This window comes from Setaria viridis, chromosome 8 (genome assembly GCF_005286985.2).
Source record: "Setaria viridis chromosome 8, Setaria_viridis_v4.0, whole genome shotgun sequence".
Lineage (NCBI taxonomy): Eukaryota > Viridiplantae > Streptophyta > Magnoliopsida > Poales > Poaceae > Setaria > Setaria viridis.
The window spans coordinates 26,096,675-26,168,763 of NC_048270.2; the positions used below are offsets into that span (position 1 = coordinate 26,096,675).

General features: G+C 43.5%; 2 protein-coding genes and 3 long non-coding RNA genes across 6 annotated transcripts in view; 4 read left to right on the plus strand and 1 right to left on the minus strand.

Annotated features, from left to right (window-relative positions):
* The first annotated feature begins 14,179 nt into the window (after nt 1-14,179).
* On the plus strand, nt 14,180-18,664 carry LOC140220164 (uncharacterized). Its single transcript, XR_011896281.1, has 3 exons — nt 14,180-14,535; nt 17,287-17,449; nt 18,437-18,664. It is a non-coding gene; the product is annotated as an uncharacterized lncRNA (long non-coding RNA).
* Nucleotides 18,665-21,192: 2,528 nt separating this feature from the next.
* Nucleotides 21,193-22,654, plus strand: LOC117833907 (uncharacterized). The gene is made up of 2 exons (XR_004635590.2): nt 21,193-21,376; nt 21,516-22,654. It is a non-coding gene; the product is annotated as an uncharacterized lncRNA (long non-coding RNA).
* Nucleotides 22,655-24,365: 1,711 nt separating this feature from the next.
* LOC117833429 (uncharacterized) lies at nt 24,366-41,079 on the plus strand. Of its 2 annotated transcripts, none has more exons than XR_011898904.1 (5): nt 24,366-24,506; nt 24,636-24,769; nt 24,965-25,076; nt 35,101-40,612; nt 40,693-41,079. It is a non-coding gene; the product is annotated as an uncharacterized lncRNA (long non-coding RNA). The 2 variants fall into 2 exon arrangements; XR_004635449.2 differs by having other exon boundaries at nt 40,359-40,612.
* A 10,757-nt stretch (nt 41,080-51,836) lies between these two features.
* On the plus strand, nt 51,837-55,186 carry LOC117866468 (uncharacterized). Its single transcript, XM_034750676.2, has 6 exons — nt 51,837-52,543; nt 53,104-53,183; nt 53,311-53,376; nt 53,499-53,546; nt 53,684-53,786; nt 54,147-55,186. The coding sequence occupies exons 1-6, from the start codon at nt 52,471-52,473 to the stop codon at nt 54,167-54,169; spliced, it is 393 nt and encodes a 130-aa protein (XP_034606567.1). The 5' UTR covers nt 51,837-52,470; the 3' UTR covers nt 54,170-55,186.
* Nucleotides 55,187-71,427: 16,241 nt separating this feature from the next.
* LOC117834421 (uncharacterized) overlaps nt 71,428-72,089 on the minus strand; it is a 2,634-nt gene continuing 1,972 nt past the window's right edge. Inside the window, exon 1 of the mRNA XM_034714007.2 lies at nt 71,428-72,089. This exon is cut by the window's right edge and continues 1,972 nt beyond it. Coding sequence (XP_034569898.2) covers nt 71,561-72,089 — 529 coding nt within the window. The 3' untranslated portion in view covers nt 71,428-71,560.

Genomic DNA, 72,089 nt, shown 5'->3' on the forward strand with positions numbered 1-72,089 from the left:
GCCGTCATTCGGCTCGAGCGGCGTTGCGCATCCTTCTTTGGTTTCTTTGCTCGGAGGTTTCATTGTGAGGAGCATCAGCTGTAGACTCATCTTCGGAGATGTTGTCGAGTTGTGGTAATCGCCTGGGGGTTTTGTTCTGGCTAGTACCTGGCTTGTTATTTTGAGTAATAACAAGGACTTCTCTGTCCGGGTAGTAGCTTCCGGAGCTTGATGTTGCAATCTCTGTGGAGCTTTCCTCGCGGTTGGAAGTGAGTGGAACGCCCTCTTGATATGGGAGGTTGTCTATATGAGCGACAAGGCGCGAGTCGTAGTCACGGGTGAGAAGAGATGGTCCTAATCCTGTCCAGTGTACGAATCTGCCTTGTGACGTTGAAGTTATTACCAATCCTTGGGCTGGACCAGTTAATGGTATCTCTGGCGGATAAACCGAGTCGGAGTCGACGTCTTCATCGTGCCCGAGTTCAAGTTGGATCTGAGTAAGAAAACCTTGGTGAAATTCGGCTGCGTTGCGGAGTCCATGCGGGAACCGCTTTGAAGTCGAAACCGACTTGGGAATTGACGGGGACCGACTAGTCCGAAGCGAAGTCGAGTTCGACGCATAGTCAAACTCGAAATTTTCAACTTTGAAATCTTGGTTTTTTCTGGTCAGATCTTCTGCTTTCTTCTCCTGAGCATTAACGATCTGGCGCTGGAACGAACCCGAGTCATCGGCGATGCAAAGCCAGGATCCGAAAATGAAGGTGGCGCCTGCTTCGATGAAGAAGAGGGGCTTGATGATGACCATTCTCATTGAGTTCGCGCTAAGAAACTCAACGAGTTCCCTTACCTGGCGCGGCAGCTGTCGGTGTTTTAGACCAGCAACCAGCCTAGGGGGTACCCTAGGTGGTCTTTTGTGCGGTAAGAGTTGTCGAGAATGAAGGAATCAATGGTGATGCAAGGAACACGATTTAAATAGGTTCGGGCTGCTAGATTGCGTAATACCCTACGTCCTGTGTGTTGGTTTGTATTGATCTTGGATGAACTGGAGTTGTTCGTGTTTGAGGGGGGTTCTGCCCGCCCTTATATACACGGGTGGGCAGAGTTACAAGTCCGAGTCCTAGTCGAGTACAATTACAGAGTTCTACTCGGTAAGGCCCGAGTAGTTTTCCATATGCATACTTGACTAGTCCGAGTGGGATACGCCTATCCCTTGTCCTAATCATATCCGAGTACGCCCCTTAGTGGGCCATCCAAGGTCTACTCGTGGGCTTGGGGTGCATGCCCGACAGCCGGTGCGATTAGTTTTAGAAAGGACTATTCACCCCCCCTCTAGTTCGCCATCTCGACCGTTGAATTGGTATTGGAGCCGAGGTCTCTCATTTGTGGTCTTCACCGACCCGAGAGGATGGTGACTTATGGGCTAGATGTTGAGTGCCTATACATTTTTGACGGCACACACTTTGCACGATGGAAAATTTGGATGATTAATAATTTTAAGTTTATTTGCCCTCAAATGTGGTTGATCGTAGATGTGGGTTTTTCTCATGCGTTGGATAAAAAGAACGCAACTCAAGCGCAAATGAAATGCATACATCTCGATTGCCAAGCTACTAGCATTTTTTTATCAATCTATGAAAGATAACATATTTGATGAGATAATGGAGATGGAAACCGCCCATGAGATTTGGATTTATCTCAATGAAAAATATTGGACGGTCTCCAATGATGATGATAATGATGAGCCCAAGGAGGAGGCACATGAGGATGTTAAGCATATCGACAATACCATGATTGTGGAAGATTCCTCCACCTCATGGTCAAGTGATGATGATGATTGTCCTACCACAAGATCACTTGACAAGATTAATGTTAATGACTCAAGTGATGCAAATGAAGATTCTACCACAAGCTCACTTGATGATCATGTTGATGATTCATGCTCGAGCTATGAGAGTGATGTCTCTACAAGCTCTCCTACACCATCACATTGCTACATGTCACAAGGTGACACCAAGGTATCTAATACAAATTTGATTGATCTTGATTCATATCGGGAGCTTCTAGATAAATTTTGTAGCATGATCAAAGCTTTAGAAAATGAGATGGACAAAACCAAGAAATTGAAAAATGAAAACTCATTTCTAAAGAACACATGTGAACAACAAAAGTATCTACTTTATGTTACTACTTGTTCACATGAGGAGATAAAATTGGCTCATGAGGAACTTAGTGTTGCTCATGATAACTTGGTACAAGATCATGCTTTTCTCACTAACAAGCTTTCTAATATATAAACTAAAACTAAAACTAAAACTAGTGAGAGCTCATCACATGGGTCAAATGATCAATTACATAATATTGCTAACCCTTGTGATGTGGGGAAGAAGCATGTATCCACCTCTTGCTATGATTTATTATATATGCCATGTTCTTCACAAATAGATGCTTGTTCTACCTCTATGTCTTGTGAAACTAACATTTTGAAGGAGAACAATGAGCTCAAAAGAGAAGTGAAGAGTTTGAGCAATAAGTTGGAGAGGTGCTACAACTCCAAAGTCACCTTTGAGCACATGTTGAACATCCAAAGAAGCTATGGTGACAAAAGTGGCGTCAGTTTCAACAAGAGCAAGTGCAAGACAAAGAGGGAAAGAAAAATTGAAAATAAGAGGAAGAAGCAAGAACAAATGAAGTTAGCCCACTCCATGTGCTACCGGTGCCATAAAGCAGGACATCTTGCAAATGCATGCTCCAATAGAGAGAAGCTCAAGTTGAAGAAAGAAGAAGAGAGGCTAAAGCATATCAAGTGCTTCAAGTGCCTCACTTCGGGTCACCTCACCTCAATGTGCCCAACCAAGCAATTGGTGAAGCAACAAGAAGAGCCTCAACCAAAGCCACAAGTTGAGCAAGAAGAGAAGCTCCAAGATCAAATACAAGTCAACCATGAAGATGGTGGTGACATGGGGATGATAAATAAGAAGAAGACAAGGAGAGGTGGTAATGCAAGAGCAAGGCATCAAACTCCAAATCAAGATGCCAAGATGATGAGCAAAGATCAAGAGAAAAGAGATTTGGCTCACATCAAGTGATATGCATGTGAAGATATGGGACACTTTGCCTCGAGGTGTCCTACCAAGCTTGAGAAGAAGATTCAAGCAAAATTGAAGAGGCAAGGCAATGAGAAGCAACACATGAGCAAGGAAGAAAATGCTCAATCAAAGAGAGTTTGCTACTCATGCCGGGAAAGGGGACACATGGCAAATTCATATCCCCTAGGTAACAATTCTAAACCTATTTCAATTGATAATAATACTGTGCTTAGAAAGGATGGTAATGGCACCTCTTTGGTTGCTATTGCAAAACATCCTGCTACTCATACTAAGGCAATGCCTAAGTATGTTGCTCCTAACTTGAGAGGACCCAAACTAGTTTGGGTACCATCAAAAAGTAGATGATTGATTGTAGGTACAAACAGCATTGGAGGCTTGATTCAATTGAGTTCATATTGATCATCATATGATTAAGTCAAGTATTGAAGCCTAGTGAAATCCTATCCCAATGCCATGACAAGATTAGTGAAGTCCAATTGCTACAACATACAAGTGCTATAATTCAAGTTGTGGATGAACTATTGACTATAATTGAAGGCTTGAGTTGAAGCTTGCAAATTAATTGATCATGCTCAATCAAGGTATAATCAAATTCATTTGGGTGCATATGAGTTGATTGAATTGGATAAATATGCATATTTTGCTTGCTATGAGATGATTGAATGGATTAAATGCTTAAGTAATCAAGTTTGAGTTGGTTTGATTGGATAAATTCACAAGATGACCTTTAGTAAGTGGATTATTGGATACATGTCTTGTGTGGGTATTCAAATAAGTGAATCTCAGGTTTGATTCAATTTGAAGAAGAATAGCTCAAGTATTGAAATCTATCCAATACTGAAAATCTGAGCTAGCTGTGATCATAGCTATGTTTGAGTGATTAAATCTATTTGGATTGGCTTGAAATTTGGTATACATGCTCTACACTTATGGTATTAGTTTCTGTACAAAAATCATGATCATTGGACAAGTATTGATTCACTTTTGGAGCAGATCTTGTCAACACAAGTGCAGCAGTTTTCAGCATGTAGCAGTATGGAAAGATGTGAAATCTGGCAGCAACACAGAAGTTAAATGAAGCTCAAATTTTTAAAGCTGCTAGAAGACTTAGTGAGTCACATCTCCACCAAATTTTGTGGTCGTTGGATATGTAATTTGGGAGATATGAATTATTCTTTGAAGAATACAAAATCTGCCAGAAAAGTGACAATTATTGGATTGACCAAAAGTCACTTAGATTGAAAGGAATCATATATTTAAGTGATTGAGGTACCTATGTTTGGTTTTGGAATGAGCTAGAAGCATGAAAAGTGATGAGTACAAGGCCATTTGATTGATTGTATTTGGTACACATTTGGTACTCAAGCTAGCAAGACCAAGCTCAAGATGAAGATGGAGTTTAAGTTCTAGTGATAATTGGAGATCTTTTGATAGAAGAAATGGACTTAAACAAGTAGAAATAAAAGGACTTAAATAAGGATTCAAAGTTATTCATCAAATTAAGTTCAACATATGGATCAATCAAACAAAGTCATTTCAAGTGAATATCAAGCATGGTTCTTTAGAGAGAGGTCACTTCACCCTAGTGTAGGGACTTGCCGCCTTTTGTAGGTAAACCATGCATGTGGCTTGGATGGCTAAAATCAAAGTGGTGATCTAAAGGGACATTTGAGGTACTTGGTTGAAGAAATCAAGAGATTGGTCTAGAAAGCAAGCAACACCCAAAAGAGAACAAGTCATGAAATTACAAGTAGTGCATCTTTTAGTTCTCTCAAGCAAGCAATAATCAAAGTAAAAGCAAGCCAACCACAACTAAAAATAGTGCACTTGATCATTAGTGGTATTCAATTTACATGGGTGAAGAATGGAATTCAAATTGGTATCCATTGATCTTCACCAAGATATTAAATTAGACTTCACATTGCTATTGTGGAGCAAAATTGGAATCTAATGACTATCCTCTACTCCAACATAGCAAAGGTATCATTATATAGTGCATGATCATTTTCATCCCTTACTAGTATGCGGTTAGTGCATATAGTACATGCTTATAGGATCGTGCATTACAAATGAAAATTTTAGATTCATAGCCTACCACTATTACTTGAATGATTATATGATCTAGTGGTTAGTGTATGAGTTTGTTCATGAGCTAGTGAAGCCAAGTACTTGATCTATTTTGAATTGCAAATAAGTGACAACTACAACCTCTATAAGATAACCGCTTAATGCATGTGAAGAAGTTTAGAGAGGGTTTAAACTGGACTTGGAAGCTTAGTCAAATCAATCTAGTACAAGTCAACAAAAGAAGCTCATGAAGATGACAAATGTTCAAAGAAATGTTCACAAATGACAAATCCAACAAGTGGTTCCACATCATCACTAGTTTTGCATATGATATATCTAGTTCATCACCTCTCCATCATTGCTATCAATTGGTATCCTACCAATTGGTATCTTTCAAGTGGTATCTAGTATATCAAATGGTGGTTCCACAAGTGATCCTCAACCTTGAGTGATCATCAAATGAAGAAGGTTCCCTCAAAAGCTCAAGATTATCATGTGGTATAACACATTCTATGACAAAGGGGGATGTGCCCCACCTATTGGTACCAAGGTCAAAGATCCTACACATGGTGTCATTCCACCACATGTGGTAGTGTCCATCAAAAATGAAAGATTCAAGTCAACCATCTACACCCTAGCGCAACCCTTTTGGAAGATGATGCATACCTTTTGTGGAAATTGATGCCAAAGGGGGAGAAGTTGTGACAAAGATATTGAAAAATTGCAACGGGGGAGTATTGGTACAAAGATTGTTGCGATTTGGACATGGACATGGACCAAGAGGGAGCAAGTTTGGAGAATGGAAAAGGTTCAAAGATTCTTGGACAAGAGAAGCACACAAGTAGGGGGAGCAAGCTCATGAACTTGATTGTTGCATTTATATGAGCATATTCATGTGCTTGCTTGCATATTGCATAAGTCTTAATATTGATATGCATGCTTGTGTGGTGTATGCTAGTTATAGGACTTGAATGATGAAATGATAACTAGAATGCATAGGTTGGTGGCTATATATGTGCTCTCATTTGGTATCTAGAAACCTTGCTTATAATGTTGGTCCCACGGGGTTTCTAGTGTCTTTGATGTCTAGCTAACCATGGTGCTAAGGATGGACCTACATGTGCAACTCCAATTGGTATCATACTTCAAAGATTTATTCTATACACCTTAGCATCACTTAGTAGTGATTAAAACTCCCACAAACTTCATATATATGCATGTGTGCAAGCTTGAAACCAAACCATTTGAGCACACATGTAGGGGGAGCTATCACTACCAAATCAGGTTTTATGGTGCTTATCCAAATCCTAACATAGAGCTTAAATGTTGGATAAGTAGCATAAGATCCAAATCAAGTTAGCAATTTACACCTGTGTGAAGTGCTAGCTTGAAATAAGCTTCATTTCCATATCTTTGTAGAGTTGTCATCAATTACCAAAAAGGGGAGATTGAAAGATTCTTATTTGGTTTTGGTAATTGAGTGACAACCTAGATAACCTAATATGTGTTTATGTGAGAATACACAGGAAATTAGTCCACATGTACTTGAGTGATCGGCAAAATTCTTGAGTGAAAGGCAAAACTCTTGTGTGATCAGCAAAGCTCTTGTGTGGTCGGCAAAGCTCTTGTGTGATCGGCAAGGCACTAGAGTGATCGGCAAGGCACTAGAGTGATCAGCAAGAAACTAGAGTAATCGGCAAGAAACTAGAGTAATCGACAAGACACTAGAGTGATCGGCATGTGGTCGGCCAAGCCTAGGTGTGATCGGCAGAGATATTGGAGTGGTTGGCTATGATGGTCATGGTGATGGAGGTGACCAAAAGAGATGATCAAGTGCTACAACTTGAAATGAAGAAAGAGAAAAACAAAAAGGAGCTCATTGCATATGAGAGATGACATGGAGTCATGTGACTAGGTGGAGAAGATCAAGATGAGGCTTGGCTTGATAGACCAGTTGCAAGTGTGAAGGGCAAGTCGAAGGCTTTGAAGTGTTTGACCGCGTGGCGGGAGGCTTGAGAAAATACTTGGTGCTGATGGACCAAAGCAACGATGAAGAGCAAGTGAGGTCAAGATTGATGAACCAATAAGGTCACATGATGATATGAAGAGGATCATATCATTTGTGATAGTGTTGGTGCATGTGTTGCATCAACATTGGAGGAGATGAAATGGAATGCGCAAGCCAAAGGTATAACTTGTAGGGAATTTCATTTCACCGGACATAGGTGTGTAGAGAAGTTTATGACCAGGTTTAGGATAGATGGCTGTACTATCAAGAGGGGCAAACTTGTTTGGATATCAGTCATCTAGTGCCACTCGAGTGATCTAACTTTGTGGTGTTGCTAGGATCGAGTGGTGTGGTGAGTGAAAGTGAAAAAACCTTTGAAAATGTTTGTGAAAATGCTTACTCACTCACAGATATGGTGGCACACTTGTGGAGTTGGCACATTTGCTAAGGTGTTGAAGAAATGAAGGAGAGATGTTCACTGGGGAGTATCGGCCGCTAGTGCAGTGTCCACCGGACGCTAAGCGTTAGCGTCCGGTGGCTAACCCTAGCCTCGGGTGTGCTCACTATGAGCACCGGATGCTGGAGAAGAGTGCACCAGATGCAACAGTGGCACTATTCACCAAGAGGCCGTGCAAACTCAGATGCATCGGACGCTGGGTAGCATCCGGTGATTGTTGACCGGACACATCCGATGTGAATTCAGAGGCTCTGGGAGCTCTCTGTGTTGCATCGGACGCTAAGTGGCATAGAGTCCAATGTGACATCGGACGCTGAGAATCTGGCACATGCGGAGTCGACCGTTGAGCACCAACGGCTCTCTTCAAACAGCTAGTACACGTGGCGGCATCAGGAGCATCGAACGCTGGGCTTAGCATCCAATGGGTTGGACCGTTGCATCTGATGGTGCGCAGTGTGCCCAATGAAGGGGTATAATGGCTCTATTCCTTTGGGGGCTATATAACCAAGCAATGGCTGGCCTTGGGATGCTAGCTAAGCACCCTGGAGCCTTGGTGGCTTGTGTAGGTGTGCTTGGGAGCCCTCTAACTCACTTGTGCTTGCTAGTGTGCGATTCAGCAGTGAAATGAGTGATCTCTAGTGTGTTGCTTTGTGAGATTGCATCGAGTGGCACTAGGTGTTCGTCTTGCAAGCTGGTGGTGCTAGTTACTTTTGGAGGTTGCCACCTCCTAGACGGCTTGATGGCTTGTGGCTCTGTCGAAGCATGCAAGAAGTTTGTGCGTGGCCACATAGAAGGCTTGTGAGGGGTATTGTGCTCACCCCGCAGGGATCGTGAAGAGCAACTCTAGTAGAGCGTGTCATTGAGCTACCCTCACTTGTGGGTAGGTTCTTGTGGCGCCCAACGTGTGGGCTATGTTTGTGGGAACACCTATTAGCGGCCGAACCACCAAGTGAGCGGTCGACACAATGGGGACTAGCTTGTTGGCAAACAAGTGAACCTCAGGAGAAAAATCACCGTGTCAACCTTGTCATCATCTTCTCGGTGGTTTGCAATTTCCATTCACTAGTTTGTATTTACTTATTCTTACTTGTGCTAGTGAGTAGTTGTTGCTCTTGTAATTAGTTAGCTTGTGTAGCTTGCTAGTTACCTTTTTGCTTGTGTAGCATAGAAGTAGCTTTGCTTAGTTTTTGTAACTAAGTAACTGAGCTCTCTAATTTGGCTTGTGTAGCCTTGTTATTGAGCATTGCTAGTGAGCTTAGGCTTCGTGTGCTTTGCATCACTAGTTTGTGTAGAAGCTCCCCGGTTTGCTTAAAGTACTAGTTGCTTAGGTTTGTGTGACCTTGCAACCCAGACTTGTTTAGGTGAGATTCCTAGCCTAGCACCTTAGTAGCATAATTAGTATAACTATTTAGGTGCTTGAAGTTAAAGATAGAGGGGTGTAGTCTTGGATAGTTTAAATTCTGCATTTGTTTCGGTTAGCCGTTGCGATTAGTTTTAGAAAGGACTATTCAACCCCTCCCCCCTCTAGTCTGTGATCTCAATCCTTCACTGCTTGGTGTCTATGGAACGAAAGGAATGATGTCATCTTTGATGGAAAGGGGCCTAGTGTATCCTCTTGGAAGTACAGCTTCAAGTAAGAAATTTTAGTTGATCTACGCAGAATCAAGCCTGCTTTTCACTTGGCTATTAGGTAGTGGCTCGATTGTTTGTAATTTTCCTTTTTGTTTTGTTTTTTTCCTTTGGTAGTTCTTGGTTAACGTTTGGTTAACCTTTGAACCTTTTGGATCCTCTAGATCCATCTCTATTTTAATATAAACGCCGCCGGGGGGATTTTTGTGGCGGAACCCCCCAAATTACCCTGACTAAAATGCACTTAAGTCGCCTGACACACGATCATGCACCAGAGCTCGAAGCATGGTATGGAGCACAATAGACCCTAAACACCCCTTTCCTGAATAAAACTTGCAAGAAACTAGTTTGAAAAATTCGTAAGTTCATTAAGGATAAATTTAGTACGAGAAGCCCTAGGGGAATTTTTGGGATATTTAAGGTCGCTAGTAACTATTGGTTATTTATACTGACTTCCAGCACTTTTCACCCACGTTTATCATACGTGTGCAGAGTTCCGCATCGCGAGTATGCGAAGCGTGATAGGATTTGATTCCAACGAGCCTATCATCAGGGTTGTTTTTGCCCACATTTATTATACGTGCACAAGATTCCGCATCACGAGTATGCGAAGGGTTATAGGGTTCTATTCAAAAGGACCTATTTCCACGGTTGTTGCGCTGTCCATGCAGCGTTAAACGTATGGGTGCCATTTCTATAGTGAATGGTAATGTTTGTGGACACTTTCATGATGTGCTGGTACGAAAGGTTCAGGTTGAAATCTTCTGCAGGTACACTAACCACGATTGCGTAAGTTAACGATGGATAGAAAATTTTGACTAGATATTATAGTGAGAGCCGTAAATGTTGCCTTGCCACCGGCACTAACCACGTAAGTCCAGAAACTTTTTGGCAATTATTTTTGTTGTGAGGACAAATAGGACATGCATGCATCATGATTATTGCTTTGTGCATAAACATGCTCCTCTCATCCTTGTTCAAAAAAATAATTAACTTGTTGCAACCTGTACAGTACGTCTCCTCTCTGTATGTCCTGCATGCTTGTGCTCTCTAGTTGTGTGATCTTGTTGATGACATCTTGAATGCCAGAAAAATATAGCTTGAACCTATTTAAGTTGTTTTAAGCATGTTCTGCTTGCTAGGATTATGTATGCTATTCTTCTTGCTCAAAAAAAAATTCTGAAACTTCTGCAGTAGCCTATTGGATGTACCTTAGCTATTGTAATTTTGTAGGTATGCAGAATTCTGTTTGAATGCAGTAATTCAATTTTCTTGCTTGTTACCAATTAACTAGAGTAGTTTTTAATCTGTTCCTATGGCTTGCTTATGTGATGGTGTGTCTATGTAATCGTGTTTTCATGTTGCACATGCCTGAAACTAGTTGCTAAATGTAAGTTAAAAACTTACCTTCTTTACTGAAGAAGAGATATACACCTACTCATCAAAAGAAAATAGAAGATAACAACACCTTGCCACCATGTTTTGCATGTTTATGTGTGGTTGTGTTGCCATAGATAAATGCTTAGGTTGTGTGAGCTTGGTGCTTAGTATTAGTCACTTAAGCTAGTTAGATTGAGTTTCTCAAATGCTTGCTTAAGACCGTGACATAGGTGTGGATGTGTTGTTTTTAGGTGATACCCTGGTTGTCAACCTTTATCCTCGGTGAGCGTATGAGTTGTTGTTGTTGTGCTTGTTTGCAAAAAATCATATCCAAAATCCTTGTTTCGATCTTTCTGTTGCTATCCAAAATATGATCTGGTGTAAGGTTGATCCCGCTTTCTATCTTGGCCTTGTACTCTTTTTCTCGTAAAGCCTGTCATTGCTTTACCAACTAAATCTTAGGTTAATCGTAATATGTTAATCTCTTTGGTGGACAAAAGATATGCCTTGAATTAAAGCAAGAATCCCATGTTCAATTGTCTTTAGCGGTAAATCTATGTTTTCTCTCATGCTATCCTTCTTTTGTTGGACCACGCCCTTATCGATATCTACTCTTGTGTTGTATCTCTATCTTGTACCATCTCCTTGTTGACTCCATACCTTGTAGCTATCCTTGCTTGCTATTATTCCTGCATGTTCTGCTTGTCTATGCAAGATCTATCTGTGACATGTGGGATTTCTTGTTGGTGGTATGCTTAGTAATGGTATCTTGATTAATGACTAATGGTGCCGCAACGAAACCGAGAGCCTCCTGTGGGTGCACACACAAGGCTGTGCTGCTCGGCACGTGTTGGTATCGATATTTCTAGTCATGATCCATTGCAGAACTACACCGATGTGTTATCTTCACGTGAGTTCTTCCTTGGTTATCTCTCCATCTCTAATTGGAAGATCCTTATGTCAGACCAAAGGTAGTAGAGTTTCCTTCTGAAGATGCAAAGAAGTGGCAACTTAAAAGATGAAAACCGATCTTGCACATGTGTTCGTCTAAAAGCTCGTACGTGCTAAGGGTCATCTAGCTACCTCGTTCAACAACATTGGTCTTGTTGAGTTCTTTTGAGTTGTGTATTTTTGTTTGCTACAGAAAATCTCTATGGGACAGTCGTGTAAAATCTCTTAAACAAAATACCGGTAAAATTTGGTAAGAATTGGCCAAGTAGGTTTTGAGATATATTCAGATTAGTAACCCCCTGTTTGCTGAGAAAACAGTTTGCACATCTGCTGGGATTTTAATTTTTTGACCATCTTAAGGACATTTTATGATAGGCACACTTAAACCAAAGTTGTTAATCACTGAACATAGTACATTGTGGTGAAATTTCAGTGGAATTGGATCAATGGTTTAAGAGATATAATCTGTTCATTCCTGCACTGTCTCTGAAAATCCCAGAATAAAATCCTCTGTGGGAATTATAGTTTATCACCTACCTAGGTCTTGTCTCAGCTAAAACCTTGAATACCAAACTTGTTGGAAACCATCTAAAGAACCTTCTGGTAAAATATCAAAGGTTTTGGATAAATGGTTTGGGAGTTACGGTCGGTTTTGCACTGCACTATTTCTGAAAATTCCAGGATGTACCACCTGGTAAAGGTCTGAGTAGAACACCTGGTTAGAAGCTGTTTTGGCTCCACCTTTGAATACCAAACTTGTCACTAATTACCTAAAGCACCTTCTGGTAAAATTTTAAAAGTTTTTTTTCTAAGAAGTCTGAGAGTAATGGTCCGATCAGTGAGGCATGGTTACAAACGGTTTCAGACTACACCACAATGGAAAGATCTAATCCTATGGCCTTCCTAGAGGCCGTTTAAGCTGATGTTTTAAATAACAAACTTGTGAACAAATACCTAAGGAACCTTTTTATAGAATTTCATGATTTGTGGATGAGTAACTTAAGATTTATAGTAGTTGAAAGAACATGATATGACTGTTAGTGTTCAGTTTCATTAAGTTGGTTGTTTGCTGAAATTGTATTGTGAACCCAATGTATTGCTTAGAACGATGTGAGGAAGTGTTATGATGCATCCATGCATTGCACACATCTTAAGGTACCTAAAAGAAAATCATGATAAAATGGCATTCCAACTCTTGATTTTCGCTATTTGGATGTCCAGCTCTGAGCCAAGCTCAAGTAATCTGCTTGCTGTCCAAGAATTGACTATGCCATCTTTATAACTCTCAACACTTGGTGCATGTGTTCTCCTCAAGTATTTCCAATCCTGATCCTTTTTATACTTGATCTTTCTCTCACCGCTAGACCTTTCTCACTTGAGCCACATATGAACACTCTATATAATGACCTCCGAAATCCTATCAATTGGTTCAAGACTGCTGAGAAAAAAAACTCCATGGTTGGATCTGATTAATGATAAGCTGTCAGGGGTTTTGTTTCTAAATTCCTTGCTATTCCTCCATTTTCCACCTTCCATTTCATCACCAAATCTCGGGACGAGATTCTGTTAAAGGGGGGTAGGCCACAGCCCTAGTAATTAAGCAACTAAATTAGGGAATCACTGAAGTGATTAAGAAGAAAATCAAAGCTAACTCCAAATTGCTGAGAGTTAAGGTCCAAAAACTCCCTCCTGTTGAGACTCACTTGTGAAACAAATAAAAATAAATTTTATATAAGAACTTAAATCTTGACCAATATACTAGTGGTAGCCTTTTCAGGTTGAACACCTTCCATTCACAGCACTTCTTCTAATTTTGAGCAGAGGATCAGCCAAATTTCAAATCCGATTCCAAAATAGCTTTGGCCGATGCTCTACCAAAGATCCCACCATCCAACTTCCAAGCCCATCGAGTTTATCATAAGTGGCCTTTATGAAACTTATAGAACATACTTTGTTCTCGAACCTTCACTTTTGGAGATTCAACTGCCTAATTCAAATTGCTGAGAAAACACATGTTATACATGACACCTTCACCACGACACGCATCACGAGCATCATCATGCATATTTAAACCCCAAGAACATCTTTTTGTGCATAGTTGGCCGTCATAAGCATCATTTGTGCATAAATGAATGTTTTGACCATGCATTGTTAAGTGCCCAGAAATTCATCTTTTATTGGTGAAAAATCAAATTTGTGAATGAACCCTAATTTCTTCCATACAAATATGCTCCAAAATATTTTATTTAAATACTAGACACCATTTAATGATTTTAAAATATTTTTACCAAATTTTTTAGAGATCTTTTCTTGTGCCAAAAATTCATTTAAAGTTTAACTTTAGCTGTTTTGTTTTGATGATTGTGTGCAAACCATAAAATATTTTGGGTTAATTCTTATGGCATTGCATTCTTGGTGATTTTATCTTTCCAATGAGTATTTTTGGCAAATTTTTGGATACCGATAGCTAGGTCGTTTAAGGGGTCAAAGTTGGCATGTTTTATTTCTCCGTGGGCCCATGCGTTAGCACTTCTTCTCCTTCCTCACGTCACCAAACGCATGCCGTTGGCCTACAGGGGCCGAGCTCCACCTGGCCGGTGCCCATGGGGGCTTCCCTCCCCTCCAATCCTTGTGCACGGGGGTGAGTCACCTCGCCCGTGCTTATCCTCTCAGCTCCCCTCCTATTTAAAGACCGGTTCCCCTCTCCTTCATCCACCATTACAGACCACAAACTCCATTGTTCCCTATTCTTTGCCAGCCAAATTCATCACCGTGGTGAGCTCCCGGCTCGATTCCTCGCAGCCATGGCACCTACTCGACGTCCCGCATCCGTTTTGCCCCTTCCCGAGCTCTCTCCCTCACCGTGCGCAGCTCCCCACGGTGGGCACCTCCATCCGCCGGTTTGGTACCTCTAGGAGGGCGCCGTTCCTCTCCTCGCTGCCTACCTACCCCTGCTGGTGAGCCTCTGGTCCCAAGGTGCCGCCCCTCTCCCCCCCCCCCATGCCGCCCCTTCTCTTTCCTCCACCTTCGGTCCAAGGGCATGGCCGGCCTAGACGTTTTTGTACCGTGTGTGTGATCTGTTGTGCGTGGGGGGTCTCATTGGAGAAGAAGAAGGAAGTGTAGGGGGTTATGGGTGAAATCCAGGGACTTTTACGCGATTAACCCGTAGACATGGGGGATAGATTGAAAGTTTGCCTCAGTTTTCTTTATTTTCCTAGATCTAAAAAGGCTACAACTTTGGAAATTCTTAGTAAATTGTAGAAAAATCATAAAATAGAAAATGAAGATGTTTTGGAATCCTTGTGAGAATAACTATTCAGTAGAGTTATAATATGATATGTGTTAGTAGAAATTTTCTGATGTTTTTATTTATCCTTGCAAAGTGCTTTTAGAAATCCTTTTAAGTTGGTCGGATGCATATTTTGAGTTATAGAAGTCCAAAATTTGTGATTCTAGTTGTGTTAGTCTTGTGATGATACCCTATAGCTAAGAAAAATATTAAACATTCTAGTTGGGTACTGTTTTTATCATGTTTTGATTTAATCTTGATAAATAGGCAATTTTTAGCTTGTTTTGCTTGTCATTTTCATATCTAAAGTTGTGGTGCTCCAATTGCTGTGAAATTTTTATGTTAGGCTACTGATTCTATATGTGTGCTGTGGTAAAAATGTCATATTCATTAATGCAGTAAAATTGACTTATTGATTTAACTTGTTTATTGCTTCATAAATGGTTTTAAATAAGTTATAACTTATATGTATGTGTAAAAAAGGGAAATGTGGTTCCACTACCTTGTATGATGTTGTTCTATCATAATAACATATTATATGGCTATGTGTTTATAGAAAATGATGATCTTTAGAATTATCTTGCTTTTACATGCTTTCTTGCAAGAGCAATTTATCTTTTTCATAGCAATTAAATTATAAAACCTGAGCATGTGAAATTTGTACAGTAGCCTTGTTTTGATAACATCTATCATCCATAAAAATCTTAGGTCCAAATGAGATGTTTGACACATCACCTATAATTAATATATATGTTTACTATATAATTGGATAATGAAAGTTTGCTAGTAGATGCATATACTTAAGTCATGTGAAGCTTTTAATAGTTGTTTTTAAGAGGTACATATGATGCTAAGTTATGATAAGCAGTGGTTAAGCTTTGAATATAACTCATATGTATGCTCTCATGTTAATATAACAACTGCTTATATAAGTTCTTCACCTTTGCTTTAATTCTTGCTTAAGGTTTTTAGGGTGTTCCATGTTACCTAAAACTAATGCTAATTAACTATATCCATAGTAGTTGTGAGCTATGTGTTTAACTTATGCATGTGTTACCTTGTTAAAAAAACTAAATGAAGAACCTTGTTGTATGTGTGCTGAAATGGCTGCTAGTGCAGTTCTGTTGTGGCAATATTTTCGTGATGCAAAATGATATTTTCTGTAAATATGGTGAATACAAAAGTTGTAGGTAACTTCATAATATATCTTGTGTTAAATTTTCATGACCATAAGCCTGATGGTTTAGGAGCGATAGATTTTATAAGTTCATTGTCAGGTTTTGCATGCTCTCTGTACAGGTCCAAATGATTGTGTTGTTTGACTTAGCTAAGCTTTGAATCATATCTTGGAGATAATATAATAAGTGTAGTGATTTTCATGAGCCTTCAAAATTGTTAAAGGTCACCCCTTTTGGCAGTCTAAATCTCCAGTTATGAGCTTGTGAAGTGGAATGATAGAATCTGTCCTAATCTAGACAGAGATATCTTCTTTGTGATGTTTGACCTAGTTAACTTTGGATTTAGCTTGTGATGTTTATAACAAAGTTGTGCATGGTTTGTTAATCTTTCTAAAAATTCTAGAACCACCTTGTTGTGAAAACTAGAACTCAACTTATTGCTATCTGAAGTTGCATGTCAGTTTTCTGTCCTTGTTTGTACAGATCTGCTTATTGGTGTGTTTTCACCTTGTTATTTGTTGAATCAGCTTTTGGTGTTGATAAAAAAGTTTTAGATAATTTCCTTAAATTTACAGAAAGTCTATGGTCACCTTTGTCAGATGGTTATATCTCTAGTTATAGCTAAAACGGGTGACTACTTTGCTGCTGTCCAGATTCTGTGCATGTGCTTAAGTTATTAGCTTTAACTTGATGTTGCTTTGTGTGCTGGCTCGTTAGCTCATATCACTATTACAGTTAAATTGATCTACCTGAGGATCTTATAAATGTGTTATATAATATTGGTCAAGCACTTAACTAATAAATGGTCATGTATGCATGTTGCTACAAAATAATCTTGCTGCATAGCTTGCTAGAACCTTAGTGATGTTGGTGTGTGACTTGCTTGTGCATGAGTAGTTTAAAAACAAATATAATATACTTTGATCACCTTCAACTTACTACTTGTGTGATGCTCTTATGTATGCCATGTTGATAAGCACCATCACCCTAGTTCTTGTATGATGCTAGGCTTAATTAGCTCTTGATTGTTAATTGCTTGCAATAGCTTGACTTAAGTTCACTTGTATGCCATGCCTAGTGTACTTGCTATCCCTCTATGATAGGTTGTGTAGTTTATAGTTAAATAACTCTAAGTGCCTATGTCTTCCATGATCTTATATTTGCCTTGAATGCTTTTTGTGTGATGCATCTCATTTTACCGTTCTTCATATTCATGTTCTTGCATCTTGCATCTCATCTAGACACGCTAGATAAACCACGTGAAGGATGTGATGATGGAACCGAACCCGAAGACAGTGTATGGTGGACCTATCCCGAAGATGGAAGGACTAAGCAAGTGCCGAGATAGGAGATGCTCACTAAGCGAGTGTCGTCTAACAAACACTAACCTAGTGTGGATTTCAGGCAAGCCCCGGAGCATATCCTAGTTTTCTAAACTTCTGCAATGATTTATGTTGATAATGATTGTGCATTTAAGTTACTAGGCGTTGTCTGAAACGTTAGATGCATGAACTTAGTACCCTTTTGATCTGAACACTAGCATGATAAGTCATGTAGATGCAATGCTTAATAGGACACGGTAAAATTCGAGTGATTTCCTGTCACTCGCGAGTTATAGGAGTTGTTTGTTTACCTATGTTACAACCATAAGGACGACTAGCGGGGCAGGGTCTTGTGAACTGTTTTGGTGGTCGGTGGATTGTCCCATTTGTCTAAATGAAAATGGACTAAGGTTGAAACGTGTCGGTGTTTGTGATCAAGTGTTTGAAAGTACTAATCTCATACCTAGTATGGGATGGGGAAGTCTAGTACCTGATTGAACTGGGGCATGGCTTATACTCCTGTTGTCCCTGGAACAAGGTTCGTATGGTGCATCATGTGGGTGCAAGTGCGGTCACAGTACGGCAAGAGGCCGGGACTGTGGAGCATTGCATGCCAAGGGAAGTTTGGCCCTGACACGTGCATGGGGATCGATGGGGATGGCTGACAAGTAAAGCGACCCTTCGTGGTGCACGGATGTCGTGGGATTAGGTTCGCCATGCATGGTTAAATTCGAATCGATTCATCTGCCTCTCATAGTTTGGGACTGCTTGATCGCTATTCCGCACTGAGTAAAGATGGAATATGATGATGTTAATCTTGATACTTGTCTTTTAAATCGCTTGGAAACAATGCTTGCTTAGTATAAGCTGCTAATTTAGACTGGTTAATGAACTTAGAATCTAAGCTAAAATATTGAAAGTAAGGATCAACTTTAGTCGCTTTTGGCAAAAATAAACCCACCGTCAAAAAGCCTTGCATGTCTAGGAGTCGATGGAGTAGTAACCACCTAACGGGTAAGCCTTGTTGAGTATTAGTATACTCAGCCTTGCTTGTGGCTTTTTTTTTCAGGTGTGGTTGCTGGTGTTGTCTTGTTTGGGACCCGTCCTCGATCGGCAAGGATAGGAATCATTGATATCATGGTCGGCTTCACCATGGTATTGTGTATCGCCATGTAACTTCCGCTTGTTTTATTTCTTCATTGTTTACAACCTTGCAAGCTCTGCCTGAATTTCAAAAACTCTAATGTAATAAAATGTTGAACTATGTTAATATGATGAGAATGTTGTAATCTCTGTATCCACTCATGTTCGTGTGAGCAATGCTTCTCGATCCTGAGTAAGTGGTTTATCGGATGAAATTTGACAGACGACCAAGTTGGCTTGATTAAAGTGCATGGTCGCGTGTCAGGCAACTTAAGTGCATTTTAGTCAGGTTAATTTGGACGGTTCCGCCACAATTTTCCCCACAGTTTCAGTTCAAAAAAATAGAGAAGCTCGCGCAAACCAAGAGGTCATGGGTGGGCTGTGAGTGGTGGTGGCCCTTCATGGGTATAAACATTTTTCTGCCATTTCGCTTAAAATGCGTTTTTGAAATTATTATCACCACAGGTTTGGGCCCCGAACTGACGGTGAAAATGATTAGTAGAATTATGTTGCTACTTATTTTCACCGCCGACTTTTCACCACCCCACCCCAAAAGCAGCGATGATGGAGGTTTTTGAACCGACGGCAATGATGGATTTGTAGTAGTGCAGGCTACATTGTTCAATTCAGTTCTAGCTGTAACAGAATTATAAGAATTATGTAGCTATTTATTCCCACGTTGCTACTAGAGCTGGGGGAGAGCAACTTAAATAGGAAAGTCCCCTCCATTCCGTTAAGCCATTTGTGTAGAGAATAGGGACACCATACGCATGTACTCGCTCGCCCTACCGGCTTGGCTTACCAAGGTGAAGGCAGGGGGGGGGGCACTTGCATGAACGGTCTACCAAAATCCGGTCTATGGACTTGTGTGAGCACACGACCTACTTTTGTGACTTTGTTTTGTGGTGTTTTGGCCCACCATGTAAGAAATGGAAACCTAATCGATTTTACCCTATCTTGCTGCCTCAGAATCACTTCATAATCACGATTTAGGGTTTGCCTCTTCTCTCTACAACATCGCCGCAAAGTCTCTACTCCATCCCGTTCATCAGCATGCAATGGCATCTGAGAGGTCAAGTCTCCAAAACCCTTCGTGCCCTTGTGATCCTTCATCGGTAGCGAGCGGATGCGATTTGTGGGAAGAACTCTGTGCGACCGCTCTAGATCTCAACCAAGACTTGTCTTCCCAGTCATCTTGGCATCGTGACATTCTCAACTGCTGCAGCACCGTATCGTCAAGATGGCTTCAACATGTGCTTGTATTCGGTTTTTGGTCACTTGCATAAGACCCTCTTTTTCGTTCTTTATTTCTTTTACTATTTTCTCTATTTAACTTGGTTACTTTGTTCTTAATGTTATCAATGCACTCATTAAGGGGGAGGTTAAGAGACCAATGCTGATCAACCCTGTGTGATGAGTAATTGACAAGCTAAGGAACAATCTCACGAATGTAATGGTCATTATGGTGGATCCTAACCATGGCTTGTGTTGTGTTTAACAATGCATATGTTAATATGTCTTTGAATTTGAAGCAGGTTGATTAGTTGACGTGGTGGAGACGTGGGTGATCCATACTATACATGAAACAAAGTGGAAAAGGTACTATCTACTTGGCTACATTGTGCAAGGGCTTGTTGTTGGTCGTTTGAGTGCAAAGCAGAGCAAGTTGTAGCTTTGTCTGAGGGCCCAAGATGGGCGAGAAGTTGGACCCATGGGGATCCACATCCCTCACATCAAGAGCGCAAGAATCATGAAGTGATGATTAAGACGATGTATACCAACTCAAAGTGGGTGGCCTTTTGAAGTCAAGAAGTGGGCACTAAAGGCTATGAATGAGGGCACACGTGTCTAGCATCCGAAAAGATCAACGGTTTCCTGATTTCTCCTTAAAACCGGGGCGGACGATGGTGTGGCGATATACCCCTAGGGTACCCAAAGCTGGGCCGGCTGTCATACCCTAAAATTTCTATTTTGGGTTGTGAATAGATACACTAAATATATTCAAATGATTTCATTATTTCTAATAAAATTTACCAACCTTTTTTATTGTCAACAATTTAGATAGAGAAATTTGAAAATTTCTAATTTTAAATTAATTGTTGTGGGTTGTTGCATTCATGTTGCCTTGCATGGTGTTTTGTTTGAAAAATAAATTCAAACTGTTTTAAATACGATTAGTTTTCCTTTGGTCCAAATCGAGTGTATCAATCTCAATCAATTCTTTACCCTTTGTTTAGCCAACCCAATTTTCAGATAATCACTCTTTTAATCCCTTCTTAATTAGTTATGTACCTGTGCCGCTTCTTTTCTATTAATAAATATTTTTGCACTAGCCGAGCTGACCTTGATCTCTTTCTCCCTGGACGATCCAAGTCTTTTACTTTTCTTATACTTACCTACACCCAAATAATCAAGCTATAGCAACCATGGGCGCCTGCTGCTAGTGCTGCACGCCAGTACATCTTCCGCAAGCACTGATGCCCACTATCTAGCAAAAACGGAACCTCCACTCACTTGTCGTTCAATTCGTACAACCAGAGGTACTAATCATCTTCCCTAGAGGCACTAACGCAAGCTCCACTAAAGCCAGCTGTTTATCTCTCCGCTTGACCCTTCTGCTCCCTGTCCACGCCTATATAAACAGAGTCTCGCTCATTCCAACACCCTTACACAGAACCTCGCCTTCCACTCCGTCTAGTGCCACCACAAGGTCACCGTGAACCTCCGTGAAGAAGCTGTCCCTGTCACTGCATTCTGTTCGCACGGGAGCAAACGATCGCCAAGGAAGACCCTGCACCGCGTCCTGTCTCGTTCTGCGCCAAGACCAGAGCAAGATGCATGGAAGCTTTTGCCAGCACTGCCTCAGGTAGTCGCAGCAGAGCGACGACTACGGTAGTATCTCATCGTAGGTGTTTCGTAAACTATTTTTAGGACTGATGTATTGTTTTTATTTCTTTTCGTATTGCTTGCATGTCTCGGTTCGGTTGGATGCTTGTTGTGGCTAGAAGACGAGCGTTGGGTGAACTCTAGGGAGTAAGAATTCGAGATTCTTAGCAGTGAACCATTGGAGGCAAGTGTCCTTACCATAACCAGAACCTAATTTATTTTATTTTAATTATAATAGTTAGAGCATTAGTTGCATGTCGAGTCATTAATTTGAATCCCATGTTAGGGTTTACTAGAACTTCAATATCTTCCTTGAAGACAGGATTTGGTTTGGTAGTATCATGCTTAGCTTGTTGTCTAAGTTGGGTTGGGTTAATAAAAGCAATTTTATATAATCTGGAGATGAAATTGAGGAGGTTGGAAACCTCGTGATAATAATGGGATGGAGAATCTGAGCAGGACGAAAGAGTGGTATGATGATTCGATGGTTTTGATTTGATTTTCTGGGTTGTTGCTAGATTCCTACCTCAAATTTCAAGGATCGGTTCTCAAAGCCTGTAACTCGGCTTAACAGTGCAACCACGAGATGCTGACAAAATAGGAGTACTAGCTTTGTAAAGACCTTGTAGCGTGACCTCGGCTAATCACCTAAGGAAGTGTTAGGCGTAATGGGAAACACGACTTGTAGGTAAAAGTGTCCAACCTCTGTATGGTGTAAACTGATATATCAGCCGTGCTCACGGTCAAGAGCGGCTTGGACTTCTTCGGGATTAGTGGAGCTCGAGATGGTTGGCTGATGGTGGTTTGCTCGGATGGATTTCTGAGGTTTCGTTTGTTGTCAGCTCGGATGGATTTCTGAGGATGGGTTGTTCTCAAGGAGAAGGTGAAATCTAGTAAATAGGTGCTAAGGACTTAGGACAAAAATTAAAGACTATGTTGCTTGAGCGCGTGTTAACCCAAAAACCCTCCTATTCAAGCCTTATGTCATAATTTTACTACACTTGCGTAGTACAATTCGTTGTACTCACCCCTCGTTTGTCCCCCTCCTATCCCCCCTCCGACGAGTTGAGTTCACCAAAGATGACGACTTCGATCCAGATGCTTCGTTCTAGGCTGGTGTGCCCTCGTTCAGCTGCATGTGGAGATGAAGACCCGTTCTGCTAAAGACCATGATTTATATATGTACTTTTTCCTAGACCCCGGGTCATTTTGTAATCCAGTCTATCGATTATGTAATAACATTTGCTATGATTCACTATTGGAGTATCGCATGTGTGAGTTAACTGATCCTAGCATACATGTGATTGGCTTTCAATTTTGGTTATAAAATCGGGTGTGACACCAGCCTTGTCCCTGCTAGATGTGGGCATAATAGATGGTTCTAGAAGGTGGCCCATAGTACAGGATAGTGTGGACAGCAAGACATCCTGATCTATGCAGCTCAGGATAGAAACTAACCAAACAAGATAAGGAAACCTTATTGTTGTAATCTAAGCTGGACTCTCATGTCTCGGGTCTGACTGAGACTTTGTAACCTACCTACAACCCTGCCCCAAGACTATATAAGGCGGTCAGGGACCCCTTCAAACGGATCTCATAACTATGGTGCTATACACACCATGCAATACAATCCAACTGGATACAAGACGTAGGGTTTTACTCCTCCAGGAGGTCGGAACATGTCTAAGTCTCATGTCCCTTGTGCTCTTGTGTTATCATAGATGCCCAAGATCCGCTAGCAAAGCTACCGCTACCAAACAAATCAACCCTCAGAACCAGGGTCGGTGGATCGGTGATCATGAATGAAGATCGTGGATCTTGCGTTGAGACAAAAGGAAGCTGAAAAAAATTGGGTCGTTCAGATTAATGGAAATTATCTACACAATTTTAACCCTAGGCAGGCTTGGACCCTAAGTGTAGTCTAGGGGTAAAATTGGGAATTGTCCCAAGGCCTATAAATAGCTAAGTTGCTGAATATTTCAACACGAACTTCATAGTATAATCACTTAGCTTTATTTAGATTCAAGGCTAGGAGTGTGCTTAAGCAATAGATCTAGATTAGGAGAGTGAGTACTCCATTTCTAGACAAATAAACAGAGGGAGGCTATGTCAAGACGCGTTGAATTCATATGAAATCCCCCTCACGCACGGGTATCTTCAATTTGGAGTTTCTCTCACGAGTTCTTGAGTTCTTATCTTCTTGGTGCTTGCTAGAGCTGGAATCTCTCAAATCCCGATGATTCCTTTATCTTTTTTCGGTAGATCTATTGGAGCGTAATCCCGAGTACGTATGAGTAAATTTGTTTTTATCCTTTTTATGTGTGTTAACCTTTCACAAAATTGTCCGAGAGCTTGTATTGGAATTCTCATTTATTCACAAAATTGACGGTTTGATTTTGTACATCAAATCTTCTATATATATATATATATTAAAAAATAGGACTATATACTATATAATACCTGGGTATGAAATAGCCGTACACAAGCCAAACCGATGCACCCGCGGCGCGGGAACCCGCTCCGGTGTCCGGTCGCTTCAGCTCAGATCTGCCCCCGGCTCGCGGTTAGTTTTTCCCCCACTTCCCGTTCGTAGCACGACGTCTCACTGAAACTGCCGCCAATAGCCACATGGACCGAGAGGCTTTTTTTTTTATAGCGAGCTTCTGATTTCGTCTTCGGTTGCCTCCTCCAATCCCGTTTCTGCCGGTTGCCTCCTCCAATCCCGTTTCTGCTCTCGACGGCGGCGGCACGATGGCTGCCCCTCCCTCCTCCTCCCAGTTCTAGCCTCAGCGTCATCCTCACCTCGCCGTGCAGATCCAAGGCACCTGCCCTCATGTTGGCTCGGCCCGGATCTATGGCGGCCCATCCCCTCCCATGCACGGCGGTGAGCACCTCAGGCGGCGCGAATGGTGGCCCAGCAGAGCTCACCCAGGTAGACGATGGGACAGACTACGGGCGCATGGGGGTGAGTGACGGGGACGACGATCTGGGTGGGCGGATCCAGCCCGGCACGGCGGTGCCCCCTTTCTCCACCCGATGTTCAGCGGGAGCTTCCCCTGGTGTCGACCTCTGCGTCCCAAGCACATCCACCTACATGAACAGCGCTCCAGGTTAGTCCCAACTGCGTGCCTCCATCCCTAATAAAATTTACAGATTCAATTTTTTTTCGTGCAAGATATCTTACCTGCAGCCTCTTCTGCTTGCTATGAACGAATCCACTCATTCTCCCCCGAGATTAGGGTGCAATTTCAGGTTTTCTGTCCGCCCACCTTCGCTGGCGCACGCGGCGAGTTCAACGAGACGGGCCATGGCCGCCACCGGCTAAAGCTGCCTCGATTCAAGTGGCCCCTGTAGATGATGAGAGCTGCAGTAGGTGAGCTATATCCATGTTTAGTATCTGCCTCGATCAGATCTGAGGGTATTAATAATTATACTATGTAAACAATCATTTGTTATGTCAGCCATACCCAAGTTTCGTATTTGTTTTTTTTCCAAAATACAATTGTTTGATTGTTTATTTATTCAATACTTTCTCCGCTCTCATTTCACCCCCTTCAATTGTGCATAGTCTAAGGACAAGAACAATTCTGCTGCACCTCCGTCTGTCTAGGACTTCCGACTTCATGCTTATGGTCATGGCGCTCCTTGGGAAGCACAAAGCACAGCTGTAGGCATGTGAGGTGAGATCTCATATCTTAGTGATGGCTCACCTTATGAATTGTTTGTTGTTCCTTAGTCAAAGGTATGCTTTACCTGATTATTTTATTACACTTTCACTAGTTTTATATGCGGCGGAACCGTCCAAATAAATTTAGCTAAAGTACCCTTAAGTCGCTTAAAACACGATCATGTACTTTAATCAAGTCAATTTGGTCGTTTGTCGGATTTCATCTGATAAACCACTTACCTCAGGATCGAGAAATCAAGACTCGCATGAAGGCGAGTAGTTACAGAGATTACAACGGTCCATCATAATTAAACAAGTGCATTAAATTATTACAATCTCAAGTTCGAAATTCAAGCAAAGTTTGTAGAGTTCTCAAATAACCAAAATAGCTGAGCGGAAGCTAAATGTAGTATATCATGATGAAACCGATCATGACATCAATGATCCTAATCCTCGCCGTCCGAGGAGTGATCCTACTCAACCGTCCAATCACGAGGAAGTTGGGGAGGCCAAGTGCCACTTGCAGCGAGCTCAGAGGCATCAACATCACCTGAAAAGATGTGCCACAACAAGGCTGAGCGACTACGCTCAACAAGACTTAACCGACCGGTGGTACTACTCCAGCAACACCTAGACATGCAAGCTTTTTGGCTCTGGGTTTGTTTTTGCCAACGACTAGTGTAGGTCCTTACTTTCAATATTTTAGCCACAAGTTCTATGTTCATTTACCAATCTAAGTTAGCAACTATACTAAACAAGCATAGTTTCCAAACAATTTATGACAAGCATCAATATTAACACCATCATCAAGTTCCACTCTTACTCCGTGTAGCATAGCGATCAAGTAGTTCCAAACTGTGAGAGGGAGACGCATCAATTCAAATTTCTTAACCATGCATGGTGAACCTAATCTCACGACATCCGCGCACCGCGAAGGGTCGCTTCATTTGTCAGCCGTCCCCTTCAATTCCCAGACCCGTGTTGGGCTCACTTCCCTTGGTACAAGGCTCCATAGATCTAGCCTCTGCCATTCTATGACCGCACTTGTCACCACATGCGGCCGTAAGGGAATTCCGGTCCAGAGACTGTGGAACGATCCGCTCACGTTCTGGTTTAATCAGGTACTAGGCTTCCCCATCCCATACTAGGTATGAAATTAGTACTTTCAAACACTTGATCACGAATACTATCACATCTCGACCTTAGTCCAATTTCATGTAGACAGACGGGGCAATACACTGACCACCAAAAATAGTTCACAGAGCCCTACCCCGTCCATCGTCCTTATAGTTATAACAAAAGGAAGTCAAACAACTCCTATAACTCGCGAGTGACAATCAATCACTCGACTTTTATCGAGTCCTATTAAGCATTGCAACTACTCAATTTATCATTTTAGTGTTCAGATCAAAGGCTACTAAATCATGCATCTACGGTTTCAATCAACTCCTTGAACGTAAATGCACAATCAAGCAATCAATGGTATTGCAAGTATTTAAAAATAGGAAATCATGTTCCGGGGCTTGCCTTCACACGGGAAGTTAGCGAACTGGTCCTCGGCTTGCTCCGGTGAGGGCTTGGCTCCGACTGGCTGCAGATCAGCTACGGCTCGTTCTGGCGTCGGGTGAAATTTTCCAAGATTTCTTGTAGGATATAAAACATGAATTAGCACGGAAGTAGAAATTACATTATGACCACATTCACCTAAACAAGGTTCTACATCTTCTTTATCTACACAAGGTAGGGTGTGTTGTGGTACAAAACCTAGGTGGACTTGATGGTGATATTGTACATATATACAACTGAACTTTATTAACCTTTATATCGGAAAGGTATCCTATTCTGAATGTTTTTTTACCTCTTCCAAAAATTACCTTAATCATTATTCAAGGTCTCTTTCTTTCATTTAGCTAGGCTCATCTTCCAATTTTATTTCCATCTTCAAACAGCAAGCTATGAAGCCACAAATTTAACAGAAACTTCACTTTAACATGATTAAGCTACCGCATAAATTTAGAATCCATTGGAGGTGCATAAAGAGAATTAGAATTACTTTATTACCCTAAGGTAGCATATACTTGAACATTTTTAAAAAAAAACCATAATGAAACTGGTAATGAAATTTTAACAATAGGTTCCAGAGGTGAAATAGAGCCTCTGGTGAATTTTTCACAATTTTTAGTGAAGGCCATATTTTTCTATACATTTACCCTATTTATTCTTCCCTAAAAAACAAAGTAGTTTTTCTTATGCTTTTTATTAGGTTCTATGTTTTTCCTACATACTACACTACACCATTGACCTATTCCAATTTGTTTCACATTTTTATCATCTCTGGTTTAATTATTATGCAAAAAGACAAAGCAACCTTAGATTTTTATGGTAAAACTAAAACAAAGATTTAAACATCTGAGCTAGGCTCCAAATCATTTTTCCAAGCTTCTATTCTCTGAGACAAGCACTTGAGAGTTGGATTTACCATTTTAGCATTTTTGTGCAATTTACTATGATTTAAAACATATAACATTAATCTTAGTAGATACATGTGCTAAAAGTATTTTTATTAGAAACTACACTTTACAGTGAGTCTAGCAAAATTGATTTGACATTTTTCTGAATTTTTTCTGAGTATTGGTCAATTTCCAAAGTTAAATACATTTTCTGTCGATTATAAAAGAAAAACTGTGGCAAACTTGCAGTCTAGCCCTTGGTCTACGGTTTACGCACGCAACGGTCCGTAGTTTTTGCACTAAAGCCCCTAATTTGACTTTCTCAAATGCAATCGGGTCCCGGGCGCGCGGGAGGTGGCAGCGGCCGACCGAAATTCCGGCGACTCGCTGGCGGCCTCGGGACGGTAAGGGGCCGGGAGGCTTACGGGCTCACTTTGGGCTGGTTTGAAGTAGTTGGGGGCGACGGGAGGCTCGACCAGGGCGGAACGCAGCGACGGACGGCGTGCGGCGGTAGTGGCTACAGGCAGCGGTGTTCCGGCGATGGCGGCACTCTTCGTGGGCAACCGATGGGCTCTAGAGCTGCGCGAGAGGGAGGCGAACTGACTGGTGGTGTCGGCGTGGTGTGGGGCGGGGCGGAAGGGGGACCTCCACAGAGAGGGTGTGTGGTGGAGTTGAGAGTGAGAACAGGGGAGCTCCAGCGAGGCAAGGGCGAGCGGGGAAGGCCGGCACGGGCGGCTCTGGCGGAGGCTTTATAGCCGTGCGGGGTGTGTGGCTGACCGGTGGGCCAGAGAGGCGCGGCGCGTGCTGCTGCGGCCATTAATGGCGGTGGCGCCATTAGCGGATAGAGGAGGAAGGGTGGTGCGGCAGGTGAGGGTGCGACAGACGTCGGGCGGAGCGGGCGCGCGCGGGGGACGGCTTTGCCGAGGCGTCAGGTGGGCAAGGCGGGTGCTTGAGGCGTCGCGGCCAGGGCGACGGTCGGATCTTGATCTGATGATAACCAGAGCGAAGATCTATCTTTGAGAATACTCTGGCTCCAGCTAATTGATCAAACAACACATCAATGCGGGGAAGAGGGTACCTATTTTTTATAGTGACCTCATTGAGAGGTTGATAGTCCACACACATGCGTAGACTCTCATCCTTGTTCTTCATGAACAATGCTGGGCAACGCCATGGTGATGTACTTGACCTAATGAAACCCTTCTCCAATAGTTCATGCAACTGGATTTTCAATTCTACCAGCTCTGCGGGTGGCATTCGATATGGTCTTTTCAATATCGGTGTTGTGCCTGGCTGTAACTCAGTAGCAAACTCAATATCCTAGTCTGGTGGCATGCCTGGCAGGTCATCCGGAAATACATCAGGATACTCACAGACAACAGGGATATCTTTCAACTGGGTTTCCATTGCTGGATAGGCACAAGAATTTACGCACTCTTGGTGGGGCAAGTGTAAGGTAGAGCTGCCGTGTAGGGGTGAGTCTATGTGAACAGCTTGGGCTAAGATATCTAGCATCACTTGGTGTCGAGTCATCCAGTCCATACCCAATATGATATCTATCCCTTCTAGGTCAAGAATGATGAGGTTTTCCTTAAAAAGGATTTTGCCTAACTTGATAGGTACAAAGTGGTTTATTCGGTCGGAGACTATTTTTCCACCTGGGGTCAAAATCATATACGACCCCTTTGTGTGACAAACACTCAACCCACATCTATCACCAGTTTTATTCCCAAAGAAACTATGAGATGCTCCAGAATCAAACAAAATAAGGATAGGTTGATTATGAACAAGGAATGTACCCGTCATCACTGGCGTACCTTCCGAGAGTTCTGCCAGATTGGTGAAGTTTAACATCCCCTGTTGAACCTGTTGGAGGTATGCCCTAGAGGCAACTATAGAGATGATGATATTTGATGGTATCCATGATTTGTATATTGTGTTCATTGAATATCCATTAAAGGCTACTTGAATTGATCTGCAATTATGTGAATTGTATGTGGAACTCTTTACTTGTATGATTATTCTAAACATTGTCCCTAGTCGGAGTTCATGTGTGGACACACATGAATATTAGACTAGTACATGTATTAGTTGATGACTATGTTTCACAAGTCATGGACATGGAGATGTCAAACTAATAATGTAGGCATATGTAGAGACATGTGCTAGGACTGACCCAACGTGAGAAATAGTTCTCTCTTTACACAACAAGTACACTTTGTCCTTAGACCTGAGATTGTCGCATGTACTCAAGATGTGAATCGACTTACTTAGGGGCTATCAAATGCTACACCGTAATAGGGTAGTTAAAAAGGTAGCTTTCGGGTTTGTCAGGAAATATGCTGTGAGGCATGGTCAATCAAGATGGGATTTGCCCCTCTCTGATTGAGAGTGATATCTCTGGGCCCCTTGAGTGATCGGATCCAGAAATGCATGGCAATGCTACGTACGGTTAAGAGTTAACCTACAAAGGGATTCCGAATCACAGAATCGAAAAAAAATCGGTCTGCTTGAAGCTAGACCAAATATCGTGAGGCAAAGGGAAAATCATGTACATAATGTTGTGATGGTTCGTCTTATATGATCTTCATGTGCGTATAGGAGTTGACACGTCTTGCTAGAGGCTGCTACTGACTATTGGGCCGAGTAGGAGTACTCGAGCCATGTCTATACGTATCCCAACCCATAGGGTCACACACTTAAGGGGCTAGAAGCCCAACTCGGATATGATCCGAGTTGGATCAGGTTTAGAAGTACTAATGGGCCTCGGACCTAGAGGCCCATCAAGAACCTCTATAAATAGAGGGGTGGGGCACCCTAGGGTTTCATCCCTTAGGCCAAAACACATCTGCCGCGCCTCCCACACCCTCGCCTGTTGCAACTCGCGGACCTAGCAGTCCGGCTTGCGACGCTTCCTCCCTGCACATGTGGATACCTTGGAAGTGTTGCACCTGCAGCACTTCGACGAGCCGCCGACGAGCCACGATGAGTCGCTAACGAGCCACGACGAGCCGACGATGAGCCGCGGCATGAGGACGACCTTGTTGCACGTGGACGAGCTGCTGAGGTGCTGCTCAACGTTGACGTGATCGACTACGTGTTCGACTACGCTGATCGACTTCGCTGCCCCGACGTGATTCTACATCTTCCGCACTAGTGCGTCGAGTGGTAATCCCGTGATCATATACGACAGTTTTCCTTGTTTACGCGGTAGAAAAAATTTTGATTTGCGCTAGCATAGCCTATCTCGTAGCCTAACAGAATCTGCACCTTAGGCTTCTTCCCCATGTTGGCCACAACATTACTCTAACCGGGGCGTTGATTCTTATTTCTGGGGCAGTCCTTGGCAAAGTGTCCCACATTTTTGCAGGTGAAGCAACGGTTACCATTTGCAAAGCACGGCGGTAGTGAAAGGTTGGGCCGAGGCGTCTGAGGTTGGAAACCGGGGAAACGAGGTGCTGCCGATAGTGGAGGGTGAGCAACCCATCTCCTAGGCTGCGCTGGCCTGTGAGGTACTGAAGGGGGAACCATCCTGAATTTCAGAGCAGGCGGGCTAGGTGATATCATCAGAGCTTTCCGCTTCATGTCGGCCTTGAGGTCCTTCATGCAGTCTTTTTGGGAAATTGCCAGGTTTACCAGCTCATTGTAGGAGTCCACCTTGATGGGGTTCAGCCTTTCCTTGAGTTCAAGACTCAAGCATCTGCGGAACTGATCTCGCTTCTTCTCATCTGTATCCGCGTGATAGCCGGCGTAGCGGCACAAGTCGTTGAAGGCCTGCGCGTAATTCAAGACGTCGCGGCTTCCCTGGGTGAGAGCCAGGAACTCATTGAGCTTACGCTCTAGTAGACCCTCAGGGATATGGTGGCCCCTGAAAGCAGTCTTGAACTCATCCCAGCTGATGACATGATCAGCCAGCAGCATGGCATGGTAGTGGTCCCACTAGAGGTGGGCGGAACCACGCAGCTGCTAGGCTGCGAACCAGGCCTTGTTCGGATCTGGGCACGGGGTGGTGAGGACCTCAAATTTGGATTCAATCGTGTGAATCCAAGCATCAGCATCCAACGGGTCCTCCGACTTGTGGAAGGTTGGGGGTTGCGTGCCCAGGAAATCCTCATAACGAGCGACCTAGGGCTGCGGGAGACCTCGTCCTCCTTGGGGCTGCTACTGTTGCTGCTGCTGCCCCTGGACCAGGTGTCGCAGGAGCTCGGTTTGCGCGGCCAGAATGTCTGCGAGCGACGGTGGAAGGGGTGGTGGTGGAGGGGGTGCTTGGTTATCCCTGCTACCACTTGGGGTCGATCCGGAGCGGGTGAGGCGCACCATCTGTAAGAGTGTACTTTTTCCATTAGTCACATAATCCGAAAGCTTGCTTAATCACAAAGAAAAATTATGTGCTGAATCATAAACGTTCATCTTGCCGATAGTGAGAAAAACAACAATAATATCCCTTATTGAGTAGGTGCATATCTCTTCTTTGTTATGCACATGGTTTCTCATCTTTTATTGAGTAGGTGCACATCTCTTCTTCCCATCCTTGGTCCTTCCTGCTTGCTAACCAAACGTTAGGTAACGTGGTCGAAAAGAGAGGTTAGCGTGTTGCTATACCGGCTGTTTTTCAGCAAGCTGAGCGATGGAAATTCGGTTCTAATGCAAGTTTAACAGATCCAATGGAGCTGAATTTTTATGAGTGATTAGAACACAAGTTTTCGCACAACTTTGGTATTCAAAACTGATCTCAAAAGTGGGTAGAAGTGGGAGTAACAGTGAGATCATAACAGCTTCTGAAATCTGCCAAGATTCCAAACATTACAATTAATTCATGAAAAGGCAAGTCCTTTGACACAAGAGGGGTACTCAACTCTAGGCTAACCTATTACATCACCATTCAAAACATAGGTTGCCGAGGAGTAACAACAAAAAGACCACTCAAAACAATAAACAACTAGAAGTCATCTAAGTTGCCTACGGAGGAAACGATGTGTGCTGGAGAAGGAGTGTCACCAACTCGAGGCTAAGGTGGAACTCCCTCAAAGTCCATACTTGAAACACCCTCGATCTCCTCGGGGTCTTCCTCCTCCTCCTCTTCCTCCATTGGCTCATTCTTCCCCTGCTGCTCAAGTGCATGGATCGCATTTAACTCGGCATGGTGCTCGTCCAAGTGCGCATTGGCAACAGCTAGCTCCATCTCAACATCCAACTTTTCCTATGCAAGCACCTGCATGTCATGCTCCATATCCGTTACCTCCTCCTCCAGCTCGGTGATCCGGATCTCCATGTTAGAAATCCATATGCCCCTCTAGATGAGCTCATATGACTGGTCCACCAGGTCTCTCTTGGTGGTGGTAAGAGTCTCCTGGGTATCCACAGCCAACCTAGCCAAGGTAGCCATAGCTCTACCCTGTAGCTCAACCAGTCGAAATAGCACATTCATGCATCAAACTGAGGTGAAGACTGTGCGCTGTGGGTTTATGGCAGCCAACGCATCCATATTGTTCATTCTATCAATCCAATCCGCATCTTGCTTATCCCTAGCGGGGAACAAGCCAATCGGATCCAGGAAAATATCGAAAGGGGTCTGCAGAACTGAGTGAGTGCCTGTAGGGCAGCAGACTCCCATGTGTCCTCGAGTGTATGACCATAGGCGAAAACCTCAATCGGTGGCCACTGTGGCTGCTCCAGGGGTGGGGGTACAGTCAGGCGTACGCTACACCTCGGGACCCCATGCTCCTAGTACTCACATCCCGCATAAATGTGTGGCGACTGGTACCCAAACCACCTCAAGGTATCCCACATGATAGCGGAAAAGCTCTCAAAGTGTAAGCACGTGGAGTGGGAGGTGCCATCATCTGGAACCAAAGATCGATAAGTGAGACATGAGGATAAAAACTAGAAAACTCGGAACAGATTCTGGTAGGTTAGAGAAAAACTCATAACTCAGAAAGAATTCATCCAAAAATTCTCAAATTTCACCATCCTGTTCTCTAGAAAGTTGGTAACAAGTTTGGTATTCAGAGGTGGAGAAAAAACAGGTCCTAACAGGGTGATATGATCAGGTTTTTAACATGTGGTATATGCTGCAATTTCAAAGACAGTGCAGCAGCAATTTGAGCATAACTCTCAACCCAGAAGCCCAAATAAGACGAAATTTTACCACAATGTTCTCCATTTAGTTCTTCACAACTTTGCTTAAGAGGTGCCTAGCAGAAAATGTCCTTAAGGAAGACGAAAAAAACAACACTTCAACAGGTGCACAAACTATATATTTCAGGGAACAGGAAGTTACAAAGCTGATCATATCCCACAACTCTTTTGGGAAAAATTTACCAATTTTCACCAGCAGCTTAATTAAAGGTTTTCACGCAAATTTCTTGTATAAAGTTTCTAGAGATAACATATGGAAACAACCCAAAAGATTTTTTTACAAGGCTAGCATTTGCTGAAAAGGACAGCTAGAAAATCCTTAACGCGGGGTAAAACTTTAAACACATGAGCGAGATTGATTTAGCTTTTGGTTTCACGGATTTTAGTTCATGATGCATGCATGAACTACATCGTTTTCTTAACCGAAACAATTGCCAAAAGGTTTTGGACTTACGTGGTTAGTGCCGGTGGTTAGGCAACAATTACGTCGCTCCCTGTAATAACTAGTCGGGTTTCTAATATCGTTTCCTACGCGAACGCGGTTAGTGTACCTGCAGAAAAACACAATATAACTTGAACCTTTCATGGAAGCACTCACGAAAGCGTACCCATTCATTATCGTTCACTCATAGAAATGGCACCCATGCGTTTAATGCTGCATGGACAGCGCAACAACCGTGGAAATAGGTTCCTTTTAATAGAACCCTATAACCCTTCGCATACTCGTGATGCGGAATCATGCGCACGTATCATAGACGTGGGCGAACAACCATGATAGGCTTGTTGGAATCGAACCATACCACCCTTCGCATGATTTACATACGGAACCTTGCGCACGTGTAATCAATGTGGGCGAAAACAACCGCGATGATAGGTTCATTTGAATAGAATTCCTATCACCCCTCGCATACTCGCGATGCGGAACTCTGCGCATGTATGATACATGTGGGCGAAAGTGCTGGGAGTCAGTACAAATAACCAATACCTAATAGCCACCCCAAATAATCCAAAATTCCCCTGGGACTTCTCGCACTAAGTTCATCCTTAACGACCGTACGAAATTTTCAAACTAATTTGTTGCAAGTTTTATTTAGAAAAGGTGTTTACGGTCTGTTATTTTCTCTGTCATGCCTTCAAGCTCTGGTACCAGCTGTGTGGCGGAACCATCCAAATTAACTTGGCTAAAGCACACTTAAGTCGCTTAACATGCGGTCATGTACTTTAATCAAGTCACTTCGGTCGTCCATCGGATTTCATCCGATAAACCACTTACCTCAGGATCGAGAAAGCAAGACTCGCACGAAGGTGAGTGGTTACAGAGATTACAACAGTCCATCATAATTAAACAAGTACATTAAATTATTACAACCTCAAGTTCGAAATTCAAGCAAAGTTTGCAGAGTTCTCAAATAACCGAAATAGCTGAGCGGAAGCTAAATGTTGGTGCAGGATATCATGACGAAGCCGATCATGACAACAATGATCCCGATCCTTGCCATCCGAGGAGGGATCCCACTCAACCGTCCAACCAGGAGGAAGTTGGGAAGGCCAAGTGCCACTTGCAGCGAGCTCAGAGGCATCAACATCACCTGAAAAGATGTGCCACAACAAGGCTGAGCAACTACGCTCAACAAGACTTAACCAACCGGTGGTACTACTCCACCAACACCTAGACATGCAAGCTTTTTGGCTCTGGGGTTTGTTTTTGCAAAAAGCAACTAGTGTAGGTCCTTACTTTCAATATTTTAGCCACAAATTCTACGTTCATTTACCAATCTAAGTTAGCAACTATACTAAACGAGCATAGTTTCAAAACAATTTATGACAAGCATCAATATTAACATCATCATCAAGTTCCACTCTTACTCCGTGTAGCATAGCGATCAAGTAGTCCCAAACTGTGAGAGGCAGACGAATCGATTCGAATTTCTTAACCATGCATGGCGAACCTAATCTCACGACATCCGCGCACTACGAAGGGTCGCTTCATTTGTAAGCCTTCCCCATCAATTCCCAGACCGCACTTATCACCACATGCGACCGCAACGGAACTCTGTTCCAGAGACAGTGGAACGATCTGCTCATGTTCCGGTTCAATTAGGTACTAGGTTTCCCCATCCCATACTAGGTATGAGATTAGTACTTTCAAACACTTGATCACGAATACTATCACATCTCGACCTTAGTCCAATTTCATGTAGACAGACAGGGCAATCCACCGATCACCAAAAACAATTCACAGAGCCATGCCCCGTCCATCATCCTTATAGTTGTAACAAAAGAAAGGCAAACAACTCCTATAACTCGCGAGTGACAGTCAATCACTCGACTTTTACCGAGTCCTATTAAGCATTGCAACTACTCGGCTTATCATACTAGTGTTCAAATCAAAGGGTAATAAGTCATGCATCTACGGTTTCAATCAACTCCTGGAACGGAAATGCACAATCAAGCAATCAATGGTATTGCAAGTATTTAAAAATAGGAAATCATGCTCTGGGGCTTGCCTTCACACGGGAATTTAGCGAACTGGTGCTCGGCTTGCTCCGGTGCGGGCTTGGCTTCGACTGGCTGCAGATCAGCTATGGCTCCTTCTTCTGGCGCTGGGTGAAGCTTGTATGTTCCGTCAGGGAGGTTCAGCTCTACACGAAATGCAAATGCATCAAGTTAAATTTCCAAGCTTTCTTGTAGGATGTATACATGAATTAGTACGGAAGTAGAAATTACATTATGACCACATTCACCTGAACAAGGTTCTACACCTTCTTTACCTACACAAGGTAGGGTGTGTTGTGGTACAAAACCTGGGGTGGACTTGATGGTGGTTGTGTACATATATACAACTGAACTTTATTAACCTTTATATCGGAAAGGTATCCTATTCTGAATATTTTTTTACCTCTTCCAAAAATTACCTTAATCATTATTCAAGGTCTCTTTCTTTCTTTTAGCTAGGCTCATCTTCCAATTTTATTTCCATCTTCAAACAGCAAGCTATGAAGCCACAAATTTAACAGAAACTTAATTTTAACATGATTAAGCTACCGCATAAATTTGGAATCCATTGGAGGTGCATAAAGAGAATTAGAATTACTTTATTACCCTAAGGTAGCATATACTTGAACATTTTCAAAAAAAACCAGAATGAAATTAGTCATGAAATTTTAACAGTAGGTTCCATAGGTGAAATACAGCCTCTGGTGATTTTTTCACAATTTTTAGTGAAGGCCATATTTTTCTATACATTTACCCTATTTATTCTTCCCTAAAAAGGAAAGTGATTTTTCTTATGCTTTTGATCCAGTTCTATGTTTTTCCTACAAACTACACTACACCACTGACCTATTCCAATTTGTTTCACATTTTTATCATCTCTGGTTTAATTATTATGCAAAAAGATAAAGCAACCTTAGATTTCCATGGTAAAACTAAAATAGAGATTTAAACATCTGAGCTAGGCTCCAAATCTTTTTTCCAAGCTTCTATTCTATGAGACAAGCACTTGAGAGTTGGATTTACGATTTTAGCATTTTTCTGCAATTTACTATGATTTAAATGGCTTAAACAAGGATTAAAACATATAACATTAATCTCAGTAGAGACATGTGCTAAAGGTATTTTTATTAGAAACTACACTTTATAGGAGTCTAGCAAAATTAATTTGAAAGTTTTCTGAATTTTCTCTGAGTTTTGGTGAATTTCCGAAGTTAAATACATTTTCTGCCGATTATAAAAGAAAAACCGCGGCAAACTTACGGTCTAGCCCCTAGGCCTACGATTAATCATGCAAAGGTCCCTAGTTTTTGCACTAAAGCCCCTGATTCGACTTTCTCAAATGCAATCGGGTCTCGGGCGCGCGGGTGGCGGCGGCCGGCCGAAATTCCGACGACTCGTCAGCGGCCTTGGGACTGTAAGGGGCCGGGAGGCTTACAGGTTCACCTTGGGCCGGTTTGAAGCAGTTGGTGGCGACGGGGAGGCTCGGCTGGGGCGAAACGCGGCGGCGGATGGCGTGTGGCGGCAGTGGCTGCGGCGGCGGTGTTTCGGTGGCGGCGGCACTCTTCGTGGGCAACCGACGGGCTCTAGAGCTGCGCGAGTGGGAGGCAAAGCGGCTGGTGGTGTCGGCGAGGTGTGGGGCGGGACGGAAGGGGGAGCTCCACGGAGAGGGTGTACGACGGAGCTGAGAGTGAGAACAGGGGAGCTCCAACGAGGCAAGGGCGAGCGGGGAAGGCGGGCACAGGCGGCTCCGGCGGAGGCTTTATAGCCGTGCGGGGCGTGCGGCTGGCCGGTGGGCCGGAGAGGCGCGGCGCGTGCTGCTGCGGCCATTAATGGCGGGGGCGCCATTGGCGGACAGAGGAGGAAGGGTGGCGCGGCAGGCGAGGGTGCAACAGACGTCGGGCAGAGCGGGCGTGCGCGCGAGGGACGGCTTTGCCGGGGTGGCGGGTTGGCGAGGCGGGTGCTCGAGGCGTCACGGCTGGGGCAGCAGTTGGCGGAGGCGGCAGCGTCGAGTAAGCATTCGCGAGGGCGTGCGTTCTCGGGGTGGGGCGTGCCCTTGGGCGAAGCGGGGTAGCGCAGGAGTGGCAGGGCGAGCGCGCTCTCACTGGCGGCTGGGCGCGCAAGGCAGCATCTTGCCGGGGCCGGTGACCGGGCGGAGGCACTGCACCAGTGAGGTTGCGCCACGTGGCGGCGGCGCTTTGGAGCACGCGTGCTCTGGCGCGTTCTGGGCCGAGAGATTTGCAGGATCTCTCGCCGGACCGGTCTTCAAGCGCCTAGATCTCCCGATTCTTGAACCGTGCAACATTAACTCCCTTAATAAAAGTTGTAGCCCTCATATCCGAGTTCAGCTTTCATAATTGAACAAATTCAAATTCGCAGTAGATTTGAAGATACGAAGTTTGAAGAAACGTCGGATTTTCGGACTTAGACAAAAACGGCGGTTTGGCCGATTTTTGGGTTTTTGGCTGACTTCAGCCCAAATTTTGAAAAACTTCTGATGTGAATTTGACCAGAGTTCAATTTAGAAAGTTGTTGTATAAACTTAGTTCTCAAACTCTTATAAAGGATTTCTCTGATGTTCTATTCAACTCTTAAGAGATAAGCTCACACCAAGATGCCTGGTTGAGCTAATTCCAGACTTAGCCGAGATTGTTGATTGGGGGTGGGTTGACCAAACTAACTAACTTTGACCGGGGTTTTGGAAGCCTTCTGTGCAGATTTCGACCTTACTCCTTTAATCAAAGTTGTTAAAGGATTGAATCTATAAAAGTTTTGTATAGAGCTCAGATTGAGTTTATATTAGAAATTTCGAAATAAAGAGCCCCAAAGTTGGGACTTTATCTGTTTTTCTTAAGTTGGCATAGTTTTGAACTTCAAGTTTTTGAAGGTTTTGTGCTCAGATTCAAGCAAAACACCAAACATAAAATTTGTTCGGAAAGTTGAGTTCTACAACTCTTAGTTGGACAGATTTTTAAGTTCTTAAGCAAAAATTTGAGTTACATTTTAAACAGCGGTTTAGCTTGTGAGGGGCACAAGCGTCTTTTTACTTGGTTTCATAGCTGCCACTTGTTCTCTTATGCTCTAATAACTCTACTTAAGATTAAACATGGTTTAATTAGGCTAGGTTGTTACACTATATCAACCAATTATTTGTCAGTAGAAAAATTGTATAGTAATTGGATTTATTGTCATTGTGTGCTGGCTAGCGCAGGTGGATTTCTTCAACTAGGGCTGTCACTATTCTAGTAGTTCTGCTTCAGAATTCATTCTTTCTATGTGCCATATGGAGGAAGAATGTGCAGAAATGAAGCACTTCCTCTGTGCTAACCATAGCTGTTTACATAGTATATCCCATCCTTTGCTTCCCTGTAGTAAATTTCGACCTATAACCAAGCCATAAATGGCTAGTATACGATGATGGCTACTCCCGTAAGTAGTTGGGGTGGACAGCTGTAGTGCCTCCCATGGACTTTCCATGACACCTAAAATAGTTTACAAATCATGCCTTGACTTTTATTAGTGCGCAAAATGCTCATGAAATTTCCCCATGAGGAGCCAAGATTTCCATTTAACTTAATGTAGCCAATTGTTCAGTTTGTTGTGGCAAATTCACCTACCAGAAATTGTGCCGGATTCCTAGTGTAGCGTGTGAGGCATGTACTGGCTTTATCTGCTCATGCATAGAGTTCTACACATAGTGAACTTGAATTTTGAGTTTCTCCTATGATTGCAACCTTCATTCAATTGAACTTGGAGATTGATAGGCATGAAATGTGTACCTTTTTTGCCACAGAATGTGTTGGATTAAATGCTTTTAATTTTTTTTATCAAACCTTACATCTTCTATCATTTTTTTTTCTAAATCTGCTTTATGTGGCAGAATAGCCCATTGTCAGCAGTTTTTTCTACAACAATTTTACCATGACCAATATAATGGAATTTGGTATCTGAAATCTGTACAAAAGAGATATGTGCCTGGTAGCTTTTGATTAAATTTACTCCAAATATGAGCACTGAGCTGTTCTCATTGTAGGATGCCGCCATGTAACTATCTGTTGGTTATCTCTCCGACTATACTGATTTTTTATTTAGTATATTTGACCTGGAGGTGGGAAGAATATTTTATTCATAAATTAATTTGTTGGCATGCCACATTTTTCTGTTGTTGCTCTCAACTAATAAAGTAGTACTAAGTAATAGCTGTGGTCTTGCAGAATCATGTGGATGCTTGAACCTGTAATGTCTTTTAACATGCTTTCAGATAAGTGCGCTCCACTAAATAAAGATATCTCAGGTGTTGGAATGCCTTTCAGACCTGTGTACTCTGAATTAAATAATTTGCATCTTCAGTTCAGTTGAGTAACATTGTATTGTTCATAAATCCTATTGGTGGTGCCCATAACAGATGGCTGCAGCTTGTCATGTCCTTGTTGAATATGCTGACACCACAACAGATAAAAATTTGCAGGTGTGTTGATATTGTTGCACTTGCATGTATTTTATAGTAATTTGGCACCAAACTTCCAACCTTGTTAGCTGGCTTTTCAGGCAACCGATTACCCAGATCAAGCTTTGACGATGGCGAAGACTTTGGTGGGAAAACATCTTAATCGTCTCCCTACATGCAATGGAACTTGGATGCAGCTACGAAAATCTATAGAGATGATGTTCTACTGATTTCAAGTTACCTGTTGGAAACTTTCTACTTGCAAAGCAATTTAGTCAACATGCTGCCATGTTGTCAAAAGTTTAAAGCACAGAGTTTGATATTCGTCCATAAAACGAAGAATTTAATCTTCGACATGTCTTGAAGAAACATTACTCAGTAGCCTTATCCTCAATGCTTGTAAATTTTGTACAAAAGTATATCTGTCTCTTCCAGTTCACAAAAGCAATTTCATCGAAAGTCAGATGTTAAAGTGTGACAACAAGCTATTCTGTTGGTTTCATATGAAATGGGAAATTGTTAACTCCTATGCCTACGGTTGAAGCCTTGAAACGATCCAGCCATTGAAATAAAGTTTTCGTCACCAAAACCCGATTCAAGGATTTTGGGACCTTGGAACCGTAAATTAAAACCCTCTATATTAAAATGATGTGCGTTAGCTACCCGCCTACCAGACATGTTAGGCCCACCTTATGACAACAACAGGCCAGGATGCTTGCCCACGTTCGGCAGTCGGCCCACCAGTTGCGCGGAGAGAAAACCGAACGCTGGGTCCTCAGAGACGAAAAACTAGCGCGGGGCGAGGGGAGGGCCTCGCCGCCTCGGTGCGCTCGGTGTCGCGGGAATAGCGCGGTGGCCTATATAAATATATATATATATAATATTAAAGTATCAAAATTTCTGTCACCAATTTTTTCTGCCTTGCGTATTGTTTTCGGTTTGTATGTTAGCCCGCTTTCCGAGTTAGGTTCCCTACTTCCCTTTTTTTCCTGTGGTGCAGGATCTTTTTTGCTTCTCTGGCCCTCTGCGGCATCCGTTCGTCTGTTGGCTGCTCCTGTTTATGGTTCAAAGACAGCAGGCGCAAGAGAAATTCCGCGGGGAATGCTAGCGGCCGGCCGGCCTGGCGAAATAATGGAGTGAACAGTTCAAGAACTACTGCATGCCTTCGTATCACAGATAACAAGTCCCCCATGCACGCAACAAGCCGCTGCTTTAAAACTATGGAATTCTATATCTGCGAAGTTTAGTTTCGTGGGAGTGCAAGGCAAGAATCAGAGGACAAAATTAAATCTATGCAAATTAAGACAGGGTCTATATAATCATAGAACGTAATTCCATATCCGGGCACATGGAAGCAATACTCCATATACTTCTTGGACAAGCCCACTGCCGATATTATATCCGACAAGTCCTGTTGAAGAAGATGATGACATAAAAACAAATGATAAATATAATATTATAGGTACTTAAACCCTTGATCCTTCCTATTAAAGTTGTATTTTAATTCCATACTTACTTAGCACAATTTCATATCTATACCTATATCTATGCCAGAGCCAAAATTTCTGCTCCATTTTTTTTTTGTTTTGAACCGTTCGAACTGGCCCAACCATCCGGCCCACTCGCTCCGGTCCCCACACCGATGCTCCCCCGTATCGCCTCCGGCCTCCCGCATCTCCCTGCATATCACCGGTCGGACCATCTTCCCCGCGCACACAACTGCCGCTCGATCTCTCGCCGCGCCAGTGCAACCCGTTCGCGCTCTCCTTCCTTTATCTTGTCTTGCTTCTCCTTTGCCAGCGCCACCTGAGCGGTCGTGGTGAGTGGCGCGGCCCCTGACCGTGGTGCACGCGGTCACGAAAAGCTGCGCGGTGCGGCTCGGCTCGGCATCAGGCATCAGCAGGGTGCCCTCGGCCACGACAAGAGGTGGCTCACGAAGCTCTTGAGCGTGGGGGCAACGAGCCAACGACCGACCGGCAGCGACGGTGCAGGGCCCCGAGCCCCGACGCATACGCCAGGAGGACGCACCGGCATGGCTACTGTCCCTGTTTCTCCTACTCTGAACCAATCAATCGAATCTGCCTCCAACACATCGACGTCGAAACCCAATATGACTCAGAATCAACGCCATTGCGTATCTGACTCTATGTCCCTTCTTCTCCTTCATCTCGAATCCAATTTGCCCAATCGTCCTTCATGGCTTCAATATGAGGTTGCGTCCTTCGCCCATCTTCCAAGGCTCGCGCAATTCCAGCGACGACGACGATGATTCCGGCGACCCCGGTGGCAGGCTTGGGGATGGGCGGATGGCCAGGAGGAACAGCAGTGGGCGGGCGTGCTGTTGCCCCTTCGGGGCATAGGAGGTAGCCTTGACCTTGATGTTGGAGGGCAGCGCCCGATCCGCAAAGCTGGAGTTGGTGTTGGAGGAGATGAGGGCATGCTTGCCTTGGTAGGTTGGTTGTTCTAATCTAATGTAGTTTCCTCTGTTGTGCCTACCTCCTCTGGCTGGTGGTGTTATTCACCTGCTGTACTATGAGGACACATCCTAATAGATATTTTCTTTTCACATGCATCTTGGTTCATAGTGGAGCGACGCGATGAAACCCTCCTTAGATGAAGACGGAGGTTTGTTGCACAAGAAGTTTTGGAAGCACAAGTGACATTGTGTTCAGTGGGGATACATGTGGAATTGTTTGAGTTCCATCTCGGCACATGGAAAGGAAACACCTCATATAATAATCATTATAAATCAAAATCAGCAGATCTTCTACTGATTTCAGAGACAAGCCTGTCAAATCAATCTAATATTTTCAAACGGTCTAAATCTTGTGCAATGCTTCAGTAAGTTTCAAGATAATAAGATGACAATCAGGTGTCATAGTTGATGGATACTAGGGTCTGAACGACGGGAAAATTAGAGCTAATAAGCATGATAAGTTTTATGCTGAAGATTTGGACGAGTCTTGGGGTACGATCAAGAAGCGATGGGTTGAAAACTTAGCAACTCATCCGTGAATGACAATCTCTAGAAAAAAAAAATCAACCAAAGTTGTAAGCTCAGGGATCTAGATGGTCAAAATGAGAGAGACATGCGATTCATTAGGGCAATGGTCCTTTTGTGCCGTGTACCTAAAATATGATAACATATGACCATGTTTCGTTTGTTCTGCTATTTTAGAGATCTGGCATTTGGTTAGCGAGATTTATGGTGTGCTGATCATGACTTTCTCGCTCTGCAGTTATAGTAGCCATTTTTTCATTTACAGGAACTCTCATGGACATGACTTTGTTTCTTTTGCAGTTACCATCCACCCATACCAGCTGATCAGGCCAGGCCAACAGCTGACTGCAAGCAGCCAACCAAGATGCTGGTGTGCTGCAGTTTTTTGGGAATATTTTGACTTTTACCCAGCTCTTGTCTATGTAATGAAATATCTTTTATTTGAATTTCTGCAGAAGCCATATATACCAAGTGGCCATGGTAATAAGTGAAGGGGGCAGGGGAAGAGGTATGTATGTCTACGCTTGTTATCATGATTTCAATGTGTGCTTGTGCAAGGTATGTTTGGTATTGCTTGATATCTGATCGGCAATGGTGGATTCAGTTATGATAATGAGTTTGGAGAACCATAGGAGGCCCCACATGAATATCATGACATGGATCTTTTGGGCCTGGAAAGTATTATGGTTTGATGGTTATATGATGGAGAACCTTGTGGTAGGATGATGTATCTATATCTATATCTATCTATATCTATACTTAATTTTTTTTTCTTCCAACCGTCGTGGTCATTTTGCAAAAAAGTCTCTCAAATATTTGGTAATCAACCCGCAGTCCAAATGCTAACAGATGGGGAGCTCGGGTGGAAAAAGGAGGGAAGGGAAAGGGTTAAAGGGAAAAAAAGCTCCTTTCTTCTTCAAAACAGAGAGGCGGAGGGCGAGGGTGCGGGCGCGGGCAGCGCCGTGCTGCCCCTGCGCGCGGCAAGGGCGAGGGGCGAGGGCTAGGGCACCGGCAAGGGCAGGGGCGAGGGGAGACTCGGCGGTGCGTCGCCACCCCCGTCGCCGCCTCCACGTCCCGCGCTGAGGCGGGAGCTCCTGGAGGCGCCGCCTGGCGGCCGGATTTGTGCCGCCGGTGTCAGCAGCTACAGATTGGCGGTCGCGCCGACGGAATCGGCCCGGGATCCTGGCGGGAGGGGCACAGCAAGACATGCTCAAGAAGGTATAGTACATTACACTGATCTATCTGCTGCAACACTTCACATTACTCGTTTCATGCCTACTGTAAATCCATATATGCAGATCTGTATGCCGATTTCTGTTTTACGATAGTCAAACTCACTTTGTGTCAGATCTTATCTACCGGGAGCATGTTCTAATCGTTTTTTGGGTTCATAGTCATATAAACTACATACCTGTTCTCGCCTATGTTGTGTTCTCATGCGCTTCTTCACTCCTGCAGCTGTCGCGGAGCTGCTGGACAATACCGTAGATGAGGTGAAAATTTCTTGTCCATCGCCTAGCCTTGATGGAGCACCGAACAGCTACTTTCTTGACAAGTTCATCCTCATGCGTCATACATATTTTGGTTGGTTTCTTGCTGAATTCCATCTTCTTGAAACACAGGTGTTGATTGACAGTGTTGTTAATCCACACAACGGATCTCCGTCGTTGCTCGTGCAAGGTTGTGATCCTAGCTAAGATGCCAACCCATGTTTTTTTCTTAGGACCTCCACATGATCCAACATATATGCTTGTTATGACAATGTGTTTAAAGGTTCTCTGAATTCATTCGCATGTATTTGTTGTGCATGAAGATGACGATGGAGGCATGAATCCTATTTCCCTGTGGAAATGTATGACCGATGCATGTCCAAATAGGAAGCCACCTGATTCAATTGGGCAGAGTATGTTATCAACACTAAACTTCTCATTCTTAACATGTTTAGTGCTACAGCTAACGTCTTTTGAAATTTCTGATCAGATGGGACAGGATTCAGGGCTGCCATAAGATGCCTTGGCGCGGGTGCTATCGTTTTCACCCATCACGAGCACACCAGGTTAGAATTCCACTTTCCTGACTCTTGGCGGATGAGAGAGAAAAATAAAATAATTAGAGTTGTATGACATATTTGAGAAAAATTAATTATGATCCAGTTGTTCAGTTAATAGATTAATATTGTTATATCTTTTTTCCGGTAGCGCACGGGTATTTTTGTATCATAGCTAAAGCACAACAATGTAGTGAAAAATTATGTACATGTATTATTATTATTATTATTATTATTATTATTATTATTATTATTATTATTATTATTATTATCATCATCATCATCATCACCATTTAATATCACGGGCAGCCTGCAAGCCCGTCAGAAGTCAAATTTTTTCTTTATTTCCACCGTCGTTGGATGCACAGCTCCGTCTATCAATATTTGTCGTTCTCGCTTCCCAAGATATGATTTTGATTAAATTTATAAAAAAATACTAATATTTATGATACATAATTGATATCATTATATATATCTTTTAATCTAGTTGTTAATAAATTTATTTAGAGATACAAATATTGCACGTATTTAATAAATTTAGTCATGTGGTACGAAAACCGAAAACGACATGTAATAAGGGACAGTAGCTAGCTACCTAGTGTCGTTTTTATAGAAGCTAGGCTGCGTGCTAGACCTGCTACTGACTCATTGACGTGGCATCACCTCGCCCCATCGAACATGCAGATTAGTTCACTTCTTATTGCACCATATTTTACTATTTCTGTTTAGATGTAAGTTCTGTATTTAATTGATGTAAATTGATTATTCGTAAATAAGAATGGTCATCAGAATTATTTGATTATTTTTGGCTTTTTTTTATTTTTCTGTATGTTTTATTTGGCTCTCCTTTGAAAATTTTCCAATTTAGCTTCCATAAAAATAATCTGGCTAATTTTTTTGTTTTGTTTTGTTTTATATTTTTGTATTATTTGGATAATTTTTTTGGTTCATTTGATCCGGATCCAATGGTCACGATAATCAAGTGTTGTAAAGATTAAAAAACACTCGACTTTTGTTTGTGATGGTAATCGAGTGTTCATGGGTCATCATGGGGCATGTGACACCCGAGCGGGGAGTAGACGGACCCATATAATGCACCATACCCTTATGCAAGGATATGGTTAGTTCTGTTTAGATATGACTTAAACCGTATTCTAAGCTGTTTTTAACTATAACTTTACTATACTTTCTAGGGTTATTAAAATTGTAATGTATTTCCTTGCTACATTGTTTGATGGTTATTAAAATGTAATATGATTACTATAAACTAGTCCATCAACCCATGCTCGTGGGGCTAACATCGCGATATTGCTTCTATTTATTCAATATATATTGACTAATAAAATTACCTTATAAAATTAACTTTTATTTGAATCTAGATTTACACATACGTGCAGAATTGTCATTAGCATGATTGAGAGAGATCGTTGTGTGGCACAAGTAATAATGGAACATTAATTTGATTCTATGGTTGTGTGTTTTCTTTTTCTTCCTTTGTTTTTGTGTTCCAGTATGGCTGGCTTTGTCTAATATATGGGCGTGTTGGATGTCCCTCTTTATGAATTGAACTGTGTGGATATATAACAAATTAGAAGGTTAATTCACCTACAAATATAAATTAGTCTTCTAACCTCTCGCACGGGATAGAATCTTAGGAGACGTAAGCATTAGTCATTGTTTAATATCTCAAACTAATAAAAATTACTTATATTAAATTACATATTTTACACTTTGTTCATTTTTTAACACAATAAACACTATAGATACTTTGTACTCTCTATCTAGTTGTGATAACCATATGTTTAGTCATCCATATCCATAGTTTGTTCCTTTTCATGGCACCTCTATTAAGTTTTAATACACATTTATTTGAAACATTAGATTAAATTGTGGTGGATGTTATTGCAGCTCATATCTTATGACGCCATGAATCTAAGTGTTCATTTTTTAGTTATAATCTTATTAATTGCTACTTATTTTATATTCTCAAGATAGATCCAAACTCTTGTTCTTATTGCATATTTTATTAACTCTCATTTGTACTTTAAAATAAGGATATGTTAGGCCATAAACTACACTATAAAGGACTACGATGGCATGAATAACATTTAAAATTAATTAAGATCGATGGTAGAGCTTGATCTGAGATCATGGATGACGTAGAGATTGCAACCTTGACAGGACATTAATATCCAAGTCTTATAATGATTGTTTACTTTAAAGGAATCCCAGTAAGATATAACTACATGTAGTATGCTCTAACCTCCCCACTTCTCAAAATGTTTGAATTATTTCAACAAATTATATGTGCAATAATGCTTATACAATCAATATAGATATATTGAACGTTTTTTTAGAATATATCAATATCTAAGGCAAAAACTTCTATAAAATATATGTCATGGTCATTAATAAAATTTTAAATAACTTGTTAGTATCCACTACTACCGAAGCATTTTTCCCAGGCGGCTAAAACTCAGGCCTTGTTTAGTTCCCCCTTTTTCCCAACTTTGACACTATGTAAAAAGAAAATTCACCATCACATCAAACTTGCGGTACATGCATGGAGTACTAAATGTAGACGAAATCAAAAACTAATTGCACAGTTTTGTTGTACTTTGCGAGACGAATCTTTTGAGCCTAATTAGTCAATGTTTGGACAATAATTCACAAATACAAACGAAATGCTACAGTTGCGTATTTATGACAAAATGCAAACTTTGCCACTCCCAATTTGAGAACTAAACAAGGCCTCATTTTTGGAGGCGCGCAACATGTCTGCCACCAAACCATCGCCTTAATGATTGGGTGGTGTCTCCTAAAATAGTGATCATTAGCATATGAGTCATGAATAAAATATTTTCATGATTACTAAAACATATATATATATATATATATGTTATGCATGCATGCGTGATGTGCATATATTTAGTTCAATCAAATTTTAATATATTAATTTTAACATAATTGCATAATGAAGAAACATTTTTAAGTTAAAACTCTAGTGTTTATTGTATCTTTTATTCAAATTTTAGTTTTTTTATTTTATTAAAAAAATTCTAGAACCTAGGCTACAACAACATCCTCAAGATGTTGGATCACCACACTCTTTTATTCCTAATTTTGACAACAACATAAATAGTCATTTCAGCTTGCACTACCACACTCAAGATGTTGGATTTCGTTATATCAAAACATTATGTGTAGTATTATTATTTTATATAATATAGAATATTTAAAAATAAATTAGGAATATTAGTATATTATTAGTCAAAATTTATAAACTTATTTGAAATAATGACATAAATATTATTATTGTGGAGTATCTATATAACTTTAAGTGAATTATCAATGTCATTGCTTGGTGTTGTTAAGGGACATTTCATAAATTAACATAAATATTTATCCTCATGCATACATATTTATCTGGTTTACATGAGCGAACGCATCATTGTGCTTACTTCTTCTAAACCTATAGTACTTTATGGATATTGGACGACATTTCATAATATACTTATTTATTAATTACATGAGGATTTGAGATATATTTTTATTTATTTTTTTGTAATGGCTTGAGGTTAATATTTACTTTATGTTACCTTTCATAGGGCATATATGGTGATTTGAATGCAAACTTAGTAGTTATTTTTTATTATCTTTCGTAATGGCAGATGCGAGTAATATATAAAAATATTAGGATATCTTAAATTATCTTTTATAACGGCTAGATAGATAGTTTAGGTAAAAATTTAGAGTGTTACATTGAATTGTCATTCATAATTATAGATGTGGTTTATTTAGATGCAAATTTGAGGATTATGTTGAATTATCTTTAATCGATAAACAATGAAATTACAGGAAATATGCCAAACAAATAGTTTATTGTTTTGCTGCGGTTGACAAAAATTGTTTTAGACTATCAGTTGTCACATCTCTTTTACCGGCAGTCCAGCACAATGTATCTATTTTGTTGAGGTTCATAGATTATATCCTACCTTTTATTAATAGACTAACTTTATTTTATTTGATTTGTTTATTAAAAGATTAACTAACCACGAACGTCATGGACTGTTATCGTTAACGTGATCATGAAGGCTTCATATTTTATTAGGATATATTAACCAACCTTTAATGTAATCGTAGTATCATTTAGATATTTCATTCCCTACCGGAAACAGTCGCTTTGCCATGTGCCACAGTTACTCGGCAAAGCATAAAAAACACTTGGCAAAGGCTTTGCCGAGTGTTTTCTATCAAGCACTCAGCATAAAGTTTTGCCAAGAGCTGAAACCGACGCTCGGCGAAAAAAGTAACATGACGGCATGGAGACGGTCACGATGCGTTTGACGAGTGTCAAATTCTAGGCACTCGGCAAACCTTATTTCTTTGCCAAGTGTCGAATCCCAGGACACTCGGCAAACCTTCCTTCTTTGCCGAGTGTCCTGGCAAAGACTGGGCCAGAACGTACAAATGTTGGCTTCTTTGCCAAGTGTCGTAGCGCAGACACTCGGCAAAGAAGCGATTCTTAGTCTCAGAATGCACAGAATTTTGCCACGTGTTCACTTTGCCGAGTATTTTAACCCTGGCACTCGGCAAAAGGCCTCTTTGCCGAGTGTAACATTCGGCAAAGCGACCATATATTTCCTGTTTTTATGTTCAGTTATGTATAGCGTACGTCACTCAAATAAACATTACAAGCATCACACATAGTTCACAATAAGCATCATAGGCAGTTCATATAGATATAACGACAGCATATAAATGCAAATAAACTTTAGAATAACTAGTAGGTTCATTCAAAACAACAAGTAGTCACAGGTAATCCACAAATGCAAATGCAAATCACAAGTAGTCACTAAGGCCACGGGTTCCACTGCGACCACATGAGACTCGTTCGATGCTGCCGATTGATTTTGCACAAAGAGAAGAGATTGCATGTGTGAGACAAGATTGAACAACACGTATGGTCTCTCTGGTGCCTAACTAGTATAACTCTTGCAACTTGGTTTTCGATAATTACAAAAACAAAATGGCTGCTACATAGTTTCTAGTTTATTTCTAGTTTCCAGTGTCTGGTCATCTTTGTAAGATTGATTCTGCATAAACTAGAAACGGTGATTATAAGGTTGTGAAGTGACTCACATTGCCTGAAACAGTATTTGGAGCAGGTTGAGGAGCAGGGACTGGCATCGGTGGTGGAGGTTGAACGATTGCAGTGTAAAGACCCCTCTGTCGGGGATAGATCCCCAATACCCGAAATGAAGGAAGAAGTCGGACTCCTACTAAGATTCCCCTGTAATCCTACTAAGACTCATCCCGTGTACTCCTACTAGGACTTCTCCTTGTAATCCGACTAATTCTCCTGCCCCTGGAGTATATAAAGGAGGGTAGGGTACCTAGATCGGCAGATCACACCTCAACACTCAAGCGCAGGGCGCAATATACAAACATCCCCATACAGGACATAGGATATGACGCTACTCTAGCGGCCTGAACCTGTATAAATCCGTGTCTTGTGTCCTCGCTTTTGCCTTCGAGTTTCAGGTCCGGCGATCCCCCACCGACAAATCGACTACCTCGGGTACTCCCTCGGTAGGTTGCCGGTATAAAATATCGACATCTGGCGCGCTAGGTAGGGGTGATCGTCGAGATCATCGGACGAGCTTGAAGGACCTCATCTTCAAAATCAATCTACTCATCGCCGAGTTCCATATTCAAGATCAATCTTCTCGGCGGAACAGCATGGTTGGTTTTAGGCGACGGCTAATCAGCAACTCGCCGTGTCTCTGTGTCGAAATTCAATACGGAATCAACTCCGTATTCTATTCCAGCTAGCATGTTGGTGTATATCCTCTATTTCGTGCAATGCACAGCGGATCACTACTCGTCGACATGCATCTACTGCCGCATCAAGGAAAAATCCAACGGCTTACAGCCTCCTGGGATTGCACTATTGCCAAGTCCGAAGCACAGTCGGCTTACAGCATCCTGCGGACCGATCAAAAAATTGCCGTGCTATTGCCGTGTGTTTCTATTCCCTAGACTTAAAAAAGATTGCATTCCTTCAAACAAAGCTACGGCCGTGCACCAGACCAAGTCTGAAAGCAGGCCAGCATCAAGATCGAGGATAGCTGCCTCTATCTCATTGATGCTAAAAGGAAATTCAGCGACAAATTAATACACGCACATAAGGGCACGTACAACGGGCGTCTAGGAGCCGTCTGCGAGCCGATATTTTTGCAAAAACGACCTTCTCTCAGCCAGGCGACGGGCGCGCCGTCGCCTCGCGAGACGACGACCGCGTCCCGTGCTCCAAGGCGGGAACAGACGCCGCAGCACCGTTGTACAGAGGGGAGACAGCGCGCTTGGATCCCGCGCGGACAGCAGCTGATTTGGGCGCGCGCGGGATTTTTGCGCGCCAAATCCAGCTCCATCCCCGGCGTGCTCTGCAAGGGGGTCGAAGAGGCGAGCGGCGATGAGCTCGCCGGTGGCCCCGTCGACGCGGAGCATGAGAACGGCGTCGCCCCCAGCCTCGGCCGCCGCGACTGCGCCGCCGATTCCTGCCAGGCCACGCCGCCCCCAGCCTTGGCCTGCGGGGCTACGCCCCCCTCGCGCCATGGCCGCGCCGTCGTGGCCGGTGGGGCTGCGGCCCCCTCTCGTGCGCCATGGCCGCGCTGGGGCTGGGGGCTGCTGGCTGCTGGCTGGGCGCGAGGCGCCGCCGCCGCACGTTCCCCCCTTCACTGTCCCTAGCCAGGCTGCGAAGCTTTCCTTCTTCTCTGTTGCTACTGCCTCCGTTTGATTGAGATTCAGTCTGGATGTGGCTGCAGGTTCATGGGGAGATGGAGGTGCACCGGCGTGGTGGTTCTCATCATACTCTTGCTCTCGGTTGCTTCTCACGGAAGAGGTAGTTCCATGTGATTCTCCCGTGGTCAGTTTACAGTTCCCAGTGAATGGATTCAGCGTGTCAATGCATTCGCAAACATCTGAAATGGTGTAACTTTGTGTAGAGACAAGGGACACCTACCAGCTATGTCCTTATGGTTAGGACTGTCTGATTTTCATAGAATTTGGCTTCAGGGTTATAGTGTGGGTGATATTGGGACTCCAATATCCCAATAGGCATTAGTTATCACACAATAACCATGATATGTTTGGGCATTGACAGTTTTATTGTATGGAATTACTGATTCGATGATTTATGCTTGAGCTTAAAGCTGCAATAATTTAACAAGGCCAAGGAAGCTGCCTTTTCTTTCAGTTGGAAGAAAGGGGCTATTGTAGTCACTTTTGGAAGGCTAAGGCGAATTGAAATTGAGAAGCTGAAATCAGTTTCCCCTTAAGCACATTGTCTATTTATTATGGTTATCTTCTCATGCTAATAGTGTCTGTAGCCAATACTTGTTTTAATGTTCCATTATTGAACACCAGAATGAGCCTACAATTTTGTTTTGTCTTTTATCACAGAGCTACCTATCAAGAAGAGTGATCAGATTTTTGTCTACCATCACACTCTTGCAAAGACTATTGTGGAATATGCTTCAGTGGTAACTTAAAACTTTTCCCATTTTTTTTATCACGACCTTTGTTTTGAACTGAATATCAACAGTGTCCTACCGTTTGCTGCTTTTATGTCAAACTAAACTTAAGCCGATGGCGATGTATTATCTCTAGGTGTATATGTCAGACTTAACTGCTCTTTATACATGGACATGCTCGAGATGCAATGACTTGACTCAAGTAAGAAACTGCCCAATATTGAATCATTTGCCCCTTTCAAAGTTGCTCTCTGAAATGGCCATTGGCCAGGATATATTAGTTTCTAGTTTGATATGGTTTCCAACTTCTGATTTCTGAAATAGGGCTTTGAGATGAGATCTCTAATTGTTGGCGTGGGGAACTGCTTGCAGGTTCCTTTCTCACCACAGTTTGAATTCAGTTATCATGAATATTTGTGACATCGTATGGCTCGTTGCTATCATACCCAGCAATCTTTTCATGATATCCTTCCCTTTACCTACCATTCTTTGGCTGAATAATGTGACAGGCGTTTGTTGGTGTAGCTCATAATCTAAATTCAATTGTCGTTGCAATCAGAGGAACTCAAGAGAACAGGTGTTCGAACAAGTTGTTCAATGAAGCTTGGAAATGTATGCATCTAAACTGTTTGTAATCTGAACCTACATGAGTAATCATACAACAGCGAAGCTTTCCTTGTTTAGTCATATTATGTTTTATTTGATTTATGAAAATTTTGTTCTATTACATTAATATAAATATATTTGAATATTATTTATATTTATGTTTTCAAAAAATGTAACCATGATCATCTTATTTAAGCTTGATCTTTCTTTTTTTCAACAAGCAACACAATAGTATACACAAATCTTATTTACGATTGGTCGTGGCTACATGCGGGCATTAAAAACTTAACAGACAACCAAACAGACAACTTAAAAGATAAATCATTGTACAAGCTGTCGGTTTCACTGTCTATATGTGACTTACAGATGGCAGCCGTCTAAACTGTTGAACGTGCCCTAAGGAATTCATTTGCCTATTCGCTGCACGCACGCGGGCAACGCACTAGGTGCGTGCACTCTAAAGTTTATGCGAGACGAGACTTCGGCTTGCACGGCAACACTAACATCCGGCCATCAAGGACGGTCTGTTTTGACTACTCATCTCGACTACTCATCAAAAACAAGGTGGGCGAGCACTGCTACCAAACGTCCGGTTGCATCGACTCGCCGACTACTCATCTCGACTAGAAAACTAGTCGAGGCAGGCCTCGCACCGTCGACGGCTAGTCGGAATCAACTCCGACTAGTCGGCTTCACCAACAATCATCGCGGCTTCGTCGATGACGACTTCGACTACTTGTCTCGACTACTTTGTCAGGCGGCTCGCCAGCGACTACTCCGACTACATCACGGCACTCACCAATGACTACTCTAACTACGTCGTGACGCCTGCCGACGACTACTCCGACTACATCATGACGCCCGCTAACGACTTCTCCGAATACGTCGCAGTGCTGACCGACGACTACTACGACTACATCGCGGTGCTCGCCGACAACTACTTCGACGGGCGACTCGCCCATGGCTACTTCGACTACGCCGTGACGCCCGCTGCCGCTGACCTCGACTACTCATCTCGACTAGAAAACTAGTCGGGGGTGGGCCTCACGCCGTCGGCAACTAGTCAGAATTGACTCACACTAGTCGGCTTCGTCAACAACCGTTGTGTTTTCATCGACGACCGTCATGGATTTGTCGACAATCACCCACAAATCAAACTAAGTCACTTTTCTAATTAATTTTCTAGCTTGCTTCCCACATGCAGGGCAACTCGCCGACTACCTATTTGTGTACGCCTCTCGACAGGAACTACCCTCCAGAGCTACACTTCACCGACTACTCGTCAAAGGGCAGCAAATTCTTGCGCACAACACGCACTCTACTCGCCGGAGGGTAGCAAACTCTTGCGCAATCGCGCAGTCTCTTTGTTGTCACAACAGTGACTACTCTCTTTTGTCTTCTCTTAAGGTCACTATTCTTCTCGAGCAGAACATGCCTTAACTCGTGAAAGCCTCAGGCGCACCTGTCACGCCTAAATGCTCGCACACATACTTAAGACCAAGCTCTCAGCTGTGCACACAACAATACCCATACGCCTATACGAGACAAAGCTCTCACAAACACAGTGGCTATGGCTAAATGAGGGCTGGGAGCCTAAACGTAACAGGCCAGCTACTCGGGAAGAATATGATCGAAACAAGAGCATGACACACAACTTTTATATTGATCACTGAATAAATTTCAGTAGTTTCAATATTCCACAAAAATGCTACATAATGTACGCATTTTTTTCTTTCAAGTTAAGCTTCGGTGAGACGCTCTAGTACGCTCAGCATACCGCCAAAGGCACAGCTGGTTCCCAAACTCGGGGGCTAAACGCCAATTACTACTCAGAACATCTCCAGTGGCTCAGCTAGCTTCCAAGCTCAGGGGTTCAGTGCCAATAAGTACTCGATGTGGTTCCTCCGGTTCACCTGGTGCATAAGCTCGAGGGCTGGACGCCGCAAAAAACTACTCGGAAGATGACTCACATGAAGATTCAAGATCCTTGAGTTGATTATTCAATCAATCCAAGGCTCGGGGGCTGATAAGCTACACCCAACAATTGATTTTTTCAAGTTGAAAGAAGAAGATTCAAGATTTCATTGACCCTCAGCCTGATTCTTCGATTCAACCTAAGGCTCGGGGGCTACTCCATATGGAGTGCGACTTTCGCTGCTCTCCATATATGAAGACTACAATATCAAGATGATCAAGGCTTTTGAGCACACCATAGCCTCATGGCAGCTTTGAGAACCTTTGAAGATTGAACCAAATAAAGTACTCGAAGAGCACCAAAACTATTCGGCAAAGATCTTAAAAGTACTCGAAGACGGCTGCATTCAGCCATGAAGCGCTCGGGGGCTTGTCGGGGATAGATCCCCAGTACTCGAAATGAAGGAAGAAGTCGGACTCCTACTAGGATTCCCATGTAATCCTACTAGGACTCATCCTATGTACTCCTACTAGGACTCCTTGTAATCCGACTAGTTCTCCTGCCCCCTAGAGTATATAAAGGAGGGTAGGGGTACCTAGATCGGCAGATCACACCTCAACACTCAAGCGCAGGGCACAATATACAAACACCCCCACACAGGATGTAGGGTATTACGCTACTCTAGCGGCCCAAACATGTATAAATCCATATCTTCTGTCCTCGCTTTTACCTTCGAGTTCTACATCCGACGATCCCCCACCGACAAATTGACTACCTCGGGTACCCCTTCGGTAGGTTGCCGGTATAAAACACCAACACCCTCATATATTCAAACATAGTGGCTCGCTCAGCATCCATCCTCTGCTGCATCTCTGCCTGCATCCTCTGCCGGTTTGTGTTGGTGTCGAGATTAGCGGATCTAGACTACGGCAAGTAAATTTCTTTATGCGCGTAAGGCTTCGGATGGTGGCGTGAGAGAACACGGGGTTAGACTGGTTCAGGCAGGAATAGCCCTACGTCCAGTATGAGGAGCTGCTCGTGTTACTCACGTGTGGTCTGTAGTAGGGGTTACAAACGGGCGAGAGTGGGAGCTGGTCCCAAGTCTCTTGGGTGTGCACTGATGCTCTTGAGGAGAGTGTGTGGGTTCTGTTCGCTTCCAAGTCCCCTTGGTCTCGGGGCCCCTGGTCCTCCTTTTATAGCACAAGGAGAGTACCGGGGTTACAAATGAGCCAGGCGTCTGGAGAAGTAAAGAGATAAGCTGAGTAAAGTAAAAAAACAAGGAAAAGGACCGAGTCCCAGGGTCGCCGCCTTCCGCTCCTGCCTTCGTTCCCTGTCAGGGCGGCCATCGGAGGAGGGCGGCTGCCTTCGGATCCTGTCGACGATCCTCCGGGCGACCGCTGCCGCCAAGCATGATGATGGTGTTCGGCCATGGCGACTGTGCTTGTCGTGGGGACGTCCGTCTTCTGTAGCCCTGCATGTTGACTGGGCGACGCGGCCAATACGTCTCTGTCGACAGACCGTCCGTGAAATCGAGCGGCGCTCCTTCCTGTACTGGGGGCATGGGGGATAAGTGACCTACGACAGACGGGAGAGACGGCGAACTGGGGCATTGTCGCTGTAGACTGTGCGGTTGTGGCTACAGTGTACTGCGCAGGTACTTGTGGCGGGTCACGTCAAGGAGCGTGGGCGCCTTTCTGTGCGCCAGAGCTGCAGCGCATTTATGGCGAGATCAGTGGGGGCCCACGAGATCCACGGCCTCATCTGCTGGTCTGCACCCGAGACGGATTCTTGTCTTGTGGGCTCGGATGAGTCCGACCCCTTACACCCGGGGTCGGGCGAGGCGGAGTTTCGGCGGCGAGGGGTCGGGCGAGGCGGAGTGGGATGCCCCCTGCCCATGCCGGGTCGGCGGAGATCGCTATTACCGGAGGTGGGCTTGGGTCTTTATGATTGTTGTTTTAAGGGACATAAGGAGGTCGTTAATATTTCCCCCCAACAGTATGCCTCCATCCTCACCTCTACCTCCTCCCGGTGCCTCGTTTCTTGTTCCAGCTGAGCCTACAATATTTCATCCCAATGTTACAATGCAACGCAAAAGTATGTAAAAAATCAATGAACGATAAATAAAACAGAAATAACCTGAAGTGCATTCATCTGGAACTGTGTAGAGTCTGGCCGTGGGCGTATCGCCGGGCTTGAACTCATGCTCAGTGCTCGGATCTGGGAGAGAGTAGAAGTACTGGCCATGTCGATTGTGCCGTCGCCAATCCAAAATCGACCATGCTTCTTGCCTCCTCCCGCCCTCATGACCACTTCTCCATCAAGGTCATGGGCGCTCGGATCATACTCTAAGCCATGGACCGCCCTTGCCATCGATGTGTATCCATCGAGGTGATTGTGGACGGTCTCATTGTTGTACGCCGAGGGAGGGTCCTCTAGGTTGTAGGCGACATCGGCCGTCGCCTTGCCCTTGTAGGCCAAAGCATATGCCATGAACTAAGAGCAAGGCTCGCCACCATGTGCCGCCAACTGCAAGGAAAAGGCAACATGATTAGACATTATGCAGAATTGAGCGTTAGAATAAAGAAATGAATTTGCGTACCCATCTAGCCGCGTATCCTGAGAGGTTGAGGTTGCCTTGATGGTGTGGTGCACCCGACATCAACAAATGCTGCTCCCGGCAAAGGTTGTGATTCTCCTCCCACGCGGGGTCGCTCCACCTGTCCACCATCCGGGCCCAGCATTGCAGATCGTAGGTGCACCACCACGGAGGCACCTACGTCATCAAGTATATGACATATAAGAAGATGAAATTAAGCAAATTAATCTCAAAAAAATAAGTATTATTGTTCTATATTTACCTTCATGTATTGTTCCGGGGTCAGCCTCATGGTTCTCGCCGCCCTTTTAGGGACCCTCACTCTAAGGATTTCCGTGTGGTATTGGACCACGACCTGGATGCGCGCCTCGTAATGCATGTCCTTGATGAGTTTCTTGGGGGCTTTGTCAGCTACAACATCCGCCTTGGCCTCGTATCCCTCCTCGCATATAAAGAAATCATGCATATAGACCCGATGTTTGCAGTCATTATTTCAAGAATGTCCAAGTGCGATGTATTGAGCAATGTAGTGTGAGAAAGACTTACCCAAAGTTTGGCCTTAACACGCTGCGCCTTGTCGGGGAATACCCTGCCATCCCGATCAGGGGCGTCGGGGGCGGCGGCATAGTGGGCCCACATGTAGGCCAGCTCGATAGTTCCGCCGAACTGCACCAGGCCTGGGAACTTTTCCTTGATCAAAAGACCAAGGATGCCATTCACATGGCATGCGTGATCACCCCCACCAACCTTTGTCCAACCCCTGCCTAAGTGATTAAGATAAATTATTAGTTTCTATTGTAATTTTAAACATATCAAACGAAAAATTAGTGATAACATCTAAAGTTACTTACTTCTCTCCATCGGGTCGAATCAACGAGCATCTCAAAGGAGGTATCGGTCGCCTCGGGAGGGTCAAGGGACCTCGCAACCACACATGCGATGAAGTAGAGGAAGAGGTAACCCCTGCTTCCTCCTCCACCCCTGCCTCCTCCTCCACCTGTATCTCCTCCTCCACCTATACCTCCTCCTCCTCAAAGGATCAGGAGGATGAGTGAGAAGAAGGTACCTTAGACGATGATGAAGGTACAGGTGAATGTGGCCTCATCTTCCCTTGACACCTGAGTCTACCTCGAGGTCTCTTCCCGGACCCCTCAGCTGCATTGGACCCTTTACGCGTCCCTATCGCTTTTGAGTAAAGTGACATTATCCTCCTCATACCACCCACCATTGTTCAATCACCTGCAATTAAAAAGAGTAAACCAATTAGCATAGATAATACATGAAAATAGATGCAAAATAAACAAAACATATTTAGAAAATAACATGGTATGACAAATAATGAATCAATTAGCATGGATCGCATGTGTATTAGAAATAATCATCATGATCGGGATTAGCTGGATCATAAGTCTCATTATCACTATCATGCATGTCGATATAATCATCCCAATGCTCTGAAGGAGGAATGTCGTCATCACCGTCATTGCTTAGATGTAATTGATGAAGTAATTCTAAGTCCTTCACATTCTGAACCTCATCTCCTGTCACACCGTGAATAAAAAGAATAAATAAACAATAATTTTCTCATAATTTTAAAATTTTTCCAACATTTATTTTTCTTTACAGGAAATTTAGTATAGGAAAAATAAATGTTTGCTTTTATAAATTAAATAATGTTGTTCTATGTCTGTGCATTCATGTCGCTGCATCTTGGTGTTTCTTGAGTGCAAAAGTTTGAAAATACGTTCAGACGTTGCCCAAACCCTTGTGAGAATTTTCCATCTTTTTCCGGAAATAATTTTCCTTTTCCTAGAGCTAAATCCAATTTTTGGAAGGTTCTAAAATCCTTTTCACGAGCTCCAAGTATTTTATTTGGATTCCTTGCATCCCAATCCATCTCTGAGATTTATCTCATATTTTTCTGAATTTTCTAGGTATTTTTCTCGCTTTATAAAACGAGTCCAGCTATTTCTGGAATTGTTTTCGCGCAGATAAATAAATTCAGAAAATCCGAAAAATCAAAAAGTCAACTCGAAAATATCTTTTTCCGAGTGTGGCCTATATATATATCACCGCGTTCGTCTCGACGCGAGGATTTCAGATCTACAAACCTTTTAACGAGTTACCTCTCCTAACTCCGTAGATCTGAAGTCAAAGTTCGGTCTTCGTCAAACTCCGGCGAGCTTTTTCGGCGAAACCGTGGACTTCCGGCGAAAACCGACACCACCATGGAGTTCCTCTCTTCGAGCTCTACGCCGTGGTGTGGTGGATTGCATGAATCCGATGTCGGCTCCGTCGTCTTCCCCAACTCCGGCGAGCTTTTCCGCCGCCATTGTTCGTCTCTGGCCGAAGGTGAGCACACCATCTTGTTCGCCTCGTCGATATCGTTCCATTTGGCTATTCATGCGCGAGATCGGACTTCGTTTCCGGCTTTTCCATCTTCCTCTCTCTTTCTTCTTTCTTCTGTTTCTGTGCACAACCGTAACATGGCTGCTGGTGCGTTCGTCCGCCCGCCGCCCGCACGCTGCGCCGCCGCCTGTGCGCCGCCGGAGCCGCCGGCCGAGCCTCCCTACCGGTGCTTTCACCCGCCGCCCGCGCCCCTGGCCTGGCCCGGCCCCGGCCGCCGTCGCCCCAGCGTCGCCGGCAAGCCCGGGAGGGCCGGTCGGGCAGTTCAACCGTGAGGTAGAAGAAGACCCGGTGCTTTTCAATCTAGCCCCTGGAGAATCTGTTAATTGTTGTTCATATTTCTTGTGTCTTTCAAACCTTGTAGAAAACCCCCTGTAACTTTCAGTTCCTTGCAATCTGATCCAAGCCATCCTCTTTTGCAGATCTAACCCCGAAGATCCATCTATTCGCAGTGACTATTCTCTGAGTCTTGGTAATCTTCTCAGCTAACCCTCCAAGTCTACGGTTAATTACGTTTAGACCCCTGCAACGTTGTTTAACCCATAGATTCTACGTTTTAGCTCCGTTTTAATCCGTTCAAGTTGCGTTAGATTCATAATGATGTAAATTACACGTTAGTGGTAATGTTTTCCTTCACACATGTTTTTGAAAATAAAATTTATATTAAAATTGATTAATGCCTGACAAACGAGTTCTTCTCTAAATAAAATCTATTTAGTGTTAAACATCATTTTTCATAATAATTGTTAATTTGATTAATGCCTACTTCATACCCTCTTCTAAATAAAAGCCAATTAGGTTATATATCGGTTTTTCATAAACTAAAGTTAATTGGATTAATGCCTATCTAAATAATTCTTCCAATTAAAAGCCACTTAGAGTTATACCTCGGCGTTTCATAAATTAAATTCAATTTGATTAATGTTTATTCAATTTGTTTTCTAAATAAAATCTGTATAGGTTATATCTCGAGTTTTCATAATTAAATATTAATTTGGCTAATATAAATATGAATGTGTTTTTAATTTAATCTACTTAGTTGAACTCGAGATGTAAAGCTATACGCTTAGATGTCTACATGTATCTTATTTTTAAATTAAATGTTTAATTTGCATAAATTGTACTCAAATATTTATAAATAAAATTGGACTAAGCTTTACACCGTCTTTTCTTATGAAAATATAAATATGACTTGATTAATTCTAACTAAGGATATTTCTGTGAAATATCTTTACATTGCTTTTCTCAACTAAAATAAATAAAGCTTGTAGCTCTTATCTTTCTTTTATAATTCAAAACTCTCGATAGCTTTATCTTTTCCACCATAGTTCCGTTTTAAGCGTTCCTTACGTTCACGTGACCTTAGATCGAGCCTTGTCGTTAGTACGCTCTTTTAAAGCTTTCCTTTTGATTTGGTGTATTGTTCTTAGTTGTACTTGTTGTTCGCTTGTATGTTTGTACCGGTGTTTGCTTCGAGTAGAAGGATCGCCGTTCGGAAGCTCTGAAGAGTACGAGTTTCAAGTGAGCAAGAGCCGAAGAGCAGTAAGAGTAACTTTTCGTTGGAGAAAGGCAAGTGTGTCCTTGTGCTTTTGTCCCAATAATTTTGTTTAATCACTATTGCATATGCTTGCATTAAATTTGATGGGTCCTATTAAGGTTTGCCTAGTTTTTATGATCATTCCTTGCCAACCTGGGTTTACCTTTCTGTTGGGTAGCTATGCTTAGCTGCTATACTTGGGTTATGGTGGTTCTAATGAACAAAGATGATGAACTTATTTTATTTATGCTACACCTTCCTTTAATACAAGATCACTGTGATTAATTGGAACATGGAGAACCACCCAGGAAAACAGTGCTACCACAAGACTAAATGGCTCTGGTCTTGGCTGATTAATTAGAAACCTTAGTCTGGGGTGACCTTACTCGTGATGAGGCAAGAGGGGGGACTGAGTTGTTGCATTTTACCTGGGATGGGTGGTGCACGCCAGACACCGAAACCTTAGCGGGTTACCACTGACTAATGAATCTTTGTAAAGGCCTCGTAGCGTCCCTATGCAATCACACCTCGGAAGTGTGGTATTGTGCCTGATCAGCACAAGCGTGGTTGGGTCTAAAGTTCTTTTGAGCTTTTACGCGACTTGTGGGTAAAGATGTGCGACCTCTGCAGAGTGTAAAACTGATCGATCAGCCGTGCTCACGGTTAAGAGCAGCCTGGACCCTCACATGATTAATATACTTGAAGATGGATTTAAATTGTGGTTTACGCTATGGTTATGGTTGTGCCATATGCTTATGGCTTATGTTTATGTTTCTATTAATTGTGGGTTGGTATATACTTATACCTTAGTAATCAGGTGCTAATAAAATTTGACCAACTAAAAATGCTTAATGCAGTAAACCGGTCAGCCTTTCCTTGTTTAACCCTTGCATTCATATTCTCCTCACACTTGCTGAGTACGACAAGTGCTCACCCTTGCTATAAACAACATTGCTCAGAAGAAGCAGCTGCTATGAAGTTGTTGTGAAGATGATGCTGAGTCCTAGGCGTACGCAGCCCCCAGTCGATTGCCTGTGAAGTTTGGAGCCTCCGTTTCCTTAATTAAGGTGTATATCTCTGATGGTTTGTAAGTCTTTATTTGTATCTTTTTATGTGATACTGTTGCTGTTATTCACTTATGATGTCACTATATGTATGAAACTTGATCCTGGCATACATATAGGTAGCATTCGGTTTTACCTTTAAAACCAGGTGTGACATCTCCGGTGTCCTCATCAACACCACTTTCATTGTCTGCTTCCATACCCTGAGCTTCGGTTAAGTATATCTCAAAACTCCCTTCGAGCCCATCTTCTTGAAAGAACTCTCTATCATATGTGTTGCGGTCTATGTTGTAATCTTGATTGTTTGGGACAGGTAGTTTACCGTGTGGCGATACCTTGTACACAACATCCCAACCCTTAAGATGGTCGACGGTTTGGCACGGGTATAAGAGATAATAAACTTGTGTGTCCTGTTGAGCCACAATATAGACATCGTCTCCTTGTAATTCGGATGATTGTCGAATTTCTACTAGCCCAAGATTAGGGGTCTGTCTTACTACTTCAAGATCAAACCAATGGTATTTGAATATAACGAGATTAAGAGGTTTGCAACCATGAAACATGAGTTCGTATATTTCTTCAATTCTTCTGTAATACTCAACCCCATCTAAGCCTTGTGTAAAAATTCCAATATTTGTGGTTCTTCGATTGGGCTGACTCTGCTCGTGGCTTGTTGTGTGAAAGCGATATCCATTCACGTCATAACCGGTAAATGACCTGACCCTATAGGCACAACCATCGCCAACCTGTCTCAACTCGGCACTCATAGACGCATCGGTTTGTCCCTACAAGTTCAAGCAGGGTAGTTCATTCATTATATTAGTCGCACGTTCGAGCAACTTTTAATGTCAAACCAAATTGGACAATACCTTCTGTTTGAACTAAGAAATGAAATCAGGCATTCCATTTCCCGCACCCTCTTTAAGAAGGGTCGATGTTTCCTGCGGGGTAGGTTCCCTTGATTTATGCTAGAATTGTTCATGAAATTCCCTATACCAACGAGAAACAAGGGAGTTGGACACAGAATTGTGACTACTTGAGAAAAAGTTTGTTGAGAACTTACAGCATGTATGGCTCTACTTCCGATAGGTTGGTCAACACATATAGTATAATAGTGCACCACTCTTCATGTTTCAAGATCTTGTTAGTCACACCACTTGCACTTCCTAGTTACACATATAGGTTCTTAGTTACACATGTAGGTTTGATTAATCTTCGCCAGCATTGTAACGAGAGGGTGGATTATGCACGCTAGGAAGGTTGTCAGCATAGTATTTTGTTGTGAAGTTTGACACCTCCTCCAAAATGTATGCCTATGCTATGGATGCTTCAATTTTGTATTTATTTTTACATTTAGTTCGAAGAACCTTTTGAAATCTCTCAATTGAATAGTACCAACGGCCCTGCATAGGCACCCCCCGTTCATGCCTCATACGGAAGGTGCAAAATCAAATGCTGCATTGGATTGAAGAAGCTGGGTGGAAAGATCTTCTCCAACCTGTAGAGCAACACAGGTGCCATTCTTTCCATGTCTACAAGCATGGTACGAGATAACTCCTTAGCACAAAGCTGGTGGAAGAAATTGGTCGACTCTGCCAGCACTATCCAGACATGCTCAGGGACATAGCCTCGAACCATCACCAGTAGCCACTCAAGCCATATGTGATAGTCATGACTCTTGAGCCTGTTGATTCGCAAAGTAGCTAAGTTCACTCCCCTCTTCAGATTCGCTTCATACCCATCAGAGAACATTAACATTTGGAACCATTCTAGTACTTCCCTCCTTTGGGCCCTCATGAGAATGAAATCGGCCTTAGGCTTTCTCCATGACTTTCCGCCTCCGGGAGGCACCATGTCTAGCTTGGGTCTATTGCATAACCTCACTTGATCCACTCTAGCCTTAACATTATCCTTTGTCTTATCAGGAATGTCCATGATTGTACCAAAAATTGCCTCGACGATATTCTTTTCAATGTGCATTACATCAATGTTATGTGGAGGTAGAAGGTCATCAAAATAGGGGAGGTTCCACAAGCACGACTCGTGAGTCTAGGCATGTTGCTCACCATATCCCAGAAAATGATTTCCTTGGTCATTAACCTCAAGAGCGTCTAACTGAGCACGAACCGTGGCACCAATCATCATCTGGGGTGCAGGGCCTTCAATTACTACATCTTTCGTAAAGTTCTTGATGTCTTGTCTGGATGAATGGTCAAGAGGGAGAAATTATCAATGTTTGTCGAACGAAGAATACTTGCCACCCTTCGTCAACCAAATGAACATCAGAGACGCCTTGCATACTGGGCATGAGAACTTCCCGTGAACACACCAGCCGCAGAATATCCCATTCATTTGTAGGATCCTCAGTCATATAAAGTCGTTGAATCCTCGGTATGAATGGAAGGTACCATCGGATCTTCACAGGGATGGTGAGTTGCCTCTTTTGACCATTACTAGAGTCTACCTCTAGGAACATAGATGATTTACACTTCACACAGTACTTTGCTTTCGCATATTCTTTCCTAAATAAGATGCATCCCTTCGGACAAGCATGTATTTGCTAATATGGTATCTTATGTGCACGAAGGAGTTTCTGTACCTCATACATGCTCTTTGGCAGGATGTGACCATCCGGGAGCATGCTACCAAAAACTGTCAGCATAACATCGAAGGCTTCTCGACTCAAGCTAAATGGGGACTTTACAACCATTAGGCGTGCAATGGCATCCAGTTGAGAAACCTTGGTGTTGGGGGAAAATATTAACGACCTCCTAAAGCCCATGAAAACAACAAATTATAAAAGCCCAGGCCCACCTGAGGTAATGAAGATTGTCGTCGGCCCAACACGGGAGGAGAGAGCCACGCTCCGCCTCGCCCGACCCAGCCTCCCGGGGTCCGACGTCCATGACCCCTTGAAGACCGAACTCCACCTCGCCCGACCCGCGGGCCTGGGGTCGGGAGCGGCCGACCCCCCGCCGCAAGACTCCACCTCGCCCGACTCAGGGCGCAGGAGGTCGGACTCACCCAGGCCCACCAGACAAGTATCCTCCTCGGGCGCGGATCTCGTGGGTCCCCCTGTCGATCTCGCCATAAATGCGCTGCAGTTCTGACACACAAAAAGGCGTCCATGCCCCCGACACAACCCGCCACAAGTACCCATGCGCGGCCGCGCGGTACAGGCTACAGTGGCTGCGGCTTTCTTCGATTCGCTATAGGGCACTCATGGCCTGTGCCGCCCGGAGCAGGAGGAAGCCGCGCCCGTTCTCGCGCCCCGCGCGTCCGGCGACAGGGACGCGACGTCCGCCTTCCGTGGGCCGTCAGCAAGATGGCAGGATCAGCCGCCTTCCCCAACGGACACAGGTGCCACGACGAAACACCGTCATCAGACCTGGCGGCGACAGCCACCGAGGAGACCGTCGATAGGACTCGACGGCGGCCGCCCTCTTCCGGCGAACGCGCCGGTAGGAGCCAAAGGCCGGAGAGGACGCCGGCAGCCTAGGAACTTGGTCCCTCCCCTTGTGTTGTACCTCACTTGACTTAGCTTATCTCTTTTACTTCTCCTCACACCCAGTCTCACTTGTAACCCCGGTGGCCTCCTTGCACTATAAAGGGAGAACCGGGTCCCTGAGACGGGGGACTGGCTCTTTCTAAGCCAACAGAACACACTCGTACTCTCCTTAGAGCATCAGTGCACACCCAAGAGACCTAGGATCAGCCCCCTCTCTCGCCCTCCTGTAACCCCTACTACAGACCCCGCATGGGCAACACGAGCAGCTCCCGATACTGGACGTAGGGCTCTTCCTTGCTTGAACCAGTCTAAACCCCGTGTCTCCCATGCCACCATCCGAAGCCTTACGCGCATAAAAGAAATTTACTAGTCTAAGTCTTGATCCGCTAATCTTGACAACGACACTTGGTATGCTCGTGAAGGGGATGTTGTGCCAACAACATATAGTAATACGCCTTTACGGTTGCCTCTTGCTCCTCCTCCCTACGTCCTTCATCGAAGTGTGCTTCATGATATTCATTTAACATGTCTCCTACCTTGGCATTAGCATCATAATCCTCAATGCATTGTCTCACGACCTCGTCTCTCCCATGATCGGATTCACCATGGTAGATCCACCAGGTATAGTCTGCCGTAAATCCATTCTTGCAAAGATGTTTACCCATGACCACCTTTGTTTGTCAATGCGTGTTTGCACAAATGTTGCAGGGACACCAAATGCTAGTTCCAAGAAAGCATCGGCCTTCTCAATCCATTCATCGGTCAACGAACCCTGACTAAAGCAGCCCATGTACATCCACTCATGGTCATCCATCCTCTAACATATCAGCAAGTAATATAAAAATCAATTGCATCTACAGGTTCCTACGTGGCAGTCTAATAGGTGAAGATAGGTCCTAATTCCACCTGAGGATGTGTAGATGGGGTTAGTTTCCATGCTCTACTCCCATCCGAGATAGAATATTGGCAGCACCTCCCCGCTGTTCTCCAAATATACATCCTGGTAGGGAGATTGTGTATCCAGAGAACAACAGGGAGATGCTGCCGAAACTCTACCTCGGATCGGAGTAGAGCATGGAAACTAACCGCATTTACACATACTCAAGCTGTCCAAAAAATATGGACAATTCGAAACAGATACGGTTATAAATATGCAAAGATCTGCATATTTCCAACCGTATCTCTTTTGAACGGGAGACGCCTAGCTAGGTTACGTGATATACGAACATCATACGGAAACAGGGGTGTAGGATGCCTCACCTTGCTGTCCTGCAAAGTGATGAGTCGAGGATGGTAGGGAATGATCTTTGCAATAGCATCTCCTGCAACAAAGGAATGTAATAGTGTCAATTGTAAATTTTGGCAGCACCTCCCCTGCACGGTGAGGTAACCAAAATCTGCAACAAACCAACGGTACAATGGCTGACAACCACATATACACCAAACCAATGGCATGATGGCCGACAACCACGTATACATCTTATACCTTGCAAAACCACGGTCCAAGGTGGGGGGCGGCAGGGCAGGGCAGGGCAGGGAGCGGCGTGATCTATTAAAGATAGCAGCACAGTGAGTTACATTAAATTTGACCAAAAGTAATTTTTCTCTAAATTTCAAATAGAAATGATTAGCAGAAAACCGAGCTAAGAAATGCGGATTCTTAGCCTCAACTTTCTTTCTCCTCTTTCTTCAAAAAAAACTTTCTTTCTCCTCTATCCTGGCCTACACTCGCTCATTTTGCAGAAACCACAAATGGTTATGGTACTAGCATGTTAAACATTTAAAGCGAATTTAGATCACAACGGGCGCAATGCGTGATTGCCTGCACTGCTGCAAATTTTTGTCTTGGCATTGTTGGAACTTAAAACATCGCAAGAAGATACAAACTGTACTTTTATAGGTATATTCCTAATACTATGAGAAATTCAGAATTCATAAATGACTTTCATCAGTCACCCACCACCAAGTGATATTATCTCATCCACATCAATCAGCAAAATTTAATCCTACCCCATAAACCTACAATGAATGATCTTCTATGCATCTGAACTCTGAACCGAAATGGAGCAGTACCTATGTCGCCGGCTGCCGGGGTGAGGGCGCTGGCTGGCCGGGGGAGGGCGCTGGCCGCCGGGGGAGGGTGCCGGGACGTGGACGCTGTCAGGCTGGGGGAGAGCGCTGAACGCCGGGGGCAGCCGCCGGGGCGAGGGCGCTGGCAGCCAGGGGGCTGGGGGTCGGCGAGGGGCGCACGCGGGATTGGTGGCGGCCGAGGGGCAAGGGGTGGTGGCGGGGTGCGGCGGGGTGCGGCTAGCTACGTGTGTGCATGTGTGTGTGAGGCCGGCCAGGGTGGTTTTATGAGGGGTTTTGCCAAGTGCCCGTGATCTAGCACTCGGCAAAGCTAAGGTTTGCCGAGTGCTAGATTGCGGACACTCGTAAACCCGTTTTGTTTTTTTCCCATTTCCAAAACCTAAACAACAGCGCGTGTGTGGGGCCGTGAAACAGTTTGCCGAGTGTCTAGGTCAGACACTCCGCAAACTTGGGGTTTGCCGAGTGCTAGATCGAGGGCACTCGGCAAACCCGTGTATTTTTTTTCCATTTTGGCACTCGGCAAACCCGTGTATTTTTTTTCCATTTTCAAACCCTAAAGTACTGCATGTGAGTGGGGCCCGTGAAGGGATTTGCCGAGTGCCCGATATAATACACTCGGCAAACATTTTGGCACTTGGCAAATCTACTCTTTCGGTAATGAGATAAGTCCGTGAATGGTAATCTTTGATCATCTTGGGAAGCCCAAGCTACGGAAGGAAGAAATATGGAGTACCTGCAGCTTCCTGATGCCAAGCCCAAGCTTTGATGATCACTAACACGCGCCTTTCAACCGTAAAAGAGACCAGCCTTCACCTGATGGAAGAACGGAGACGCCAACGGGGTTTAGAAGTTGTGGAGCTGAGCCATCGAGCCCTAATGGCTGCTCCTGCTTACTAGACCTCTAGTGTGTGCATTTATGCTGCTGCTCCAGCAGTAGAGCCTACACTCTCAAAAGGGGGTGTGCTCTGCGTTCACGTTGTCTCAACTCTCAAGGGATACAGACCTACACTACAGGTTATGCTATCCAAGTTTTACACGCAAAGTGCCGTGATTACGTCATCAGACCATCTGTTCTTTCTTTGACTCTTGGACATGAGCCAGCGGCATGCAATTCAAGCTTCTCATTTTGTTTTGAAAGATCAGGATGGCATGCAACACATGAATCGATCTATATTCTCTATTACCTATACACAAAGTTTTGAAGTAAAACCTCAATTCGACCGTCACTTTGACTCCAAATCTTATCGAATCCTTCTCAATGCTACGATTGAATCTTCTGATATACTTCGGTTTGTAAACACCGTACGTGACCGATTAGTCCCGGGTGAAAAAATTAGCTACATGTGGGGGGACCCTTTTAATCCCGGCTGGTGTTACCACCCGGGACTAAAGGCCATGACACCAACCAGGATAAAAGGGGGTCTTTTATCCTGGTTGGTGTTTCCAACCGGGATAACAGGGTCCCCCACAGGTGCCCGTGGCTGAAAAAGACTAAAACCCTCGGACCTTTTTCATTCCGGTTGGTACCGGGATAAAAGGGGTCCCCACGAGTTAATACAAAAGAATTGCATCCCTATATAGTCAGATATGCTGTAAAGGTGGGATGGCAAGGAAGCTACGCGCGAGGCTTGAGGTCGTGGATTCAAATCCCACGGACCGCGCACGCGCATATTTCACGTGACTTGTGACTTGCGCGTGTGGGGGGACCCCTCGGAGATTTTTGTTGAGGGACCCGGGATAAAAGACACCCGCTTTTGTCTCGATTGCTTTATCCGATGATTTTTCGGAAGATTTGTATCCTACCAACCGGGACTAATACCGAGTTCTCTACCGGTGTCTGGAGGCGCTCGGTAAATATATTGTTTACCGAGTGCCCGAAGGAATGCACTTGGCAAACCCGCAAGCACTCAACATATATACTGTTTCCGGTAGTGATTATTAATCAACGACTCATTAAATATCCTCCAGTGCGGTCAATTTTTTGGCAATGATATTTTAGGCTAACCGTTAACCGTGACTACTAATGTTTCATTAATATATTAACCAAAGCTTCAACGTTATCATATTTTATTAACCAACAGCCCTTCAATATTTTATCCCGTGCGTCCAAAGTTTGTTTCGGCAACGATATTTTAGTCTATTTTTTATTTGTAACCATGGAGGTGAGTACTAACTTCTTTTAAAAAATTAAAATAGATCTAAGGATTATGCGTAGTTAGAGTCTTCTGATTAATAGCCAGATGTTTCTAATTAATGTGAGAATTTCTAGCATTTATCAATTTTGGTAGCGAGTCTGGTGAAAATTAACATGGAGCCTTAATTAACGTGGAGTCTCTATTGGGACCTCCAATTAGTAATTGTAAGATGTTAGTATTTCACCATAGACATATTTTCTAGTCATATCATAATCCCGGCACAGGTAAGTAAAGGTGTTATCCTTCTACTAGGTCTTTCTGTATGAACTCTAGTTTGTTTCACTCCATTTTATCCTGCAACGACACTATATGTGACACATATATTCCCACAGTATATATGTACGACAGAATGACGCTTTTTTGGGTCAAATGAAGCAATGCAATAACCACGCGACATAAAACAAAACACCGAAAGGATAGCTGCATTCGAACTAAAGCAAACAATGGTCAACGTCATATATAATGGATCGATCAAACAGTACCGGGAGCAGGTGGATGCTGCTCCTCCTCCTCCTCCGGCCGGGCAATGCCGGTGTGGGTGGTGATTGCCCAGAGCACGGTGATGAGCTCAGCGCCCTGCGCCAGCGCCTCCTTGTGCGACTTGACGTGCAGCTCGCCGGCCGTGGGCGCCGCGTACACCACGACCTCCGTCCACAGGTCGCCCAGCAGCCTCCACACGGCCTCCCGCGCGCCCTCCTTGTACTTTTCGATCAGCACCTTCCCCAGCCTCGCCCCTTTCTCTAGCACCGTCATCGCCGCCGCCGCCGCGGCGGAGGTGGAGCGCCCGGCGATCTCCATCAGCTTGGCGCACCGCGCAGCCTCCCCGCCGCCGTAGTACCCGCACCTCCCCATCTCCTTGGTCAGCTCCTTCTTCATCTCGTTGAACAGGACCTCCGTCCCGTCCTTGTCGTCGGGGAGGAGCTCCGGGTGGAGGGCCACCAGGTAGGCGCAGTACCCCGACAGAGCCATCGCCGCCGTGCGCCCGGGCTCTGGCGGCGCG

What these genes read in the sequence shown, in the direction of transcription:
- LOC117866468 (XM_034750676.2), top strand. Translation starts at nt 52,471, where the DNA reads ATGGGGAGATGGAGGTGCACCGGCGTGGTGGTTCTCATCATACTCTTG. An exon ending in TTGTGGAATATGCTTCAGTG is followed by an intron (nt 53,184 to 53,310) that starts GTAACTTAAAAC and finishes TATTATCTCTAG; the next exon opens with GTGTATATGTCAGACTTAAC. An exon ending in GATGCAATGACTTGACTCAA is followed by an intron (nt 53,377 to 53,498) that starts GTAAGAAACTGC and finishes TTTCTGAAATAG; the next exon opens with GGCTTTGAGATGAGATCTCT.